Below are 72089 nucleotides of genomic sequence, written 5' to 3' on the forward strand. Positions count from 1 at the left end.
AAATGACCATGACACAATAATTACTAACTTCATAAATTCAAAGAGAGGAGTAAAAACGCGAATAGGTAAAGAGACCAAGAAGTGGGGGAGAAAACTAAGCTTTATTGGGGAAAAATATGCGGTACTTCGGCCGATAGGCCTTCAAGGCGAAAAACTTGGTCTCTTTACTTGTTCGCGTTTTTACTCCTCACTCTCTAGACCATTGGTGGTTCTCGTGTTTTTGCTCTAGCTGTTTCATAAATTCAAAGACTAGGAAGAAGCCCATAAGTTGTTCCTAAAATTACCAAATGAGTGTTTTTTGTCTTTATGTATTAACTCATACTCATTCATACCATACCAAATGATTGTAATCCTAATTTTGTAATTTCAGCATTGTTTTCTTTTTATCTTAATAAATGAAACTCAGAGTCATACCAATCTCTCAAACCAGTTTGATTATATAACTGTTTTTTCATTTTATAGTTGGCACACAATAAACTTCACCCTCAAGTCTGGCAACACTGCACCCATGCCAGGGTACACCTAATCATATGCTGACTAGTGGAAGCTAAAAACAATGCATTCTTACAATGTTTTGTTTTTTGTCACTTGTAATATACACCGTAGCGTAGCCAGGATTTTGTTTCGGGGGGGGGGGGGGATGGGCACACCATTGAAAAAAAAGTAAAAAAATAAAAATATTTGTATGTACGACCATACATGTGCCCCCTGTGCCCCCCCTGGCTACGCCACTGACTATACAATTGGATATTTGAGTGGTTGCAACTCTGGCAGGGAGGGCCCACAGTGGCCTGCACACTACAAGTCTGCCTTGGGGCCCAAATTTAGTTGAAACGGCCTGTACTAGGAGGTGCGGATTTGTCAAAAATTTGTCCTAGACCTTTGCTTATGGGGACCTTATGATAGGCTTATGACTATGATAATAATAATTACCGTAACAAATTTGCGAAGGTAAGCAGAAAACTTTACTATAAGTATAAAAGCTCGACGTACTAAATTTTTAAAACGATTAATTTAAAAGACTAATATATTAGCACCGCATGGTAATCTCGTGGTTCAACTTCGAAATGGCCCGCTTTCCAACGAAGCTTTTTTCCCTATTTTTCTTATTAAGGCATTAGTGAAAATTAAAAACCGACTGCCGCTTTGTAAACGATATAATCATACACCTTTTCCTTATTATCAAAGATAATAAGGAACCAAACTTTCCTCATCATCAATATTATTCTCTATAATAATATTTATTATTCACAATTTTTATGAATTCAATTGAAAAACTGGAATTGATTTAATGGTAATATTGAAATGCATATACGTAATTACTTTAAGCAAAACTACGTGGCTGTTTTGCTTAAAGTAATTACGTATATGATTAAGGATTTAGCATTGCCAAAAACTGTACAGATTTAAAGGAAGTTATTAATTCCAAGGTAAGATTTAAAAACTAAGCCTTACATTTAAAATCAATAAAAAATATTATTATACTTCATAATTATGTGAAAAACGTCAAATTATTAAAATTAATAGAACTTTTCTGCATTTCAATATTACCATTAAATCAATTCCACTTTTTCACTTGAATTCATAAAAATTGTGAATAATAAATATTATTATAGAGAATAATATTGATGAACAGGAAAGTTTGGTTCCTTATTATCTTTGATAATATTGTTTACAAAACGGCAGTCGGTTTTTCATTTTCACTAATAAGAAAAATAGGGAAAAAAGCTTCGTTGGAAAGCGGGCCATTTAGAAGTCGAACCACGAGATTACCATGCGGTGCTAATATATTAGTCTTTTAAATTAATCGTTTTAAAAATTTAGTACGTCGAGCTTTTATACTTATAGTAAAGTTTTCTGCTTACCTTCGCAAATTTTTACGGTAATTATTATTATCATAGTCATAAGCCTATCATAAGGTCCCCATAAGCAAAGGTCTAGGACAAATTTTTGACAAATCCGCACCTCCTAGTACAGGGCCGTTTCAACTAAATTTGGGCCCCAAGGCAGACTTGTGGTGTGCAGGCCACTGTGGGCCCTCCCTGCCAGAGTTGCAACCACTCAAATATCCAATTGTATAGTATAGTACAAGTGACAAAAAATAAAACATTGTAAGAATGCCTTGTTTTTAACTTCCACTAGTCAGCATATGATTATGTGTACCCTGGCATGGGTGCAATGTTGCCAGACTTGAGGGCTAAGCTTATTGTGTGCCAACTATAATATGAAAAAAACAGTTATATAATCAAACTGGTTTGAGAGATTGGTATGACTCTGAGTTTCATTTATTAAGATAAAAAGAAAACTGCTGAAATTACAAAATTAGGATTACAATCATTTGGTATGGTATTAATGAGTATGAGTTATTACATAAAGACAAAAACCACTCATTTGGTAATTTTAGGAACAACTTATGGGCTTCTTCCTAGTCTTTGAATTTATGAAGTTAGTAATTATTGTGGCATGGTCATTTTCAATACTCAATCTGTATCATTGGCCCGTTTCTCGGCATATCGCGTACGCTGAGCAGCAAGCCGTACTGCCTTATCGTATGGTGTTTCGTTAGCCCGTTTCTCGGCATATCGCGTACGCTGAGCAGCAAGCCGTACTGCCTTATCGTCTGGTGTTTCGTTGGCCCGTTTCTCGGCATATCGCGTACGCTGAGCAGCAAGCCGTACTGCCTTATCGTCTGGTGTTTCGTTGGCCCGTTTCTCGGCATATCGCGTACGCTGAGCAGCAAGCCGTACTGCCTTATCGTCTGGTGTTTCGTTGGCCCGTTTCTCGGCATATCGCGTACGCTGAGCAGCAAGCCGTACTGCCTTATCGTCTGGTGTTTCGTTGGCCCGTTTCTCGGCATATCGCGTACGCTGAGCAGCAAGCCGTACTGCGTTATCGTCTGGTGTTTCGTTGGCCCGTTTCTCGGCATATCGCGTACGCTGAGCAGCAAGCCGTACTGCCTTATCGTCTGGTGTTTCGTTGGCATATCGCGCGCGCGCGAACCAGCAACTCGTTCTTCTCTGTGCTGGGCAGTTTCAGTACTCGATTCACCTCGCGATTCACGCATATGTACGCTTGACGAAATCATGTGAAACCGGGGAAAAAATACGGACGAAAACAAATATTAAAACTTGCCTCGCAAAACCCGCAAACGACGCGGTTTATAACTCGCATCGAGTGAACGACCGAAAAAATAGCTGAAAGAAAACACGTGAAAAAATAGCCGACCGAAAACACGTGAAAAAATAGCCGACAGAAAACATGTGACTGGCTAGCTACGCAATCATGTGACCCCAAAAAGAATACCGAAAAAGAATACGGGCGAAAAGCAAAACCTCGAGCAAAACCCAGCAAAACCCGCTAACTTTCAATACGCGAAAGAATACCGAAAAATAATAGGGTACGCGAAAAGCAAAACTCGCTAACTTTCCACAAGCGGTTTTCCCCGCTAACTTTGCTAACTTTGGAGCCTTTATAATTTGTTGGCCGGGGAATAATTAGCGGCGGCGGGAGGGCGAAAACGTAGGGGACAACCGGAACGGGTTCAAGAGAGAGCGAGAGAGCGAGAGACCGAGAGCGAGGGGGGGACTTAGGAGACGATCGCCCGTTCGCAGACCGAGAGGGAGGAGGAGAAAACGATCGGTGTACGGACAGACGGCGGACAGGAGGCCACAAACACACAAACATTGAGGATTACATATAAGATTACTGCAGGTATCCAACTTGTTCAGAAATCCAAATCTGTGGTCAACTAATTTGTAGGCATCATGACGGAAATTTAGAAGTTGATCAATGACTGGTAAAAAACTTTGAACACGGAATTTTTGGGATGGTGTGAGCTCAGCTTCTGGTGCTTGTGGACAGTCAAGTGTGGCTAACCGGACATTGATTCTACGGTTGCGCTGTGGTTGAGCTTCATATTCACAGTCCATCAATTCCCTGACTTTTGTTTCATATTCTTCAAAACTGTCACGCTTCATTTCTATGAAATTCTTCAATGATATTAATGATGCAGCAGCTGTATTGACATCGAGTTTAGGATTGTGTAAGGTTTCACTTGTTCTATTAACTTGCATCAAGACATCGTCCCAAAATATTGCATTTTTGACATTCTTTTGTGAAGGCCTTGAGCAGCAACGCGGGATTTTCCTGAATCTTCCTTATCTTGGGAGATCTTCAGAAGGGCAGCTTGAATTTCTTTATAGTTTTGCAGTAGTGCTCTTGTAGCATCTGCCCGGCATGCCCATCGTGTTGAAGTTGTCCTTTTTGGAACAAGAATGGGTTTGTCTTTTTTATGCAATAATTGAGGATTTGGTATCTTGAGGTTGAAGCAGTGAAATATACATACACTTCCTCAAGAAAAAGAAGAAACTCGCAGCACTTAGGCAGCACTCATCTGCATCTTTCAAAACTAGATTGAGTGAGTGGGCAGCGCATGGAATCCAGACTGCTAAATTATTTTCACCCAAAAGATTGGCCACGGCAGTCCTGAAAATCTAGGCCCTTATCTTGTAAGAATTTATTCAGACCATCAAACATATGGTAAAATGCACACTCAATCCTTGATCTAGTGTTTTGAAAACCATTTTTTCTGAAACGTTTGTGGTGCGGGGCCCCTTGTGGTGCGGGCCCCAAGGCAGTTGCCTCGCTCACCTGTGAGACTGTGCCTTAAAACGGCATTGTCCTAGTGGCTACGTCCTCAACTATGCATTTATGGAATAAATTTCGAGAAATGCATTATGAATGCGCACAAGCCGTGCGCGAAAGTTTTTAATCTTCGCCACGAGCCCTTAGCACCGTAGACGAGGCTTATTCGCAATTTTATCGCTTTAAAACTAACAAGTCGGCCCAGGCCGTAATATTAGTTCCACATCGGTGTATTCGGATTGGCAAACCCATACACCCTTAGTAGACACAGGTAGGCAAACTAATACAAAAGCTGTTGATGCTACGTGATTTCTTATCGTTTGATATATAAATTGCCATCCTAAGTTAAAGAGTGGATGCCGCCCACCATCAGGAGACCGGGGTGGGCCAACTAATATAAAAGCTGTTGAAGTTGTAACGTGGAAAGCTGTTGAGGCCATGTGATTTCCTATTGTTTGATATATAATTTATCATCCTATGTTAAGGAGTAGGCACCGCCCACCCTCAGGATACGCGGGTGGGCAAACCAATACAAAAGCTGTTGAAGTTGTGCCGTGGAATTCTGAAGTTTTCGAAATTTGATTGACTATTTTAATTTTATTATTAATTCTACCATCCAGAAATCCACGGTCGTTTAAAACCTATATTTCTGGGCGCTGGTCACTCAGAGATTGTGTTTTGGGTATTCGAGACATTTTCTGGCCAGGGAGTTCCGATCCCCACGCTTGACCGTGGAATGTTTCCATCCATTTCTGGCGTTTAAAAAGGAGAAAAAGTCGTTGAGAAGATTCTTGATAATAGGAGGAAAGGAGATCGTTAATCTTGCTCGCGGATCGAAGAACTGTAATTAATAGCAGTCCCAAGTTCCCACCTCTACTTGTACCGCTAAACTCTTGGTGAAGAAGTCCCATATTTAATACGGTCAGTACCAGAAACGTGGCAAATGTTCTGAGGAGTGGACGGAACATAATCGGAAATCTACAGTCAACCCGCCAGTGTATTCGAGGACGTCAAGTTGATACTCGACCACTGAGGCCGGCACCTCGAAATCGCCGTCGTTTAGTCAACCGCAGGCCTGGTGTGTAACTGCTGTGTTCCTGAGAGTTAGCGGACCAAAGCTCCAACGTGTTACACCAGTAGCGTATGATCCACCTCTTCGACATCTCGAACACTTGAGTATCGTTATGCTAAAAACTATAAGCTAAATCTCCTCTTTGCTTCATTGTTAGTTTAACATCCCAATTCGAATCAGCCCATTTCACTTAACGGGTGTGCGTTGTAACTTTTATATCCGCGTAGTACAGCCTGCCTAACAGGTTTGTTTATTGTTCTAGATTTAAGTATTATTTTATTAGTTAGTTAATTATCTAGGTGCATCGTAGTTTTAGTTTTAGGTAGTGTTGAATTATATTTTCTAAGCTTATTAAATGTTTTAGTTGGTAACCTTTAAATCCATTTTAGTGTTTATTCCAAATCATACCCTATAGACAAAGTTTTATTTTTAATTTATATTTTAACGTTGGCCCCAATAGTAAAAGCCAGACGTGTACCCGGATATGTTTTAGGTTGTAGCGTGGGGTTGATTCTTCACGTCCAGATAGGCCACAACCCCAATAAGTTTCATTATTTGGGGTGATCACAGTATAATCATCGAGGTCTACCCAAAATTTCGCTACAGGGCCATGTAATTTCCTATCGTTTGATATATAATTTACCATCCTATGTTTAAGAGTGGCCACCGCCCACCCTCAGGATACCCGGGTGGGCAAACCAATACAAAAGCTGTTGAGGCCATGTGATTTCCTATCGTTTGATAGACGGAAAGTATCAAAGGTGAAATAGGTAAGCAAAACACGACGAACATAATTCTTTTAAATTATTGAAATTAGTGGAAACAGAAACTACAAGAGGAATAGAAAGAGTCGATGAAAGTGTTACGGTCTCGGTACGGGCAAAAGGTTCTCCGTTCATTTCCGCTTGAATCTAATTGACCGTCATTTCCAAAGCTTTTTTTGATTGGACCAGAGATAACCGGAAATGAAGGGAGAACCTGTTGCCCGTGTCATCTTAGTAAAGTACGTACAATGGCAGGGCCTTCTATTCCTGTGGTAGTTTCTATGGTGGAAATATGATTTAAAGAAATTCTTAAACTGGGATTCAAATGTGTTTATTTTAGGAAATTTATATCAAACATTTGGGTAGTTTAGGCACCAAAAGTCATGTAAATTCGCCAATTCATAATAAAAATACCCATGAATGTAATTTTGCGGGAAATAGGAAATCAGTTGAAGGCGTCGTCAGTGCGATGATTTCATCGCAATTTTTAGGGCGTATTACAATTTTCGTGGGGTACGATATCGTACCATTCGGTGACTCTCCCTTTAAGGGGGCTGGTCGGAGGGGGCGGAAATTAACGGCACTGCGTGCGCGTCAAAGAGTTCTATCGAATGCGAGGGGTCGGACACTTGCCATTATTTTGTACGGGATTTAGGGATTTCGTAGAAATTTTGGCGATTTTATCAGTACTTTTTGAACTGATTTTGTGATTTCAATGTTAATTTACCATAGAGAGAGTTAAAAGATTTTGCGATTTTCGACAAAGTGTACGGGATTTTGGCAAATGTCCGACCCCTCGATCGAATGAGACCAACTTTTTTTTCAATCACTCTCGCTTTAAGGGGGTTGGTCGGAGGGGGCGGAAAAAAGAGAGACCAACTGCGTCAAAGAGTTCTATCGAATGAAACCAACTGGTTTTTTTCGGTCACTCTCCCTTTTAGGGGGTTGGTCGGAGGGGGGACGGAAATTAACGGCACTGCGAACACGTCAAAGAGTTCTATCGAATGAGACCACCTTGTTTTTTTCGGTCACTCTCCCTTAAATGGGGTTGGTCGGAGGGGGCGGAAATTGACGGCACTGCGTGCGCGTCAAAGAGTTCTATAAAATGAGACCAACTTGTTTTTTCGGTCACTCTCCCTTAAAGGGGGTTGGTTGGAGGGGGCGGAAAATCTCTGGACCAACTATACAAACTATAAAAGTGTTCAACGCTAAAAATTCAAGCGAGGTTTCCGAAAAAGACGGCGTGAATCACTTGATAAAGGCGTCGGTTTTGGAGACTATGCGGCCAGAAATCTCAGTTCGAATTCCGGTGTCTTCTATACAAGAAACTATTTTTCGCAGCTCCATCTACCGTGTCGTCGCTTTTCCACGACAAACAAACAAAGAACAAAACTTAACGTCATTCCGTCCATAGCAATAGTGTCACTTCGAATATATATTCGATATGAAACTAAAATTTACACTTATCTGTTCAAAATTATTCATCCCTGTTGTTAAATCGTCCATGGTTATACCGACGTTCGACCCTATTTCAGTGTTCATCTTGATTTTAGATCTCTTTAACGCAACACGAGGCATTATACAAAAGTATTATTATTTAAACTAGGTCTTCGCAAAAACCGAAAACGGCATTTTCAACGCTGACTTGAGCTGCAAATCCAGTGGTTAATTATGCTTAGATTAATTAAACCCAAGTAGAGAAAGAAAAGCGAGATAAATAATTTACCAAAGATTACTGTTTATTTGGTAAAGATAAAACAAAATAAAAATATCTGTACACAGCCATTGCATATATCTTAAGCCTTTCAAGTTCTGTATTTTTGGCAGATAGTCCACTCTTATTGTTAATTTTTAAAAGGCGCGCAATATTAAAACCTGGGTTCCGACGGACAGCAATCTTTTCTCTTGAGTCGCTATCCGAAGCTCCCCTTTTCCCCCAACTTCTTTGACTTCAGACGGACAGCAATCTTTTATCTCGGGTCGCTTTCCGAAGCTCCCCTTTTCCCTCAACTCCTTTGGCTTCCGACGGACAGCAATCTTTTCTCTCGAGTCGCTTTCCGAAGCTCCCCCTTTCCCCCAACTCCTTTGGCTTCCGACGGACAGCAATCTTTTCTCTAGAGTCGTTTTCCGGAGCTCCCCTTTTCCCCCAACTCCTTTGGCTTCCGACGGACAGCAATCTTTTCTCTAGAGTCGCTTTCCGAAGCTCCCCTTTTCCCCCAACTCCTTTGGCTTCCGACGGACAGCAATCTTTTCTCTCGAGTCGTTTTCCGGAGCTCCCCTTTTCCCCCAACTCCTTTGGCTTCCGACGGACAGCAATCTTCTCTCTAGAGTCGCTTTCCAAAGCTCCCCTTTTCCCCCAACTCCTTTGGCTTCCGACGGACAGCAATCTTCTCTCTAGAGTCGCTTTCCGAAGCTCCCCTTTTCCCCCAACTCCTTTGGCTTCCAATGGACAGCAATCTTTCTCTAGAGTCGCTTTCCGAAGCTCCCCTTTTCCCCCAACTCCTTTGGCTTCCGACGGACAGCAATCTTTTCTCTAGAGTCGCTTTCCGAAGCTCCCCTTTTCCCCCAACTCCTTTGGCTTCCGACGGACAGCAATCTTTTCTCTCGAGTCGTTTTCCGGAGCTCCCCTTTTCCCCCAACTCCTTTGGCTTCCGACGGACAGCAATCTTCTCTCTAGAGTCGCTTTCCGAAGCTCCCCTTTTCCCCCAACTCCTTTGGCTTCCGACGGACAGCAATCTTTTCTCTAGAGTCGCTTTCCGAAGCTCCCCTTTTCCCCCAACTCCTTTGGCTTCCAATGGACAGCAATCTTTTCTCTAGAGTCGTTTTCCGGAGCTCCCCTTTTCCCCCAACTCCTTTGGCTTCCGACGGACAGCAATCTTTTCTCTAGAGTCGCTTTCCGAAGCTCCCCTTTTCCCCCATCTCCTTTGGCTTCCGACGGACAGCAATCTTTTCTCTCGAGTCGTTTTCCGGAGCTCCCCTTTTCCCCCAACTCATTTGGCTTCCGACGGACAGCAATCTTCTCTCTAGAGTCGCTTTCCGAAGCTCCCCTTTTCCCCCAACTCCTTTGGCTTCCGACGGACAGCAATCTTTTCTCTAGAGTCGCTTTCCGAAGCTCCCCTTTTCCCCCAACTCCTTTGGCTTCCGACGGACAGCAATCTTCTCTCTAGAGTCGCTTTCCGAAGCTCCCCTTTTCCCCCAACTCCTTTGGCTTCCGACGGACAGCAATCTTTTCTCTAGAGTCGCTTTCCGAAGCTCCCCTTTTCCCCCAACTCCTTTGGCTTCCGACGGACAGCAATCTTTTCTCTCGAGTCGTTTTCCGGAGCTCCCCTTTTCCCCCAACTCCTTTGGCTTCCGACGGACAGCAATCTTCTCTCTAGAGTCGCTTTCCGAAGCTCCCCTTTTCCCCCAACTCCTTTGGCTTCCGACGGACAGCAATCTTTTCTCTAGAGTCGCTTTCCGAAGCTCCCCTTTTCCCCCAACTCCTTTGGCTTCCAATGGACAGCAATCTTTTCTCTAGAGTCGTTTTCCGGAGCTCCCCTTTTCCCCCAACTCCTTTGGCTTCCGACGGACAGCAATCTTTTCTCTAGAGTCGCTTTCCGAAGCTCCCCTTTTCCCCCATCTCCTTTGGCTTCCGACGGACAGCAATCTTTTCTCTAGAGTCACTTTCCGAAGCTCCCCTTTTCCCCCAACTCCCTTGGCTTCCGACGGACAGCAATCTTTTATCTAGAGTCGCTTTCCGAAGCTCCCCTTTTCCCCCAACTCCTTTGGCCTCCGACGGACAGCAATCTTTTCTCTAGAGTTGCTTTTTGAAGCTCCCCTTTTTCCCCAGCTCCTTTGGCTTCCGACGGACAGCAATCTTTTCTAAAATAATTTAGAACTAACAAAGTTCTAAATTATTTTAGCATTACCAAATAGCGGTACTCAATTTCATTTTAGAAAAATAAACTACGGGACCCGAATCATAAGCAAAAACCCTGTTCTTATACAGGGTGTTTTTTATTTCTCGAAAAAGTATTTTTTTTCAAAAACTATGTTTTCTAGAAAGTTGAAATTTGGACTGTACATTATACGTGCCTGGGGACACTTTCTACCAAAATTGAATCTAATTCGAAAAATATTTTCACGTTTTTTGAAATTTAAAAATTTTAACCGCTAGGTGCTATAAGAAATTTGTCAATGAGAAAATTGTAGAGCGTCACCGAAAACGTACAAATAGCGTTGGCGTGAAAAAAATAGACGTCTTTTTCACTGAAAAAATACGACTTGAAAAAGTGACAAGTTGGGCAAGCTAAAATAACTTTTTTTTTAATTCCATTGGGAGAGTAGTGTAACTTTATGAAAGTCAGAAATTTGTTAATCTGGTGTTTAATGCAATAAACACCGCTGAAAAATCGAGGAAACAATGGCGAAGAAGGTATTACACGATTTAATTTCGTAGGATGAAAAATGCGAATTTTTTGAAAAACAAAGAGACATTTTATTTATCTACTTACAAACAAAATTTATAAGTACGTTGGGCGCGAACAATCATATTGTCGAAGGTGGCTTGAATCATTTCCCGGGTTACTTCCCGGCAAGCGCTTACAATTCGTTGACGCAGCTCTTCAAGGGTCTCAACCGAAGTGACGTACACCTTGTCCCAGACGAAGCCCCAAAGAAAGAAATCCAACGGAGTCAGATCGGGCGACCCTTTCTGGCCATAGCTGAACGGGCTCGTCTCACACTAAGAGCCCGAGCTTGATTTGAGACTGAGCCCAGGCTTTATTATGATAATGATACGAGCCCGAGAAGAGACCAAAACGTTGTGGTCCTTTTATTTGAGCCCGAGACGATACTTTTATAATATAGCGTATTTTTGTGAGCTTGAGATGAGACCCTTAAAATATAGTAAATTTCTTTGAGCCTGAGCTGAGTCCTATATAGTATAGTGCATTACTACGAGCCCGAGCTGAGACCATATTTTTGTAACGAGCCCGATATGAGACCTTATAATTTTGAAGAGACGGTTCTGTCCGTTTTTGCTCGATTATGTTTCCCTTGGCCGCTGGGGAGCGCTGTGGCGCAGAGCAAAACGGCCGTAACCGTAACGCTTTCTTTCTCACCGATACGACCAACTTTGATTACGTGCTGTTTGCGCTATGGCTAAAGCGTGAACAGCACGTGATCGCAGTTGGCCGTGTCGCCCTTGAATAGAGCTCTCACCTACTGGGTTAACACGGAATTTACGTAATTGGCTATTTCGGATAACGTGAGTTAACCCACTCGTTTTCTGATTTATCCAAAGTAAACTAGCTTCTAGAATTTTCGAAGATTGTTGTAATGAAGAAAATACTAGGCCTGGTCGTCCGGCTGTTTCGTTTAACTTTTGTATCGTGCTGTGCCGCGTCACCGGCGTGTGTAAGGTAGCCTAGCCCTTGCTCCTACTCCTAGAGGGAAAGGCAATGACCCGGCGGACGGTTTTTATGACGTCACTATGTTAACTTAACAAACAACAACGTGAGAGGGGAGCGCGCGCAGAAGGGATTTTTTCTCTCGTAGGCGGGGCCAAAACCGTCAGAGTGATCTTACCATACGCGGTACGGAGGGATAAGCATTCCGAGTAGAGGTATGGATTCTTGATTGAGTTGATAGTTGATAGGGGATAGGAAAGAAAAACATCCGATTTAAAAAGGTGATGTAACAACTGAATATCAGTTACGTTATAATATTTGCTAATTTTCGTACTTATGGAATTATTTATTTATCTATATGAAAAAATATTAAGACTTAAAAAGTTATTAAAAGATTGGAATGAGTTATGCAAATTCTTATGAGACTGACACGAGCCCTTGTTAGTAACAGAAAAATATATGTGCCCAGCCCGAGACGATCTCTCGTGTTTCAAAAAAATATTAATGAGCCCGAGACGAGCTCTTGTATTTAGGAGAAAAACGTATGAGCCCGAGACGAGCTCTCGAATTTAGGAAAAAAAACCTATGAGCCCGAGACGAGCTCTCGTATTTAGGAAAAAAAACGTATGAGCCCGAGACGAGCTCTCGTATTTAGGAAAAAAAAACGTATGAGCCCGAGACGAGCTCTCGTATTTAGGAAAAAAAAACCTATGAACCCGAGTCTTGCTCGTTGCGCCAACGGCAGTTCGTCAAGTTGTTGTTCTAGCTCATTTCTCAAGAAATCTAAATAACTATGGCCATTTAGATTTTGCGGTAAGAATACTGGACCAATTAACCGGTTTCCAACAAGACCAATCCAAACATTCAAGCGCCCGAATTGAAATTGGTGATGGTGTTCATATCCCCAGTGTGGATTTGTGTCTTCTCAAACATGATTATTTTGGTGATTGTAAGGGCCGTCTCTTGCAAACGAGGATTCATCCGAGAATAGCATGTTGCGGAGAAATTGTGGGTCGTCGTGCACGGAATTTAGCAGCCAGTTGCAAAAATCCAGCCGTTGTTGAGCGTCTCCATCTCGTAAACCATGGTGAAACGGTTCGGCACATTGGCCAGCAAGGTCGCCAGATCTTACGTAATTTAAATCGCAATTAATAATTTAATTAATTAATTTAATTTCTTCGCCATTGTCTCCTCGATTTTTCAGCGGTGTTTATTGCATTAAACACCAGATTAACAAATTTCTGACTTTCATAAAGTTACACAACTCTCCCAATGGAATTAAAAAAAAAGTTATTTTAGCTTGCCCAACTTGTCACTTTTTCAAGTTGTATTTTGTCAGTGAAAAAGAAGTCTATTTTTTCGCGCCAACGCTATTTGTACGTTTTCGGTGACGCTCTACAATTTTCTCATTGAAAATTTTCTTATAGCACCTAGCGGTTAAAATTTAAAGTTTCAAAAAACGTTAAAATATTTTTCGATTTAGATGCAATTTTGGTAGAAAGTGTCCCCCTGCACGTATAATGTACAGTAAAAATATCAACTTTCTAGAAAACATAGTTTTTGAAAAAAACAACACCCTGTATATAAATACATCACCCACCAGCGCCCCTACCGAGAAAACTGCGAAAACTTTCCACCCAATTACAGAGCTAAAGCGTAAAAACATTAGATAATAAGCTTAATATTTAGGTAAAGTTCTTTCCAATATTGGACACCGTGGCGCTACAAACGGTACTGCTCTAAAGATATCCATACTCAGTTGCGGGTTAAGAAAGGCCAAACATCTAGTACATTTGGCGAAAAGGTACTAGCACTTATTTTTGGTAAATCGGCGGCGGGAATTCCTAATTTCGCCTATTTTCTGTTGAATTCCTAAGGGTTATATTAAATGTTATATTAATCCATTTTAAAACTGTCTATTGCGTAAATTTCAAAGTGATCAACAAATATTTAATGTAGATCATTATTTTTAAGCTGCATTATAACGTATTTTAAGTATTACGCTCCTATGTACGCCAACGTGGTAATCTCGGCATTACCCGCTCTATACTTACCCTGGACTCGCCAAACGGAATTTTTTAGAAATTCAACCGTAAATAGGCGATATTCGAAATTCCCGCCGCCGATTTACCGGAAATCCGATTATATGTATTAAATCGTGTTAATCGCGATTAAATTTTTAATCCGATCTAATCATGATTTAATCTCTTAATCTTGATTTAATCTCTTTATCTTGATTTAATCTTTTAGTTCTTGATTTCATTTTTTAATTTGAATTTAATCCTTATTCTTGATTTAATCAGATTAATCGCGATTTAATCAGATTAATTACGATTTAATCAGATTAATCGTGATTTAATCAACTTAACCTTGATTTAATAAGCCAAATCGCGATTAAACCATCTCAACCGTGATTTAATCCTGATTTAATCGTGATTTCATCCTTACTTAATCATGATTTAATCCTGATTTAATCGCGATTTAATCAGATTAATCGTGATTTAATCAACTTAACCGCGATTTAATAGCCTAATCGCTATTAAACCATCTCAACCGTGATTTAATCCTGACTTAATCATTATTTAATCCTGATTTAATCGTGATTTAATCCTTACTTAATCATGATTTAATCCTGATTTAATCGTGATTTAATCCTGATTTAATCCTGATTTAATCGTGATTTAATCCTAACTTAATCATGATTTAATCCTGATTTAATCGTGATTTAATCCTGACTTAATCATGATTTAATCCTGACTTAATCGTGATTTAATCCTGACTTAATCATGATTTAATCCTGATTGAATCCTGACTTAATCATGACTTAACCGTGATTTAATCGTGATTTAATCCGGACTTAATCGTGATTTAATGCTGACTTAATCTTGATTTAATCCTGACTTAATCATGATTTAATCTTGACTTAATCATGATTTAATCCTGACTTAATCATGATTTAATCTTGACTTAATCATGATTTAATCCTGACTTATTTTCGTTAGGTTACTTACGATGATATTTATTTAATTATTCATACTTATTGTCATTAGGTTCCTCATAATGATATTTATTTAATTTTTCATACTTATTGTCATTAGGTTCCTTATAATGATATTTATTTAATTTTTCATACTTATTGTCATTAGGTTCCTTATAATGATATTTATTTAATTTTTCATACTTATTGTCATTAGGTTCATTATGATGATATTTATTTAATTTTCAATTTATTGAAACTGAATATACTTTACACTGGGTAACTGGGGTGGTCTTTGGATATCTGGGGCACTTCTGTGGGCCTCGCGTGTAGATAAAATAGTGCCATCATTTTTATTAATTGTCAACTAAAAGTAGGCGACTGGCACTTGCATGTTTCCAATTTAATTTTACAAATTATTAGAAGAATTAAATTTGATTGAGCACTGACCCGTCGCATTTGTTACATCTAATTTAAAAACTAACCAATTTAAAACACTAACGGCGAAAATTTAAACTACACACAAATAGAGCATAGCGCCGATTTGATTTGGGTCGGCGGCGGCGTTTGGTGAAAAACACCCGGCGGCGGCGGCGGCGCAAAGGGGCAAAAGTGTCTCCCCCCTTGGAAACAAAATTCAAAAATATTTTTGAAGAGAAAAAAAATAAAGTTACATAGAAAATCTTTAAAAAAAAACATTCGGCGCCGGAACAAACATTTTCGGCGGCGCGCCGAAATGTAAATCACTTGGCGGCGGCGATTCGGCGCTAGAGAAAATATCAGCAACGCCGGCGTTGGATCGGCGGCGCTAGGCTCTACACACAAATGCCATACTTCATGGGTTCCCAACCTTACAAAATTTAGTGGGTTTTCTACCGACCCAAATAAAATTTGAAATAATTGAACTTCTGATAACTTCAAAACCAACCTAGAATCTAATTTTTGGTCTTCCAACCACTACAAAGTCGTCCTAGAATATAATAGTTGGTATTCCGACTACTTCAAAACCGTCCTAGAATCTAATCGTTGGTCTTTTGACCACAACAAAACCGTAATAGAATCTAACAGTTGGTTTTTTGACCACTCCAAAGCCTTCTTAGACTTTAAAAAGTGGTCTTCCGACCACAAAAAAACCGTCGGAAAATATAATAGTTAGTCTACCGACCACGACAATAGTTGTTCATCCGTCCACTCAAAAGACGTCGTAAATTGTACTAATTGTTCTTCCGACCACAACCAACCCTACGCTATTGGTATTTGCGACCGCAACGAGTAACAAGGAGACATCCCGAAGTGTAACCCACCGACTTTGTTCAAACTCGGGGGATTGGTAGACCTTCGTGTAACTTGAAAAATCCTAAAGGGAATTTATTCAATGGGCAACCGTTTTGCCATGGCAACGAAAAAGGTTTTTGACAACAAAAAATTGAAATTTTCCCATTGAAAATAACATGGGATTCTGACCGATTCCTAGGCGGGGCTGTTAAAAATTTGAACAAATTTCAAAATTTCGAAAATGCCAAAAATAGAAAAAATAGATAAAAATTTAAAAAAAAACATCAAAGTTGATCAACTATTGATCAATTTGAGGTCGAAATCCCATGTTATTTTCAATGGGAAAATTTTATATTTAGTATTGTCAAAAACATTTTTCGTTGCCATGGCAAAACGGTTGCCCATTGAATAAATTCCCTTTAGGATTTTTTAAGTTACATGAAGGTCTACCAATCCCCCCAGTTTGAACAAAATTGGTGGGTTACACTTCGGGATGTCTCCTTGTAAGTTCTTGACGTTTTTCGAAGTTTTCAAATTTAAAGCTGTACTTTCGGATTTTCCGCGAGTGTTGCTAAGGGAAACTTACAATAAATTACGAAATACACGAATAATTTTCTTGTTTTCGAATAAATCGCGTGCCGACTCAAAAAATGAACTTTTCGGACCCTGAAACTACTTGTAGAATGTAGACAGTGTTTAGAGTAATTTATCATTACTAATTTCCCCTATACGTACCAACGTTACTAATAGCTATCGAAAACCACCAAAGAAAACTTTGTATTGCTTAAATGAAGCTAACTTCGCTAATATGATAATAACAAGAATGTATTGAAGTTACTAAGAATATTGGACTACAGGATTCTGATTCCCATCCTCTCAGCCTTTGTATGTTAAATTCGTCCGCTTTCCCATTCACGTTTGCTATATGGTATGACCTTGAATGCGCCTTAAATGCAGACGAACTTTCTCCACAAAAGCGGTGAGGATGGTACCAGGGGTTAATGCTATGCTGAAATATTCTTAGTAACTTCAATACATTCCTGATAATAATAATAAACAGCTAGGCTCAGTACCAAATTTACTGAAGCTGGGGCCCTAGGCAATAAAAAGGAGAGTACCCGAGGCGTTTATTGCCAATTTTGTTCAAAGTCGTTCGTAATGTAGACCTATATGAGATATGAAATTTCCCAAAAGGAGACGTTGCACTACCCATTCGATTTGCTATGGCAACCGAAAATGTTTTTGACTTGTTAAAAAAAAGATAAGATTTTATCCTTATTTTACCCAAAAATTGTTCCAATTTACCGAAACTTGATGAAATTTACCTAAATGTGGTCCAAATACCCATTTTGTGATTTTAAAAACCATTGATATATCTAAAACTAAAACTGTTTTCAAGAACTAAGTCTAAGAGATGGCTGCTTAGACGTCTGCTACAAATAAAACAGGGCAGACTGATAATAGGATATTTATTATTCTGTTTTTTTTTATTCATGCACACAAAAACAATTGGCAGTTGGTGCGGGCATTCTGTTGGTGGGGGCCCATAGGTCTGTGCCTAGTAGGCCTAGCCCTTAATCCTGTACTGGCTAAGCTAATACCCAAGGCACCACCTTAGGCCCAAGTCATCCAGCGACTTATAATACAAGTAGCCGGGAAGGAGTGAACTATATGCCCCAAAGAGTTAGAAATCAGTCACTCCAGGGGGCTGATAATCCTCTCTCCGCTACCTTTGGCTGTACAGCGTAGTTAGAGAAACCTCCGCTACTCTCATTGTCGCTACTATCAAATGGAAAATATTGAAAGAAAATAAGTAGTCCCGAACTCGACGATAACACAAATTTTGAGCTTGCGAGAGTGCGTTTAAAGGTTTTTAATATCAGATTTCTATAGATTGTACGTGATTTTGGCCAATGTCGAACCCTTCGAATATTTAAATATTATTTAAATCTGACAACTATTTTACAGAAATGGTAAAGAATATATTCGTTTTAAAAGCGTAAAAATCGAGTGACGCGAAATACTACATTATCCTCGTTCCTTTTATTAGATAATTTCACTCACTTGTTTGTGTCACTTAATATTCTGCGAACTTTTAACCGGGCTGATGAAAGTTTATTCAGTTCCAAAATGGAAATTATTCAACAAAACGAATAATGATACCAGAAGCTTATGAGATATCTCTGACGAGATAAGTACCCGTCTATGCCATTTAAAACGACACATGTACCGTCGCAGGCTCGACGTAAATCCCGATCGACTAAATTTTCGCTAAACGCCGCCGCCGACCGAAATTCAATCGGCGCTATGCTTGTGCCGGAAGATTAAAATCCCAAAATTGCGAATTCATAGAACTTAACATATCAATGTTTCAAAAGATCAATCCAGATGTATACGTACGTTTTTAAGTCAAGATATTTCAAAAATCTAATTTAATAAAAATTGTATCAGGATCAGAAACAAATCAAATTTAATCAAGATTATATCTAGATCTGAAACAAATCTAATTTAATCAAGGTGATATTAACGGGGTAGGTACATTTGTTCGAATTTCAATCGTCCGAAGGGTGGAACAAATGTTCGAATTTCATTCGTCCGAAATAACAAATGTTTCAATTGTTCTAATTGGGCAACTTGTTTGTTTCATTCGTCCGAATCGGTAGCATCACTTGTCCGAATTCTGTCGCTAAATTAGTATTTCTTATTTCTGTTTTTTGTGGGAATTGCGTTGAATGTTGTGGATATTTAAGGTTAGGTTAGGTTAGGTTAGGTTAGGTTAGGCTCACGTTAATGTTACTATTTTCTTATATTAACAATATTTAAAAAAAAAACAACCAATTCCTAATGTTCGAAAAAACGGACAAACGAATATTCGAACAAATGAAATTCGCCAGTAAAGTTAACATAAATTGAACGACTAAATCACCAACAAAAGTTGTGATACATTTTTCGGGCAAATGAAATACGTTTTCGGACATACGATCCTGTTTTCCGGCATTCGGACAAATGACCATTCGGACATTTGTACCACCGTTCGGACGAATGAAATTCGAACAAATGTATCCAAATCGATATTAACACCTGAAACCAATCTTATTTAATCAAGGTGATATTAACACCGGAAAAAAACCTAATTGAATCAAGCTCTGAAAAAAATCTCATTGAATATCAACAACAAAAGCAATCAGCTAGGCTAGTACCCAAGACACCACCTTAGGCCCAAGTCATCGAGCGACTTTTAAAGCCATTAATTCAGGTGGCCGGGTTACAACGCGTAGGAGGGTGGTGGCAAGCCCTTCATGCCACGCGAGCCAACAGCTCCCTACACTCACTATTACCGTTAACCTCTACAAGTTTTTATGGAAGGGGAAACCCTTCTAACCAGTGGGGAGAGAACTTACAAACTCAACTCGGAAGAATGATATCCAGATCTGAAACAAATCTAAGCGAATAACGTGAGTAAGATAGGAAGACGAAGACTTATCTGGCGAGAGAGATATTATATTCTTCTGATTATACGCATATTACCCGTCGCATTAACTACATGTTCCACGAGTAAAATGAAAAGCTTAGCGAGACGGGCGATTTGCATGGGAATTAAGCCTTTAACCAATCACGTGTGAGCCGCTAGTAATAAGGAAATTAGGAGTACCGGTTCTCGTCCACAGAGAACGCTGAACGCTGGGGGTTTTTTTTTTTTTTCATTTTTTCAATTCTACAACTCACAACAATCGTAACATCCGCTCTTCAACGTAAAGCATACTGTGTAAAGCCCACTACTTCGCAGTGTCAATTTTGACCCTGAGCCAAACGGGGGCCAAGGACCAAATTGTTTCTACCTAAAATGAGGGAAACTGAGTTACAAAACAGTTCGAAATTTGACCCCATTTAGAGTATTTGAACGAAACTACCACCCTTTTTCAAGGTAGAGATAAAGGAAAATTTTAATAATTTTTCTCTTTCCCTTTTCATTTTATATTTTTTAAAATGTCGACGTAGGATACTTTTCGATTTTTGCCTACCGAATTTCTTAATTTATTGAAAAATATGCAAAATAAAACTAAACCCGAATACAAATATGAACGTTTCGTATTTCTTAATGTCTTGAAAAATTCCCCGAAGTAATATATACTATTTATTTTTATTTGAATAATTCAATAATCCATAATTCAAATAAATATACTCCTAAAATGAAATTAGGGATAATAATTTAACTGCCTAAGAAATTAAATATCGTTTGCAATTATAATTTTTCTAAACTTACCAATATCGGTTGGTTTTTTATTTTTAATCTAAATTTATGAAATTATGAAAAATATGCAAAAGATAATTTAGCATTTACACGGCTTTGGCGGCGAAAACAAGATAAAAATTAAAGTTTCTTATTGACTCCTAATTTTCTAAACTTAATATAATTGGTTTTCATTTTCATAATTTAAAATAAAAATATATTACAAAGAAAAATATTTCAATTGACGAAAAAAAATTAAAAAAATTATTTATAACTTGCTATTGCCAAAAGCTATAGATTAAATTGAGATTAACGATTTCCAAAAATTCGAAAAATGATTTTAAAACGAGCTTTCGAGTAAAAATTATTAATTTTGCATTTCAAATTATTTTTGACACCGAATGCGAGTGACGCATGTATCAAGTTACTGCGAGTTGTCATAAAAATGCACCTAAGGTCTCTAAACATTGCGCCATAAGCTAGAAATAACGACAAAAATTGTAATTATTCCAAGAAAAATAACTTCAGGAATGTCACAATTTATTGTCTTTCAGAATTTAATTTACGCACGATTTATGTGACTAAAGTTATTAAAATAATAATTGAAATTATACGCAAATGTTCACCATATGAATTTGATTAATAGTATCAAATAAATATTTTGAAAAGAAAAACTAACGCAAATTTTAGGTTTATGGTAAAAATTCAAACGATACCGTTAACCTTTAAAGGGAGAATGAACGAAATCGAAAAATCGTAACGTAGCTAGCGCCAATCATCACTAGCTTATGTTAAACCTGGTGGCAAATACCCGAAACTTGTTGATTCACTCTTTAAAGTAGCTAATTAAAAACTAACACAGCATACCCTTGAAGAGCTTCAAAACAAATATTTAAGATTTGTATTTAGTTCATCGTAATAAATAAAAAATGAAATAAAAAAAATAATTAAAGTTCGGTAATTTTTCCAAACGTTGAATATGTATCGCTGTTAATTGAAAGAAAAAAATTAGAAACAAAACGACCTTAGTTTATAGGGGTCAAGTTACGTAAAAAAATAAAATAAATATGAATTTAGAAGGAGGATAAATACGAAGAACTTTCACGGCCGAGTACCCATAAGGGTCACTACCATTCGGGGTCAAAGGTCGAAAAAAATCTCGAAATAATACTAATTTAACACCGAAATATTTCCTCGTAAAACGAGGTCAACAATTTAATTATATTACAAGAATAATATTAATAAGACAAGGTCGTTCAGATATTTAAATAACCCAATTATTTGATTAAAACTACAATCAGTATTTCAAACGAATCGTACATTTTAAAAATATCGGGAGCTAATATACGACTCCAATCAAAGAAATAGTAAAAATGACGTCATCGAAATTAGGTGACGTAACGCCGTGACGTGTTGGCGGGAGGCAAATACTGTGCCGCTTACAGGCAGCGGGGGCTGGGGGGGGGGGGGGTTAGCGCTGAATGGGAACAATATATATAACTTCGGCACCGGAGGAAAAATTTAACATTGCCGGAGATATTTCGGTTGAGATAGGATACAGTTCGTACCTCTTCTTAAGTTATTCGAAATTATTTATATTCTTCAACAGTTATTTATAAAATTAAATAATTTGTTTTCGAAAATTTGAAACTATAAAGTTAAAATAAAATGAAAATAAATTTTGGATATCGACCGTTAGTGGTCATTTTCTTGGTGCTAATAGGGGGCCACACGATAGCCACTGGACGTCGAGTAGCCACGGTTTACGATATTTTGCAGTTAATTTATAGACTATGCGGTAAGTGTTATTTTCATATTTTAATTTAGGTATTATTTTAACATTAAAATAAGACATAATTTAGGTAAGATTTTGACATTAAAATAAGACCTAATTTGGGTAATATTTTAACATTAAAATAAGACGTAATTTGGGTAATATTTTAACATTAAAATAAGACATAATTTAGGTAAGATTTTGACATTAAAATAAGACGAAATTTGGGTAATATTTTAACATTAAAATGAAACGTAATTTGGGTAATATTTTAACATTAAAATAAGACGTAATTTTGGTAGAATTTTAACATTAAAATAAAACGTAATTTAGGTAGAATTTTAACATTAAAATAAGTAAGACGTAATTTTAGCTAATATTATAACTTATACTTTAAAATTAAATAATTAAATAAATACCAATTAAAATTAGGAATATTACTAGAAGTATCCTCCATGAACGAATTTTTCTATTTATAGTTTGTAAAAATCCCGAATTCCAAAAGTTAATAAAATTAAGAATATATTTGAAAATTTGCATGTTTTAAACAAACTTAAAAATCAGGAACTTTAAACAATGGCCCTCGCGAAGAACCAGTTATATCGGTAAATATTTTATTTTTAGAGTGATTTTTCACGCTTTTTAAGGATTATTAGAGAAGCAGTTATTTAATTCGCCGCCGATAAAACCAGATTTCTTCAATTCAAAAAATGATCCTGTTAATTTTGTAAAGAACTTTATGGTCGAATGATTATTTTTAAAGATAGAAAAAACACCGGACGCGCATTTCCAATAACTTGCTTCTGCCCATAACAACTTGAACGGTGCAGTAAAAATATTTTCGGAAGAAAGAAATGAAATGAAATACACCGTGGAAATCCGGTAATTGAATACGCTAGTAACAAATATTCCTCGGATTTTTTTTAAATATAATATTTATTTTGCTTATTAAATAAATAAAATATATCCTTTAAAATATCCAAAATTAATTTTAAATCAAACAACATATTTTTATCCTGCTTTTCGCGTAACTTACTAATTTTAAATATATAAACTAAATAAATAATAACTTAATTTTAAAATCTAATTCCTAAGAAGGTATTTTTAATAAAAAAATAATTGTTATCCATTTAATAAATTTAAAATAAAATATTATTTTTAAATTTAAATTTCGTTGGACAGTAAAATAATTTCCTATAAGACTTAAGTAATATCAGAAGTATATAAGAAGCTTCTTACGAGAGAAGTATCCATTTACTTCTCTTTTAAGAGATATATTAATTATGTACTTCTGAAAATACGAACTTGTTGCAAGGGCACCTGTACCGGACAAAATAAAGCCGTTGACATCCAAAACTCACCGAAAGAGGCCCTGTCGTAATTACTTTTAGTTACCACCTCTAAAGTTTTTGAAAAATCCACAAACGTCAAAAAATCAGATGCAAGAAATTAATTTTAATTTGTCTTTTCGGTCAAAAAAACATTACTTTATCTTAAATCTAACATTCAAATCTTAGTTTGAAAACATGATCGTAAGTTTTCAAATCAATCTCGTGTAAAAATCCAACACAATATCTAAAACAATGATAATTAATTCAAATTTGTAGACCGTTCTTTTGAATTTGAAATTTAAAAATGAAATTCTTACCGAAAGGTTTTTAAATTAATTAAAATAATTATAAAAAATATTTAACCTTTTAAAATTAATTGAACGTGTCCAAAGAAAGTAATGTAAAAAGAATTTATGGAATGTTGGAAAGATTTGTACAAAATCCTTTCTCTCGATTTCCATCGTTAAATATTTGACCGTGAAAGCAAAAATGATATTCTAGAGGTATTTAAAACATCGTTGAAATATGGGATATTTAAAACATCGTTGAAATGTGGGATATTTAAAACATCGTTGAAATGTGGGATATTTAAAACATCGTTGAAATGTGGGATATTTAAAACATCGTTGAAATGTGGGATATTTAAAACATCGTTGAAATGTGGGATATTTAAAACATCGTTGAAATATGGAATATTTAAAACATCGTTGAAATATGGGATATTTAAAACATCGTTGAAATATGGGATATTTAAAACAACGTTGAAATATGGGATATTTAAAACATCGTTGAAATATGGGATATTTAAAACATCGTTGAAATATGGGATATTTAAAACATCGTTGAAATATGGGATATTTAAAACAACGTTGAAATATGGGATATTTAAAACATCGTTGAAATATGGGATATTTAAAACATCGTTGAAATATGGGATATTTAAAACATCGTTGAAATATGGGATATTTAAAACATCGTTGAAATATGGGATATTTAAAACATCGTTGAAATATGGGATATTTAAAACATCGTTGAAATATGGGATATTTAAAACATCGTTGAAATATGGGATATTTCAAGCATCGTTGAAATGTGGGATATTTAAAATATCATTGAAATACAGATTATTTCAAAAATGGTAAAAGCTATGAAATAGGGCTATTTGATAAATTGGAAAAGTAAAAAACCATTTAAGAAATCGGTTAAAAAACTATTTAAGAAATCGGTTAAAAAACTATTTAAGAAATTGGTTAAAAGGGGCTATTTAAGAAATCGGTTAAAAGGGGCTATTTAAGAAATCGGTTAAAAGGGGCTATTTAAGAAATCGGTTAAAAGGGGCTATTTAAGAAATCGGTTAAAAGGGGCTATTTAAGAAATGCGTTTAAATGTGCTTATTAAGAAATTGCTTAAAGGGGCTATTTGAAAAACAGTTAAATAATTGCTTTTTATATGCAAAATAAGGGGATATTTAAATATGGAGCCATTTTAAACAAGATATTACAAACATTTGAGTAAACCCAATCGCTTCTGATAGTTTAAATTTTTTCTAAATTTTCAATCAGTTTAGCGTACTCAGCATTAAGAACCTAATTTTATTACTCAAACAAAATCAATCGAAAGTACGTGAAACTAATACTCACAAACCCTAACCGATTTGTTTGAAATAAGAGGTCTGTTTTGAAAAAATAATAGCGAAGTTTTTTAAGGGTCAATGTTTTGGAGATATTTCGCGAAGCTAATGCCGGAGGCGGCCGGAGCTTGAGGAAAGTGATTGGGAATTCCGCTGTCATTTCTTGGTCATTCCTAAAATAGATACACAATAAATAACATCACGTTACCGTTACTTTGAACACATTTACATTCGGAAATTCAAAATGAAAATAAGAAATTGGGACCGATAGTTGGCTACAGGCTCTAAATGCCTAAGAGTTCAAAATATAGTTAAAATTTTAAATTATTACATCATGGTCGAATTTTCTCCCGGCTACAGAGGAGGGGGAGGAAATATCTCACCAGCTTACGCCAGTTTCAGAGAACCAATGAGATACCAGGTTCGTTTGATTGATGCTTAAGGGGGAAGAATACAGTAAAAGCCTCTTTTTTGTTCAAGCTGAACGTTTCTGTTTTAACAATTACATAATTTAATTATATTTTTCTTATTAGGCTGAACCTTCCTCTAGTGCTTAAAATAATTTTGATAATTCAAATATTAATAGTTAACGAGACATAACGTCCTAACTAAAGGGTAGTTTGGGCGCTTGCCCAACTTGTTTAGCTCCGGGGGTCCGAATTAAAACGTAATAACTTAATTACTTTTAAATAAAAAATTGTGAAAATTATTTTAGTCACTAAACAAGAGGTTGTTCTACACTGAAATATTAATTTTATAAGTTAAAATACAAAATTAAAAGAGTTCAGCTTGAAATAGCGCGAAAGTAGACAATGGCCACTGTAGTCTTCTCCCTTACTCAACATAATAATTCTCTCGAAATAAAAATTAATTCTTGATACGTCCTTTTTAATGCTAATAAGAACCAATTAAAAAATTGGTCTTTTCTTTATCAATCTAAATTATCTAAGACCGTAATTTAAATTTTAGTCATTCCTATACATTAATTAATTTAATTATTAAAATAATAACTGTGACGTTATACTCCCTTTTTTGAAATAAGGAAGTGATGCTGAAAATATTTCCAACAATCCTTTTTGGGGACATTACTTCGTATTAAATCAGACACCCACTCGCTTATTAAATTCAATTAACGTATTCTAGGGTTACAATTAAATTTAATTACATCGGCGTTGCCAAATTAAGGTCAATTCTAATAGGTCAAATGGAAGGGGACCCGGTTTGTAAAAGGCCGATGACCATCTTCGTTCGATTGATCTCATTGACCCGCAAAATGAACGCCAATTTCACTGACCCATTGACCATTCACGTACTAGTCCTACGTCACGCGTTACTGGTCATCGAACCATATCCAAGTGGTTTCGAAGGAAAACCCGGTTAATTTTAATTACCGGTATTCAACGTTTCAGAAAACTTTCTCGGGGAATTTTTTTTCTAATCTCTTTATCTATGACAAACTTTTCCTTTAGTTTGGGTTTAGTTTTCGTTTGAACTTCTGACCGGATAGATCGAATACATCGGGGATATTAGGCGGGCCTAGTTTCAAGCTCACCTTCTTTTTCAACAGCGTAAGTAACATAATACCCATAAGTATGACACTTTTTATTATTTCAATTAATTATTTAATGGTACGTCATTTTAGGATTTTTCGGGATTGGGCAGATTTTGAGTGTCCGCGGGTGTGGGAAAACACATTTTTTTATAGGCCAAAAAAAACGAGTCAAATTTAATATATATTGGATTTTTAATCGAAATAGTTAAGGCATAATTGCTAGTTATTTTCAGGACAATAGACAGAACAAAACAAAACATTTCTCAAGGGGTCGGACACTTGACATTATTTTGTACAGGATTTCGTAGAGATTTTTTCAATTTTATCAATACTTTTTGAAGTGATTTTGGGATTTCAATGTTAACCATAGAGAGAGTTAAAAGATTTTGCGATTTTAGACAAAGTGTACGGGATTTTGGTAAATGTCCGACCCCTCGACGTTTCTAATGTATTAATGCAAATTTATTCGTGACCTTCTTAAGCTCGTAAAAATTCAGGAGGAGAGGGCTATACTATAGTCTTTGGAAGTGCCCCAAAAAATGGTACAAGCCACTTTTTTGACGAAGTAGAAATCAAACGGACTTTAAAAATATAATAATTAATTGTTGAATTGGAACGTAAAATTTACTATTATTGTTCAGTGTCAAACTTATAACTATTACATTACTTATGCTAAGGTTTAGTACATTCCTTTTTCGTAAATGAAGGTAATTTCCAAACGTTTGCCTAGTTTGTAAAAGCACAGGGCGTCGCCATTCTGTCAGAATATTTTTCAGTTTACTTTCTACCTTTATATTGTCGTTACGTCATGTTTTAATCCCGATATTTACTCGCTTGTAGTTCAAATTTAAAGGGTTAAAGGTCTTCAATTCTATGTCCAATTTCAAGGTTTTATTTTTACAGAAATTATCGCATTATCGCTTCGTCATCAGAATATAATATTTTAATTTTTAAATAACACCATTCGTCTAACTACTAATTTTGCGCTAGTCGTTAACCAAACAACACTAAATAGCTATTTTACATATATTGAAATTTTTAATCATTAGATATAAAATAATTTTCATTAATCACTTTTGTGCAAAAAAATTAAAAAAAATTCTAATTTGCAATCATTAAAACTTGGAAAGTCAGTTAAACTTAAATGGTTTTATATCGTAAATAATTTTAATATATTATTCGAGAATAACGTTTGTCAAGTTTCCGGCTTTAGATACGTTAAATCATTAACTATTCACTTAAAATTAATAATAATAATAATAATAATAACAATTTTCGACGTTTTGGGGCTTTCACTCAGACTTTTGCCAACTCTCCTAGCTGTTTAGAATTAAGTTAAAATACGAACCATTAGTGGAAATTTTTCAACATTTTTTTTGAAACATTTAGTTAAATCATTAGTTTAAAAGTATCAACTCCCTCATTTGAAAGTCGTTAGAATAATCGTATATACCATTTTCAACCTTGAGATAAAATCTATCTATTACCTCGAACTTGGAATTTTTTTATAATTATTTATGCCGTTAATCAACGTACTCTGTATAAGACAATAATGCAAAAACCACGTATAACTATAATTTAAATAATAATAAATTTATACCGTGTGATCTTCTCCAGTTTCATTGGGTTTTTTTTAGTATAATTACGGCAAAAACCACGTATAACTAAAATTACGAGTTCTTTTACATTTTACCTTGAATTCTGATACCGATTATCTAACCCGCAGTTCATTTATCACAAATATTCGTCATAACAAGTTCTACTATATGTCCTTATCTTTTAAATATTTAAATGAATATTTGAAGAAGAAAAAAAGCTCACCATAACAGTTAAATAGATTTTGCTTTCAGACGACTTCGCCCGACGTGGAATAAAATGGCTTTTTGACATCTGTCTACTCGCTCTCGTGACTTATATTAAAAGACATAATAAGGATGTCCCCAATATCGTGGACGAAATGTTACGAAACCCAAGTGATAGCGTCGGATAATGGTTACCTATATATTTATATATATGAGTAAGTGTTATCAAACTTGGTAGTTTTCACCGGGAACAATTTAAAGATGATTAGAATATCCTTACACGAAGATGCTGGTCACGTTTACTTGGAAAGGATTTTGCTCCGAGCACAAGGTCGCAGTTCGCAATAATGCCTTCGATGGCTTAACACTTGTTGGACCCTGGTGTTACCATAAGTGGATAATATCGTTACATAATTGTGACACTTCCTATTCTTCGCGTGTAATAGTTTTACTGAGAGCTATTAAGTATTCACAAGACAGACTGCATTACGGGCTTCGTCACCGTTTTGCGTCCGCTTGCTAACGCGTCATACGTAGCCTTTGACAGCGCCTCGCTAGGAGCAGACTTTCTAATGGTGATGACGTCACTTCGTTACTAGCTCTCAGTAAAATATTCCCCAAAGTGACAAACTTATGAAACAATATTATAGATTTATGGTGTTACCCACGGGAAACTGATTATGTTATCAAATCACAATCAAATCAAGTTTATTAAGAAATAGTTATTAGAGTTTATTATTAATTTTATTTTTTAATTATTATTTATTTCGGCTCGGAATTCTCAGATACCTGAGGATAATCAGTTCAAGTTAATCTTTGGTATCCACCTCATACAGCAATCTTATTTCAAACTGTATCTGATCCATTATCCCAAGTAACCGATACGAACTGGTCTGTTATAATTAATCTGACCAGATTCCGTTAGCTGAACAGTTATCTGACTTCTACGTTTAGTATATTTATAATCTTTTATTTTACAAGTAAAATCGGTAACTCGGAAATCTGCTCGCAATCTGAGTTTACATTGAATTCACATTAATTTAGGGTTTAAACTATCTGATTTGTATTTTGACCAATATCAATTGATCTGATAATATCTGAACTATCTTAACTATTTCTCCAATTTAGATAATGCAATTTTATAATAATAATAATAATAATAATAATCAGCTAGGCAAATACCCAACCCACCACCTTAGGCCCATGCAAGTCATCAAGCGACTTTTAAAGCCATAAATTCCCCGCTTTGGGTAATTTGAAGGATGATTTCGTATTTTGTTAAATAATCGGCTAGGGATAGGCTTTAGATTTATACAAAAAATTCCATAATTTTTGGAATCAGCTTCCTTGAATTACGCGAAGAAATTAATCATGAAAATTAATTTTAATTGGGGGTCGAAATAGGGTTTTTTCGATCGACTCTGCTTAACCACAAATGACCCTTAATACTAGCGACAAATTTACTGTTCTGAGTACGCAATGACTTTGCGACAGACTATTGTTACCCAGTTTCGTCCAGTGTCATACTTATAGGTTATTATGTTACTTACATGTGTAATCTTTCAAAAACGAGAACAAGATTTCACGTATGTTTTAAGTATATCTTGCGTATTAATTATAAATTGGAATAAATTTTCAATCTCCTTGTACATTATTTTAGAAGAATTTGGTCGAAAATGAGCGTTTTTTCAACCACTCGGTTAAGAACAATATTTTAATCACCTTGTTAATAAGAAACAATTTTTCAATCACCCTGTTAATAAGGAGCAATTTTTCAATCACCTTATTAATAAGGAACAATATTCCAATCACCCTGTTAATAAGGAACAATTTTTCAATCACCCTGTTAATAAGGAACAATATTACAATCACCCTGTTAATAAGGAACAATTTTTCAATCACCCTGTTAATAAGGAACAATATTCCAATCATCCTGTTAATAAGGAACATTATTTCAATCACCCTGTTAATAAGGAGCAATTTTTCAATCACCCTGTTAATAAGGAACAATATTTTAATAACCCTGTTCTTGATAAGCGCAAAATAACAACCTAAGAGGAATTGAATTGTGTAAGAAAGGGCGAAACGCAGTTCTTATAATATAACCACCAATCTAAAAAACAAATTCGGTAAAACCTTTAAAGTATTTTTCTCTTCCATCTCATCCGTTTCTACACCCCCAAAAAAATTTAAAACATTTAACAGAGAAAATGAAAGTGAAGTAGAACCAAAAGACAAACTTGCGCAAGCGTCTAGCAAAATATGGGACAAATAACCGACGACAAATATTTAAATAACGAAAGCGTGAACAGTATAATCATTCGAAAAGGAAGTACACCCTGTCAAAATTCGCCGGATCTCGTTACTAGGGGGCGCGAAAATTTCTATACACTACTGGGTTAAATTTGAACCGAACCCCCCATCGCGTGAGATTTACAATTTCCTCTCCAATGATTTGTTAATTTACTTATGTTAATATTAACATATATTGCGTAAGAGGAATTTCATTGGAATTCCGAGTTTAGCGGTTCTTTTGGGCGCGTTGGGTCGAATTCACGTCTTGTAATTTAATTCGCGGTTACTAAAAGGGAATTTGCATCCGGCGCCTTGTTGGCTGGGGCGGACTTAGGCATGGTCTTTAAGGGCTGCAGCCCAGGGCCCCGTTCAATCAAAGGGCCCCCTTCGTGATCAGATATTAAATAAAAACCTTTTAAATTAAAAATTAAAAAGGGGTATAAAAATAATTTTTACCGTGTCGAATGAATCGCCACAACTTGCCCAAAGTTGGGTAGGCCCCAAACAGTGTTAGTCCAGGGCCCCCAAAGTTAACGGCCCGCCCCTGCTTGTTGGCCTCATGATTCCCTGGAAGAAGACCACACCCCCTCTGCCTTCCCCACGCCCTTCCAAATGCCAACTAATCAGGTTATTCCGACGGCATTTTCAGATATCTAAAGACAATTAGATAGATAAGATTAATCTTTTATATTTCTTTCACCCAACAATCTGATTCTCAAACTGAATCCGATACATAAGTCATAACCCCTAAAAAACCGATCTGAACTCATTCGCTATAGACTAGACAAGGTGAATTTTGTAAAATTATAATTTTCAATGAAGAAAATCAGAATTTAAGTTTGTAAAAATAGCGATTTCACTAAATGTTTATTTACCGAAAAATTCCCCTTTTGGGGTAATTGTATAATTTGCAGGATAACTTTTTGTGAAATAATAGGTCAGGGACTTAAAATTATAGGCTTTAGATTTATACAAAAAAATCCCCAATTTTTGAAATCGACTTCCTTGAAGTACGTGAAGAAATTAAGCATTAAAATTAGTTTTATTAGAGGGTCAAAATAATAACGTTGCTTTTATCTGAGAATCGGTATATTTTGAACTGTGATGCGCTAAAATAACGTCGATTTGAGCCTGCGAAGGTACTTGTTTCAGTTTTATAGCCTCGACACTTTTGGAAAAGTTTTGACAATTACTGTATGTTGAAATCTTTTGAAATTTTCCAAAAAGGATTTAATATATTGTAATATACAATGTATAGGATAGATCAATTTTTAACCGGCAAAGACGACTTTAAAGGGGTAAAATTAATCCGAGGTAACGTGGTGATGGCGTTATTTGTTAGTAGATGGCGCTCTTATAGCAACATGACGTCATAATTTTGATTTTCAACGATTGGTTGAAAGTTTTCAGTTTTTAGTGGAGAAAGTTTTGTCGAGATTTAAAATACAAAATTATCTTCCCTGATTGGATAGTTTAAAATTGTATTATATCGCCATCTATGGCGGAGAGTGTTAACTACTGTTAAAATTAATTGTTAATTTAAATTACAAAAATTATATATTTTTAATAAGAATTTAAAGTACTATAATTTAGTAATTAATTAATAACTTTTTAAAACAAGTTATTTTTCATAAACTTTATACTGTCGCCATCTACCTCAAACATTATTAAATAGGAAGGCACCTCGGGTGGATTTCGCCCCTTTTTGCATATTTCCCTATAGGCAATATGTGAATGCGTCTATAGCATATAAAATATTAAATATTAAATAGCATATTATACAATATAAAACCGACAACTTAATGTTTTTCGGGTCAAACATTCAAACACGTTTTTAAAACATCAAACTTAATTATGACTGTCTTGTGTCCGAAATGAACCATTTCGAAGCCAGGTGCAATGTAACCACGCGAGCTCTACATCTATTGCAATTTTTATAAATGGTATAGCGTAAGCGAATTTATTCATCATAGAACGGCTAGTGTAGTTTTTGGGACTCTGGTGGCATTGATTTATATTAGTTAGATCAGTGTTAGAGAACCGATCAGATACCAGGTGGATTTCTGGGAACCTTGCAAAACTCCAATTGTTTTCTGGTATTTCAACCATTCAGCCAATCTATAGTTGAATTTATATTCGGGTTATTTTAAATACTAAATCACTAAATTTAAGGGGAATTTATAAGCTGATTATTATTAAGCTTACAAAAGTTTTAAAATTAATATTTTTTAAATTTTAAAAGGAGTGGAGTTTTTAAAGAAAGTGAAAATTATATTAATGATTTTAAAATAATTTTAAGTCAATAGTTAATAATTTAACGTATCTAAAGCCGGAAACTTGCCAAATATTATTCACGAATAATACGAGGGGTAAGTCACTCTCGGATGACCTGTACACCGAGTTTGCGTACTTAGTACTGTTAAAGGTACGGATTTTAAAGAGTTCACGAACTCTTTGTTAGCACCGTCAGAGGTACGGCAATGTACACCGAGTTCGCGGAGTGACCAACTCCTCGGAATAATATATTAAAATTATTTACGATATAAAACCATTTAAGTTTAACTGACTTTCCAATTTTTAATGATTGCAAATTAGAATTTTTTAATTTTTAGGCACAATAGTAATTAAAGGAAATAATTTTATATTTAATGATTAAAAATTTCCATACATGGAAAATGTTTAAAAGTGCGCAACAAATGGTTTTATTTAAAAATTGAAGTATAAAGGACGGAGCAATGATGCACTTTTAAACATCGTTGTCTTTATACCTTGTCTAACTAGGAAAATGTTAATTGTACCATAAGTAACATAGATCCAAAACGTGTGTCATAATAGTTATAGACAGTTTATCACTATCGAATACTATTGAATTTCGAGGTCTTTATTAAATCAATTTGATTAAAACTAGTAATTTAAAAAATATTGATTTCAATCAGTGATTACACTTCAATGTATTTATGAAAATGTCAATTCGGAGAAAACTCAATTAAATTTAATTTTTAATTAATAATTTAAAATTGTTTACATTACCGCTGCGCTCAAATTAACAAACAGTTATAAAACCCTTAAAAAATCAAATAATAAAAAAATTCAATTAAAACCCATAAAAATCCTATTTAAATCAAATAGATCGATTTTTGAAATTAAAAACTTCAAATAATTCTATTTTTCTTTTAAATTCAAATAAACTGATTTTTTTTTAATAAAACGTTTTTTTTAAGAAAAAAAAATCGAACCACCATTTTCAAGGCTTTTAGGTATACACTTGGAATGTCTGCGGAAGATTTTTACGGCCGTGATGAAGCTCGTAGAAACGGGCGTGTCTTAAAGCGGGAAAACTCACGAGAAAACCTCTCGCGCCTCGCTACCCTCATTCGACGAAAACTCGCCATTAAGCCTAGTCATGGTTATGATATTATTAGCTTACCCGATTATCTCTTTTATAACCATACAAATACCTGAAATTAGGTATCACTACGCTTCTTTCGCGAAGAACATTATAATTACTTCAAAATATCAAGTACGATAACAAATTAAGGTTTTTAAATCCATTGTTTCATAAGCCTTTTTTGCGCGGGAAACTCGCCTATTTGTTACCATGACGACGCATTCTTTTCGCGTCAAACCTCGAGCCAATGAATTTGAAATGTCGTGTTACGTCTTACACTTGACGTAGTTAAGCCCCGCCTCTTTCTCGACGCGCTTTCGTATCACCGTCCCAATGGAACCTTAGACATTCCAAGTGTATACCTCTATAGTTTCCTGCTAATACCTATTTCTCGGTGTTAAGAATATGTTTTATTAGCAAAAAAATGCTAGTGGTTATACTTACGAGAAGACTACCCTAGGTGATAATCACCGATTTTGTTGAAACTAGGTAACATGAAATTATACGAAGGGAAAAGTTGCAATTTGCATTATTTTTGCCATGGCAACCGAAAATGTTTTTGACAACACAGTATGTATATTTTCCCATTGAAAATAACTTGGGAATCTGAGCACTTCTAAGGGTCCCCCTGTAAAAAATAATTATAATTAAAATTGTTAATTTTGATCAAATTCAAACAACGTAATTGAATTTTATTAATTTCGATAAAATTCATTTATTATTGTCGATTCGGCGATTAGTTGGCAAATACAACTTTTTTATCTTCATATTTCGCTTTTCTCCATTTTTACCGATTCTGATCAATTTTTACATATTTTAATCAAATTGACCAAAATTCCTCAAAATATCATAAAATTAATTTAATTTGTCAATTTTGATCTATTTTTTTTTGGTTTGGAAATTTTTATGTGTAAGAGGCGTTGAACGTTTTATATACTTAGGATTGTTACATTACTTATGATTTTCCTGACGTTAATTTTGTTTTCAGTGGCCGAGGGCGAACAGCGATCGACCGGGTTACAGTGCGTGGATTATCACATGGCGGCCGAGGTGAGTTCCTTTTCCTTCCCCGAAGAAGAATATTACTCGAAGCAATTTCAGATCTATTCCAAGGTTTTCCTCATATTCCTCATGTCATTTAACATCCCAACACTAAAAACATTTTATAGATTATTCTATTACGCTAATAGGATATTTAAAAAATATAAGGTAGTAGAACTGCACGTATTTCCGATGAAATACGATATTTGTTATGAAATATTTTAAGATAAGAAATTTATATTATCTGAAATTTTTAAACGCGAAAATGATTTAAATTGATGTAGGCCTATGTCTTTTTCTTACTTCAGTGCAGCGTTGCCAGACGTACGATAATTATCGCACAGTGCGATAATTTCATCAAAATTTTTAGGGCGTACTATAATTTTCATGGCGTACGATATCGTACCATTATTTCGATAATTCTGCCTCAACGTACTATAATGTACGATAATCTTTAGATTTTTTTAAAAACCTACGAACGATTTATATTTTATTATAAATTTATATAACTTTTCTACTTAAAATGAATGATATACATTTTCTGTACGCGTAGTCCAGAGTGTGAGTTTATTACTCCTAGCTATTACCGCATTTTTTTAAACATTTTTAAACATATTAATAATAATAATAATAGACATTTTGTTTATTTCCCTGAATTAAAATTCCTGTAGTGCTTTAAAAAATCATCTAAATTCAACGCATTTATGTATGAATTAAAATTTATCGCCAAAAAGAAATATACGATAATTTTCCAGGAAAATCGATAATTTTTTGGCCTAGATACGATAATTTCAGATTTTTGATCTGGCAACGCTGCTTCAGTGTAAAAGAAATTCACAGTCGGTTTAAATTGAGATGTTTTTTAATTATACTTAATTATATTAAAATAATTGATCTAAAGTAATATAAAAGTATTTAACTAAATTACAATTATTTAACCAATTTAAAGTTACCGAACTAAACCAAATAAAAGTTACCGAACTAAATGATATCAAAGTTACCGAACTAAATGATATCAAAAATACCGAGCTAAATTAAATTAAAGTTACCGAGTTAAATTAAATTAAAGTTACCGAGCTAATTTAAATTAAAGTTACCGAACTAAATGATATTAAAGTTACCGAGTCAAATTTAAACAAAGTTAGTGAGTGAGTTTAAATTAGAGTTACCGAGCTAGATTAAATTAAAATTACCGTACTAAATTAAATTAAGTCTATTTAATTAAAATAAATATAAAATATTTAACTAAATTGAATTAGGTCTTTAACTAATTTGAATTAGGTCTTTAACTAATTTGAATTAAGATTTTAACTAAATTGAATTAAGTATTTAACTAAGTAACTTAATGAAATTAAAAGTCTTTAACTTAATGAAATTAAGTCTTTTACTTAATGAAATTAAGTCTTTTACTTAATGAAATTAAGTTTTTAACTTGATGAAATTAAGTCTTTAACTCGATGAAATTAAGTCTTTAACTTGATGAAATTAAGTCTTTAACTTGATGAAATTAAGTCTTTAACTTGATGAAATTAAGTCTTTAACTTGATGAAATTAAAAGTCTTTAACTTGATGAAATTAAAAGTCTTTAACTTGATGAAATTAAAAGTCTTTAACTTGATGAAATTAAAAGTCTTTAACTTGATGAAATTAAAAGTCTTTAACTTGATGAAATTAAAAGTCTTTAACTTGATGAAATTAAAAGTCTTTAACTTGATGAAATTAAAAGTCTTTAACTTGATGAAATTAAAAGTCTTTAACTTGATGAAATTAAAAGTCTTTAACTTGATGAAATTAAAAGTCTTTAACTTGATGAAATTAAAAGTCTTTAACTTGATGAAATTAAAAGTCTTTAACTTGATGAAATTAAAAGTCTTTAACTTGATGAAATTAAAAGTCTTTAACTTGATGAAATTAAAAGTCTTTAACTTTATGAAATTAAAAGTTTTTAACTTGATGAATTTAAAGCTATTTATCTAAACAAAATTAAAATTATCTAAATAAAATTAATTATATTTAATATGGTGTTTTTAACGACTTAGGTATCTGATGTACTTGAACAATGTATGGCTAAGCACAAAATTCGGGGGGAGGAAACCACGACGACTGCCGCCCCAAGCAACGACACTATCATCATCCCCAACACAGCCAGCGGCGTTGCCAGGCTTTGTGATAAATTGACCTTGGTTGAAGAATGGTCAGAGAAGCATACCAAGCCACCCAGCCAGCTGACAACGGTCAGTATATTACATTAATACTTTCTAAAACCAGTCAAAATGTGAAATCAAAAATTGATAATATCTAACTATGAATTGTATAAATAATACACAGGTAATTGGAATCGAAGCTCTGGGCCGTATGACTTGCGTTATGGGTAGTGTCCATCGACCCTTGACCACTTGGACAGCCGCCTTTTCAGTAAGTTTTAATTCATATTACTTAAAAATTAAAAATATAATATTAAAATATTTTTCTAATTAATTTAAAAAATAGAAATGCTTTCCAAACCAAGAACTAGAATGGGCAAAAAGCAAAACTAAGTAAGTTATATCTAAATTGAAATAATTAATTAGTATTAATTAAATTATACAATTTAAATATTTTATAATAAAATGTAATTTTCTTTTTTTAGAGGAAAGTTGACACCAGCCGCTATCGGCTCAAATTTATAATCATAAAACATCACGAAAATATCGCATTTTGTAAAATCACCACCACATAATATCATTGCAAATTTTTAAAAATTTCACCATATATTTTTGTCGCCCAATTAAATCTTTTTAAGAATCTAAATACTACGTTTAGAAAAAATGCTATTTTAAAATTAAATTTTTAAGGAAACCAAGAAGCTATATATATATATAATAAATTTAATAATATTATTATAATTATATAATTATAATATATTATTATTATTAATTATATATATATATATTAGTTTTAATTAAACCCTTTAATTGCACTCACTGCAATTAAAAAATGAATAAATATTATTTATATTAGATCAAAAATCCGATTTACTTTTTATGTAAATATGTTTTTGTAAATATTTTATACTATTATTATTATTATTTTTTATTATTAACCTTGTGTATATACGGAAAAAAAACGTCGGAATGTTTTGTAGTCTCATTTGAAAAAAATAAACAGTTCTTAGGAGAACTAGATATACATTGAAAGAAGCCTTGAAATTTTCCACCACCATGTAACACCGAAAGTAAATGAACCGAAGTTATCAGACTGCTATACTCCCCATGTTGGAGGCGTTTTCCTTATGAAGTTACATTTTTACCAAAAATGTATAATTTGGCGCGCACCTAGCCCGAAAAAAATGTTTTTGTTTTTATGAAACCATTGTTATACATAGAAATAGCTATACCCACAATTCCAAGTGAAATTTATCCCGTCAAAAGACGGGGATGGAAATTAGCTTTTATTCGACTCGATTTTCTCATCGATTTCATAAGGAAGACGCCCTCCGAATCTGAGCGCTGTTTCGATGACCTCGGTTAATTTACTTCTGGTAACACCAATAATTTATTTATTTATACTCACAGTGAATGACTATGTTGAGAGGGCGCCATGGTCTAGATCCCCCTCCGTCACGAGAGGGGGAAGGTATTACGTCACCCGCGTCCGTTTTAATCTCATCTTAAGACGTCAGTTACAGGGAACCAATGAGATACCGGCTCAATTTGATTGACGATTAAGGGGAGGACCGTACTGTTTGAGCGTGAGGAGGATTGGGAGCAACAGTAGAAATAAATAATTTCTTGGTAATAAATTAGTCCTAATTACCGAGTAATCCTCAACTTTAATTTTCCATAAGAATAAATAATTAAGGAATTCGAAATATTCGGAAAGGCTCAAGGTTATTCAACTCACGATTATGTTATATTTTGCAACTGTATGCACGTTTATTATCTCCAACGAAATCGTGAAATAGCTATTAGTGAAACTGCTAGTTTAAATATTTGTTTCTTCGCATATATTCTTAGTAGAAACCGTTTTCTTTCAACGAAGACTCAAAAGAGAAAAGGTCTAAATGCAATCTCATTACATTGGTTGTCTAGATATCTAGTTAAATGTCTAAATTATCTAAATATGTGTAATGAAAGAACTTCGGAGTCAAAATTTCTTAAAAGACTCTACACATACGAAAAAAGCGAATATTTAAATGAGGTTTAAATTCATTATGCATTACTCCCATTTTATACTAGAATTTCATTAAATATTCTACATTAGTAATACCAGAAGTTCAAAATATTACGAGGGAAGTGTCCACTTAGACCGAGGGGTCGGACACTTGTCGTTATTTTGTACGGTATTTCGGTACTTTTTGAAGTGATTTTGGGATTTCAATGTTAATTTGTGTACGGGATTTTGGTAAATGTCCGACCCCTCGACTTAGACCATTTTAAAATTAAACATGTACCTTCACAGACTCTACTCAGATTCTGTACACTTGAGAGGACAATAGGCGAAACTATAAAGTCCAGTGGGGCTTAAATGATGGTAGTCACGTGACTTTGTGGAGAACTGCAGTGCCATCTATCCTAAGAAATACGAACTATTATTCATTTTATTTTGCTAATTTTTTTAAATTTTGATCGATTCATCTAAATTATAATTATTATTTAAAACATTTTGTAATAGAAAGGTGTAAGTTAATTAGTTGTTTGCAGTAATTACTGCATTTGGAAGTCCTGAATAATTTTTTTTTTACCGTCACACGGCCAACTATGAACAGGAATGACCGAATCGAAGTTGGCTGTGAAATGGTAGTCACGTGATTTTGTTTTCCCATTTTAACAAGTTGGTTAAGATCAAATTTACTTTTTAGTTTCGCCTATTAATTTAGGAATCTTGAAATCAGCTTCAAATCTGGGTGAAAATCAGTTTCAATATCTCAAAATCAGCCTAAAAAAACAACAAATCAACACGAAAATTGTATTCTGAAATTTCAAAATTAGTTTCTGATTTCTGAAATCACTTTGAGATTCAAAATCCAGAACGCAAATTTTGCAAATGACGCACCCCACGGAAAAAATAGCCGGAACTTGTGAAGGTTTATGTTTCATGGATACTTATCTCGTCAGAGACGTATTATATACTTCTGATAAAGCGTAAGTTTAAAATGAATATCTGCTAGATTAAGAGGCTTGGAATACAAGAGATCGACTTTTTCGAATTTTCAAACGCCTTCGATATCCTAGCTTATAACCCGCGGCTAGGTGTCGCTAGAAATAAGGCTGAAACAGTAAAGTCATCAGTACTGAATGTATTTGAAATTGCTATAGGCTATTGTAATATTTTTTTTAAATTAATCTCATAAATATCATAATTAACCATAAGTATGTCATAAGATTATTATTAATAATATTTTTTAATTCGGTGAAGATTTTTTGAACTTTATATAAAGTGACGTGTATTGTATCCAATTGGACTTCTTAAATTTGCTAATAGCCAATTATTAATAATTATTAATTATGATTACAAAGAGAGTACCCGAAGTGTTTAATGCCGATTTTGTTCGAAGTCGGGCGTAATGTAGACCTATATGAGATATAAGATTTTTTCCTTATTTTACCCAAAAATTATTACAATTTTACCCCACAAATTTCCAATTTACCCAAACTTGATGAAATTTACCTAAATGTGGTCCAAATTACCCATTTTCAAATTGTCAAAAAATTTTCGTAGGTGTGAAATCGAGAAAATCCCATGCTTTTTTTAATCGAGAATTTTTGTTTTAAGTGTCAAAACATTTTCGGTTGCCATGGCAAATCGAATGGGTAGTGCAACGTCTCCTTTTTGGGAAATTTCATATCTCATATAAGTCTACATTACGTCTGACGTTGAACAAAATCGGAAATAAACACCTCGGGTACTCTCCAGTGGCGTAGACAAGGGGGGGGGTTTCCGGGTCCAGACCACCCGCTGGGCCTACCTTTGACTGTACTAAATTTCCACCCTCTTCTCGACCCCCCCCCCCTTTGACGAATTTCTGGTTACGTCAATGGTACTCTCCTCGTACAGGTACAGGAATTGTAATAAGTAGAAGGATTATCGTGGCCATTTTGAGTTTGAAAAAGTTAGTAAAATTACGCATAAAAATACCAAAATTAAAATATTTTTTATGCAGGAACAGAGCTTTAGTACCATTGGGTCGATTCCCATTCGACCGACATTTTGTTTGCTCACAAGTGAAAGCATGAAACCTAACCTAACCTAACCTAACCTAACTTTTTCGAATAAATGGGATTCGACCCAATGGGATTGCAAAATTAGAATTCGATCTATTGGGAAAGTATATTTTTTGATTCGATCCATTAGGAATTCGACCCAATAGGATTATATCCAACGGGAATATACCGGTACAGATTATTACATAAAACGGCTTAATAAAGCACATAATTTTTATTTTTTAAACTTATAAAACGTACAAATACAGAAACGATACATAATTATATGCAACTTGGTGGGATTACATCATCTCTTTGTGGTCATCTCGAATGAAGGCCTTTTTGAGCGCGATCAAGTTGTCCGGGGGGCTGTTGCCCAATCCGCTCATCCGCCTCTTCTTGTGTTTCATGGACATGGTCGAGGTTGGTGAGGACGGTCTGGTCTCGATTCTCTGTTCCCGGAAATAGTAATCCATGTGTGGTTTGACGGCATCCCAAACTAGACCTTTCTTCAAGATCTCCGTGCAAGCGTCGATGTCGGGCGACATGAACCTGTCCTTCAACAATGGCCTGGTAGACAAGACGCGTTTTGTAAAAATCAGAACCATTAGAGATTAAACCAGTATTTTTTTATTGAGAGGTTAGAAAACTCTAGGTTTTATTGCGCAACTCGTTCGTCAATTTTAGTCAGGGAATTTTACTGTGCGGTTTTGCACCATCTTTATTAGGCTACCTAAAATTACGTATAAGATATTACCATATGTAACATAATTACTCATAAGTGTGCCTCTGTTTAACATCTCTGTATTAAAAATTTAAATGAGACCTTGTTTCACAGCCACCAAAGAAAATTCGGACTAACGTTGCGTAAAACTGGTTTTAACTTCCTTCCCTCCCCGCCAGAACTAGTTTTGATGACGATAAAACCGTCATCGCCTGCGAGGTGTCGTCAATTACGTCATATCCTTGCAACAAGGTCTCATTTCGAAAAGGTTCTTTCTGGCACACTTATATTACATAGAAATCATTTTATGATACCTATATGATTATTTTGTCATCTTAATTAATTTTAACAAAATTCTAATATTTACACAGAAATTATGTCGAAATGTACAGCCTTTATAATTTAGTCTGCCTGGCTTTGCCATAATTTACCAGAAAAAATAAATACTAGTCCCACTAAGGGTCGTTAGATGGCGTGCCGAGGCACAGTGATATTTCTACCTTTAAATCAGTACTCCTTACATGTACCACTTGTCAGGAACGAACTACGCTATATGGCAAAGATAGAACCATGCATTGATTTCTCAAAAAAAAAGATATTGGCTGCGTTCAGTAACCCTACAAAAGCACAGCGCTGAGTCCGGTTTTGACGTCCCGTTGCCCGTCCGTTGAGCCACTTAGTCATCGGCTGTAAGAGCCGGTTTTTTCGTTGCTCAACGGTCACGTGACGTCGCAGCACGGAGTAAAGCTGGTTTCACACTCGACGGAAAATTAGCAGCGTAAAGTTGAACGTTAGCGGTATATCGAATGGGAATCAATTTTCAGCTCGGCGTTTATTATCGTCTTTCCGGCATATTTTCCGTCGAGTGTGAAACCAGCTTAAGGCTAGCTGCAGACGCCGCAACAGACGATATTTTACAAAATTTACAAGCGTAAAAGCGTTCAACAAGATCCTACGTCACGTTCGCAACCGTCTCAACGAAAATAATTTTTTAGATACTTCGATGAGAGTTGCTGAACGCAGCCCAGGATTTATTTAACATGGCGATTGTTTGAGGTGGACTGGCAAAGTGGGCCGGTGGGAAAATTTTGCTTTACAACTCGAGTTGGCAAAAAGTGGGGTACTATGCCCAACTGAATTAAACGACACCACAAACGACACTTAACGTACTTTACGGAACATCGAACAAGGTCGTAGACCGCTTCCAAGGGTGCTGTGGTCTTGAGCGGTCGAAGGAACTCAATGGCTTGGGTGGCGGCGAATAACTCGATGGCAATGACTCTCTCTACATTCTCGACGACAGTAAGGGCCTTCCTGGCAGCAAACCCTCCCATCGAGACGTGGTCCTCAGTACCGGCGCTAGTGGACAAAGAGTCCACGGATGCGGGATGGCACAATGTTTTGTTTTCGGATACTAAGGGCGTAATTTAAAAGCTTTGTAACTTTTAATTTGGATTAAAATGTGAGGTGGTAATTTACCCAAGGCAGCGGCTGTACAATGAGCTATCATAAAACCAGAGTTCAAACCACCATCTTGTACCAGAAACGCCGGTAATTCACTAAGAGCTAAGGATAGAAAGGTAGTTGTTACTTTCGCGCACCTCTTAAAGATGGCTTTGACGCAGAAGCGACATACCACCCAACAGTGTGTCAGAAAGGTAAATCGTTCAGTGGGAGCTTGTTGCACTGAGGGGAATGAGCTGGGGTCGGGGGTAAGAGTGACGCACGAGCTACGTCATCAAAATTGGAAATTTTCTCCTCTCCAGCGCCGCCGAGTGAGGCGTTTTAGAAAGTATGTCTATGGGCGAGTAAACCGAAGAGAGAAAATCGGTCCAGTAACCGTAGACTAAATATATCGTTGCTAGTATTATTCCAACTAGTAGGTTATGTTGTCTATAGTGAGACTAGCTTTCGCTAGATGTTTTAGCAGGCGCGAAGGTAGAATTGACACACTTTTGGGGCTTATGTGACTTTTGCTTTGACGCAAAGATACTAACATGGATTGACCAATCTCTCAATCCGCCTTTCACTCATGCTGGCCAGTTCGTGGACGGCTATAGCCAAGTAGTCCAAGGCCTAAACGATAATATTTACCATTATTGCAAAGCCTAACTAAATGTATACTACCATAAGTATATCACGTATCTGTTACGAGACAAGTTTCTACCTAGGACGTTAAAATCTACCTTCTCTGGCTACAGGTAATTTTCAATGGGAGCTATTTTCCCGCCAAAACCGCGGAAGCATACACCGAAACAAGGCTCAATATTTACCACATGTATTACTCCGCCTGATTATGTAAAATTTACAGCTTTCCCATTGACGGTTCTGTAACGAAGACATTACCAACTTAAGTCACGTGACCTCGGTCTCTATTATATGCTTTAGTACGCTACCTATAGTTTGTTACTATGGTAACCATGGAACTAATAATTTCGGAGTTCCGGCAGGAAGGGAGTAAATGCTACTAGGTGGTTTCTTTTCGTCTGTGCTCGGACTAAAAGTGTACTCCTTTTACCCTAGAGCTGGTTCCGGAGATGATAATTACTCCGGCCCATAAACTATTCGCTTGTTCCGGAGTATTAGGGCTACTCTTTTTACTCCTTCGGAAAAGGAGGTGTCAAGAGGGTAAATCGGATTTTGTCGTCTGCTAGCCAGAATGTATCTGCTAAAAAGGCCACAGGCAGCCATTTTGGAAGAACGTTTTTACTCCGACTCGAACTACTCGCCACTACAGAATCGGAGTAATATGACGTCATAGCCTTAATCTTCTTACCCTACTCCGAAATCCCGGAACAAGCGAAAAGAAACCACCTAGTATCTTTGTTCACACGCTCCACGAGGAAGGTACCGAGATTTCACGGGTGAACCGGCGAAATAATTACTCGTAATACCTAAATAAATTGCACTTCTACTATAAAATATGATAATTTTCATATAATATTAATAATATTAACAATAATTATTGTTAATCCATGCTGTGCCTAACAGGTTGTGGATATGTTTTCTCCATTCTAAATTGTTGACCAACAATGTTTTGCAAAAATATATGATAGTGGGAATACTCTTTTGGTAAAACATATAACATATAACTGTAATAACTATTCTTACCGAGTAATAAGGTAATAACATAAGTAACATAATAACAATAAGTATGACAATTAACGAGATTTACAACCAAACTGATTTTCATAGCTATTGCGTAATCAAGATGTTTTCTCAGCACAGAGCCCTCTAGTGTCTAAAATACGCGAGACTTCCGCTAAGCCGAAATATCTGGTTTCCGATAGATAGGCTAAATATTGGGCTAAAATGATAAAAATTCAAAAAGGTTTTCTCGGCGCCACGAGCTCATGTTTTTTTTATCACGCGTGATTCGTACGCGGGCTTCAAAACAAAGCCAAAGCCCCTCGCAACTCCAGAACGTGCTCACCGATATTAGGCTTAAATTTTTATCAAAAAGTAGTCATCCAAAACGGTAAGTCGCGAGTCCAAGTCACAGCTTGAAGAGAGTATCAGTGCCGAAAAAAGGTTCTGTTAGAAAATTAGCATTAAAGCAATAGGAAGTGTCATACTTATTGTTATTATGTTACTTATGGTAATAATAATAACAAACTAGGCTAATACTCAAGGCCCCACCATCCTGCGACTTTAATGCCATTAGGGGTTAATTGACGTAGGAGTGTGGTGACTAGACCTTTATGCCACGCGAACCAGCAGCTCCCAGGAAACGGAAGAGCTCGTGGATAAACCCTTTAACCAGTGGGGAGATAACTTTCAAACTCTACGTGGAAGGAGTAGTTTCGAGTTTTAAGCTGGGATCGAACCCGCCTCCTTTTGCTGCTAACCACTCTGGCACTTCATGTACCCAGGTGCATATTTCAAACTCATAATAGAAGTAATATTGATGGATTAATACTTATCTCCTAAGAAATGAATTATACGCTTCTACGACTTACTTTAGCCGGATACTCCCCGTGGAAATTTCCACCCGAAATAATTTCACTTCTTTCTCTAAATACCAGCTAAAATGCTGAGTCAAGGTGGTTAAAACATTTTGAAAGCTAGATGGATTCGAGGCCAAAAAGAGTGGTAGATGGCGCTGCTACTCTACGCTTTTCAGAGGTAGTTTCTGGTTTCTGCTATTGCCAAATTAGATAAAAATGCCTAATTCATTCTGGGGATTGAAATTGCTCATTGTGACCACGGAGAAACCCTAGACAACGTAAAATCAGTACCGGATTTACTGAAGGTGGGGCCCTATGTAGATTTTGGTGGGGGAAAGGAAAGCATACAAACGCAAAACTCGCGTGTCCCGAAGCTAAGCTTATGTCACGAGAATAATGAATTTTCAAATAATAAAGCAACAAGCCTGATATGTTTTCTTTTAAACGGAATCATTGAAAAATCAATTGATTTCATCAGTGGTGGGGGCTTTCTGTTGGTGGCAGCTCATAGGCCTGTGCCTAGTCCTTAATCCGACACTGCGTAAAATATAATAAATACAAATATGAACCATAACCATAATATAATCAGCTAGGCTAATACCCAAGGCACCACCTTAGGCCCAAGTCATCTAGCGACTTATAATGCCTTAAACCGGTGGCCACGTAATTATATACCAGAAAATGTCCTTACGCTACTGACTGCCAAACGTTAATAGCGCCTGCTATTGCACTACCTATCTAGTTTTCGACACCAACCAAAAGAGGGCGTAGCGATAGTCTTCGTTCGCGGATAGAGACAGGACATTGTCAAGACATTAGTAAGGATACGGGGTTGTCGGTAGCGCTGTTCATTTCGGTGGTAATGATGCCCCGGACAAAATCGATACTATCGTGGACTATTCCGTGGACTTGAGGACAGCAACGCAAGGTGTAGGCGTCCTGAACTCGGTTGCAGAAACGGTGGCTTTCGGCTAGTTCCGACGGGTGAGTGGCCGAGTGTAGGAGTGACCGCAGCCGTCTGGCCACCAACATTTGACCAGGATGCGGACGAATTCGCTGAATATCTTCACAAGATATTAATGTTGTTTATTTTTGTTCTTGAACTCCAAATTGACCAAAGTTACGATAGCACTAAATTGACAAAAGCTACAACCACACCAAATCGGCAAAAGATACGACAACATGAAATTGGGAACAGCTCCAACACGAAATTCGCCAGAGTTACGATAACACGAAATTGACCAAAGCTACGACAATACCAAATTGGCAAAAGTTACGATAACACGAAATTGGAAGCAGCTACAATAACACGAAATTCGCCAGAGTTACGATAACACGAAATTCGCCAGAGTTACGATAACACGAAATTCACAAGAGTTACGACAACACGAAATTTGAAAAAGCTACGACAAAAGTTACGACAACACGAAATTGGAAACAGCTACGATAACACGAAATTCGCAAGAGTTACGATAACACGAAATTGGCCAAAGTTACGACAACACGAAATTTGAAACAGCTACGACAACACGAAATTGACAAGGGTTACGAAAACACGTAATTGGAAACAGCTACGATAACACGAAATTGACAAGGGTTACGAAAACACGTAATTGGAAACAGCTACGATAACACGAAATTCACAAGAGTTACGACAACACGAAATTGGAAGCAGCTACGATAACACGAAATTCGCAAGAGTTACGATAACACGAAATTCACAAGAGTTACGACAACACGAAATTTGAAAAAGCTACGACAAAAGTTACGACAACACGAAATTGGAAACAGCTACGATAACACGAAATTCGCAAGAGTTAGGATAACACGAAATTGGCCAAAGTTACGACAACACGAAATTTGAAACAGCTACGACAACACGAAATTGACAAGGGTTACGAAAACACGTAATTGGAAACAGCTACGATAACACGAAATTCACAAGAGTTACGACAACACGAAATTGGAAGCAGCTACGATAACACGAAATTCGCAAGAGTTACGATAACACGAAATTCACAAGAGTTACGACAACACGAAATTTGAAAAAGCTACGACAAAAGTTACGACAACACGAAATTCACAAGAGTTACGACAACACGAAATTTGAAAAAGCTACGACAAAAGTTACGACAACACGAAATTGGAAACAGCTACGATAACACGAAATTCGCAAGAGTTACGATAACACGAAATTGGCCAAAGTTACGACAACACGAATTTTGAAACAGCTACGACAACACGAAATTGACAAGGGTTACGAAAACACGTAATTGGAAACAGCTACGATAACACGAAATTCACAAGAGTTACGACAACACGAAATTGGAAGCAGCTACGATAACACGAAATTCGCAAGAGTTACGATAACACGAAATTCGCAAGAGTTACGATAACACGAAATTTGAAAAAGCTACGACAAAAGTTACGACAACACGAAATTCACAAGAGTTACGACAACACGAAATTGGAAACAGCTACGATAACACGAAATTCGCCAAAGTTACGACAACACGAAATTGGCCAAAGTTACGACAACACGAAATTTGAAACAGCTACGACAACACGAAATTGACAAGGGTTACGAAAACACGAAATTGGAAACAGCTACGATAACACGAAATTCGCCAGAGTTACGATAACACGAAATTGGCCAAAGTTACGACAACACGAAATTTGAAACAGCTACGACAACACGAAATTGACAAGAGTTACGACAACACGAAATTGGAAGCAGCTACGATAACACGAAATTCGCAAGAGTTACGATAACACAAAATTCACAAGAGTTACGATAACACGTAATTGGAAACAGCTACGATAACACGAAATCAGCAAAAGTTACGATAACACGAAATTCGCATAACTTACGACAACACAAAATTGGCAAAAGTTACGAGATAAAATAGGCAAAAGCTACGATAACACGAAATAGACAAATGTTACGTTACCACTATCGAACGCCCTGGTGGTGCCTTTTAAAACTTCCACGGACAGGGCTGCCACCACGTCGGCCTGTCGTGCTATGATAGTCGCGCGTTCCACCGCTATTTATCAAAAATGAAAATGAAAATTACGATTTCAATTAGGGACGAAACTAGTCACTATTTTAACGTACCTTCGGCGCCTATGGACGTTATCAACTGCGTACCGTTTAATAGAGCTATACCCTGGGGGTCAGATAAAGGTCAAATTATAATCTACATTGATTTGAAATATAACGAGATTGCGAAGTCACCTCTTTCGCTTTCAAATTGACCGGTTTGAGCTTGTGAGACTCCAGAACCTACAATTTCAATGTCATATTGAGTTAAAGGTTAAAAGAACGAATATATTTGGTAGTTACTGACGTATTTGGCCTCTCCCCACCCGCTTTCGGGGCTCCACATTTTGCCCTCTCCCATCAGGCCCAGTGCCAAGTGGGACAAAGGCGCCAAATCGCCGCTGGCACCGACAGTTCCCTTCTCGGGTACCCAAGGTAAACAAGACGCTGTAAACGGAAATTGAAGACATTGAAATACCATTCAATCACGTAATCTTAAATGACGTATAATCGTAAATAAGGTATATTCGTAAATAACGTATAATCGTAAATAACGTATAATCGTAAATAACGTATAATCGTAAATAACGTATAATCGTAAATAACGTATAATCGTAAATAACGTATAATCGTAAATAACGTATAATCATAAATAACACATAAACACAAGTATGACCAAAAGTGACTTAATTACCAATGGTCAGTTAGGCTATTACCCTTGGCGCCACCTTAGGCCCAAGTCATCTAGTGTATTTTAGTGGGTACTTCTGCCATATTTGGGTAGTTCTAAAATTCAGAACTACCCAAAATGTTTCATACGGGAAGTCATTTTGCGTAGTTAAAAAATTGACAGTTAAGGTATTGTTCTAAAAAAAGTACTCTGCCAAGCTCAAGTTTTACTCTCGCTACAGCGTTAACGAACGTAACTAACAAGGAGACATCCCGAAGTGTAACCCACCGATTTTGTTCAAACTCGGGGGATTGGTAGACCTTCGTGTAAATTGAAAAATCCTAAAGGGAATTTATTCAATGGCAACGAAAAAGGTTTTTTTCAACAAAAAATTGAAATTTTCCCCTGTAGAAAATTTGAAGAAATTTCAAAATTTCGAAAATGCCAAAAATAGAACAAATAGATAATTTAAAAAAAAACATCAAAATTAATCAACTTTTGATCAATTTGAGGTCAAAATCCCATGTTATTTTCAATGGGAAAATTTTATATTTTGTGTTGTCAAAAGCATTTTTCGTTGCCATGGCAAAACGGTTGCCCATGGAATAAATTCCCTTTAGGATTTTGTAAGTTACATGAAGGTCTACCAATCCCCCGAGTTTGAACAAAATCGGTGAGTTACACTTCGGGATGTCTCCTTGTAAGTACAACAATCCGAGCGATTTAGTAAGTCAGCCTGGCTGCTAAGCTGTAAAAGCTAATAATTAAATTAGCTCGTTAGATCGTTGTACTAGTGGCGACTTGGGGGGGTGGTGGTAGAAAGCAGAATCACATTTTTGTAGTTCTGAAAACCCTTAAAAAAGACCCTGATTGTTGGCACTGGAGGAGGGAGGGTATACATTGAGGGAGGGAATAAAGTGCAAAGTAAAAATAGTGCTGCCTGGTGAGAGATTAAAGAACTAACGAGACACTGGAAAATGTATGAACTGGCACATTTTTTAGTAATTATAAATAAGTAATAATTATAATCAGCTAGGCTAATACCCAAGGTATCACTTTAGGCCCAAGTCATCTAGTGACTTTTAAGGCCTTTTCCCAGCTGGATAATGCGAGGGGGTAGCCACTTTAGAAATATGGTGTACAAATAGCGAGAAATCCAAATAATTTTTTCCGGAAATCTATAAATCCACAAGAAATATAGGAAATATTAGAAATCCACGAGAAATATTAGAAATCTCGAGAAATCCAAAGAAGTATCGGAAATAATTGAGAAATACTGGAAATATTTGAGAAATATCGGAAATATTTGAGAAATATCGGAAATATTTGAAAAATATCGAAAATATTTGAGAAATATCGGAAATATTTAAGAAATATCGGAAATATTTAAGAAATATCGGAAATATTTGAGAAATATCTAAAATATTTAAGAAATATCGGAAATATTTGAGAAATATCGGAAATATTTGAGAAATATCGGAAATATTTGAGAAATATCGGAAATATTTGAGAAATATCGGAAATATTTGAGAAATATCGGAAATATTTGAGAAATATCGGAAATATTTGAGAAATATCGGAAATATTTGAGAAATATCGGAAATATTTGAGAAATATCGGAAATATTTGAGAAATATCGGAAATATTTGAGAAATATCGGAAATATTTGAGAAATATCGGAAATATTTGAGAAATATCTAAAATATTTAAGAAATATCGGAAATATTTGGAAATCAGAAATATGGTGTACAATTTTTTTCCAAGTGGCTACCCCCTCGGGATAATGTCACAGAACGTTTCAACAGAGTAGTAACGGATAACGAAGAATCGTAAGTACTCATCGAAATAATTTTTTATATGGTTATTGACGCAACAAGCTATCAGTAAATAATTAGTTCTGGAGAATCGGAAGTGGCGTACTTATTACTATTATGTGACTTATGGTAAAAGGAATCTGGGGCACATTACCATTGAAAGCGTCCACGAGTTGCTCAAGCGTTTCCAATGAGATCCCGCTGTATCCTTTGGAAAGTACGTTTATACGAAGCGCCAAAAGCATCCTGGTTTTTTCGGGGCTCAAAGGCTGACCCACACCTAAACAAAAGTTCAATTTATAGCTTATGACGTCATAACTTTCGATCACCATAGAAACCGTCTAAACATCAAAAGCTCAATATTTATCCAATCTGCTAAAACCAAAGATAATATAAATCTCGTATTCTATCGGTTCGAGTATTTCGTAAGTTTTATCATTACTTTCAATTTGTTAAGGTTTAGCTTTTTTGTTCCCTTTTTACCTCTCCGAGGGGACTTTGTACCCTAGGAGGGGTTATACAGCCACCGTGTCTGTCTGTCTGTGGGTCTGTCTGTCAGGCCTGCGAACGCGTTCGAATTTTCGGGGCAAAGGGTAATCACTGCGTACGCAGTTTCTTAGAATCAGGGAAAACGTTTCTCCAAAAGCGACCTCTTTTTGTCATTGGGTGTAGTATAATTTTTTAAACGGTCGGGATTCGAACCCGAGCCCTCTTGCACGACAGGTTAGCGTTCTACCGCAGAACCACGGATACAGTTACGCTTCATTGAAAATTAAAAACTCTTCCGAGGAGAGGTATATTTTGGCTTGCCAACTTGTTATTATGGACGTTTCTGCCTTTTCGCGTATTTTAACTGCATTAACTTTAACCATAAGTAAATGAACCGAAGTTATCGAAATAGCGCTCAGAATAGGAGGGCGTTTTCCTTATGAAAATGATGAGAAAATCGAGTCGAATAAAAGCTAATTTCCATCCCCGTCTTTTGACGGGATAAATTGCACTTGGGAATTGTGGGTATAGCTATTTCTATGTATAAAAAATGGTTTCATAAAAACAAAAACGTTTTTTATTTCGGTCTAGGAGCGCGCAAAATTTCCAATTCGAGGTCAAAATCATACAAAATGTAACTTCATAAGGAAAACGCCTCCAACATGGGGAGTATAGCAGTCTGATAACTGCGGTTCATTTACTTCTGCTTTAACTTACCGTACATTTCATTCTCCACAAATATCCCACTGTGTGGCTTTCCGTTGCTACGCAACGCGTTTTGAAATTATTAATGTTTAGGCTTAGCTTCAGTTTTCGGTTTAGTCGCAAGGCAAATTCCTTCTCCAATTAGGGCAAACCGGAAATTCTTGATATATTTTAATTTCATTTGAATTGGTTTTTTTAAGATATATTTGGTCCGAGTTTCGCGATTTAATCTTATCCTCGAAGACCTAGTGGTTCAAGTATTTCGTAGGTTTTATCATTACTTTAAATTTTTTAAGGTTTAGCTTTTTTGCCCCCTTTTATTATGGACGTTTCTACCTTTTCGCGTATTTTAACTCGAAATAACTTCCTCGGGCGTAGTCAATAGCGTTTAGTCACTTCCTTTAGGACCTTTCAAAAAAATAGCTCCGTAGTTACCATGGTAACGGCCAACTTTGATGAACAGCTGCTCGCTCAACAGAGCGTCTTCAAAGTTGGTCGTGATAGGACAATTGGTGGATCTTAAAATTCATTTTGCGCGTGAAAATACGCCGCCATTCTAGGGTATAAAAGCGGTTAAAAAAGCCTGCTATACCTCACAGTGTAAAGGTACTGGCACGTGCAAAAATTTATTTTGAAATCGGTCAATAACACGCGGCGCCCGATGGCGGCAGAGTTTTCGGAGGCCACGTGCGGAAAGTGGGTAAATGCTTCGTTAACAGTCAGTCAGAAAGCTCTAAGTATTGGAATCTAGGGTACGCAGCTCTATATTATCTTTGGTAAAATAGGCAGTTAAAAGTGATATTTTAGAAATGGCATTTAGCATGAGTCTATAGTTTATAGAGTATACACGTTTTCGTATAGCGATCGATACGAATGACGTCACACAAATATTACATGAACGACGTCACAAATATAACACGAATGACGTCACACAAATATAAAACGAACGACGTCACCAATATTACACGATTGAAGTCACCAATATTACACGAACGACGTCACCAATATTACACGAACGACGTCACCAATATTGCACGAACGACGTCACAAATATTACACGAACGACGTCACCAATATTACACGAACGACGTCACATAAATAGTACACGAACGACGTCACAGAAATATTACACGAACGACGTCACACAAATATTACACGAACGACGTCACACAAATATTAAATGAATGACGTCACAAATATTAAATGAACGACGTCACACAAATATTACACGAACGACGTCACACAAATATTAAACGAATGACGTCACAAATATTAAATGAACGACGTCACACAAATATTACACGAACGACGTCACAGAAATATTACACGAACGACGTCACAAAAATATTACACGAACGACGTCACACAAATATTACACGAATGACGTCACAAATATTACACGAATGACGTCACAAATTTTACACGAACGACGTCACAAATATTAAAAGAATGACGTCACAAATATTAAACGAACGACGTCACACTTATATTACACGAACGACGTCACAAATATTAAACGAACGACGTCACACAAATGTTACACGAATGACGTCACAAACATTTCACGAATTACGTCACACAAATATTTAAAAGCATAGCTTACCAGCCGCGTGCGATCGTACTAAGTTTTGTTGAAGTTCGCTATATTAGTATTAACGGTTAAAAAATCGTTTTAGAAAATCATTTAAACAAAAAGAATCAAGTTAATTTTAACTAACAGAAGTTTATCGTTTGATATAACGACTCTGGCGAATTTTCCAAATCCGGTGTTGACGCCGTAAGCGACTGAAAATTTATATAAACTATAAATTATTTATTTATTTATTTATTTTTGAAATAACTCTGACCTTTATTTTCTTTCATAACTTCTTCCAAAAGTTCCCGGGCTCCCAAAACTCTCTTTTTTGCATCTTCAGTTAACTACACAGTTTAAAATTAATCGTTTTAGAAATAATTAATTTTATATTCACATCAGTTCCCCTAATTAACGAACTTCTATTTTGAACTTCCATTGGCCCAATTCTAAGAGATCATTTGTACCCAAAGAAAAACCATCCAAAGCGATGTACTAAGATAAAGTAGTGATAAGAGTTCAATGTCAGAAAACATAATTTTAGGTCACCTCGTAAAAATTTCAATATTATGTTAAAAATACCTCCGATGGTGATTTGAAATTACCGGGACTGTTAAACGGTTGAAAATTTGAAATAAATTAATTAATTAAAAATTACAGATTTAAAATTTAAAAATTATTTTTACACTTGTTCTGGAACGTAGCGAATTTCTGCTGGACCAGTCACCGGACATTCGTGATCGGACTGCAACACTGGAACATTTCCAACATTGTTGTACCATAAACGAATAAATTATTATCCAAGACAGTTATCCAGTACCTTTCCAGGCACTAAAATTTTCGTGTACTCAAGTTAACACACTAACACCCCACCTGATGTTGGAGAAGAACACGAACCGGAATTGGGTCCATCTACTAATTTCTTAAAACTCTTTGACGTAATTTTACCCCAAGTGACGTAATTCCGCATTTGCAAAATTTTTGCAAAAGGGTTACGTTCAGCAGCGGCGTTGGTAAAAAAATTCCTTTGGGGGCCTGGGCCATTTTGTTTATCCAAAAATTCATATAGTTAAAACGTGAGCTAGATAATGTTCAGCTCTTAATCTTTATTATTATATTCTTTTTTTCAAAAAGTGTTTACAGGGTACCCGACGAGGCGATTTTCTATTTTAACGAATCTATCGAAATCAATTTTACGCTTATTTCATATTATTGTTACTTGCGTCTTCAATATCAAAATAACTTTTGTAAAAAGAGGGAATTCGGACGAAATTAAAGGCTGAGAGGTTATAATTTTCCCCTAATTTTAGTTCTGTGGAGCTCTGCCCCCGTATGTTTTCCCCCCAGGGCCCCACGGGTTCGCCGCAACTGGTTACGTTGAGAAGACGCGTTTTGGAGACGATAGCTGTCCTGGATAATCTTTGGTTTGCCTACGGTTACGGGCAACTTTGATCACGCGCTGTTCGCGCTACAGCCGCCAACCCAATCGCCTTATTTTCATGTACAAGGATTTTCCCGCTAGGTGAAATTTGGCGCTCCAACCTGACAAATTTATTATATTGGCTACAATGCAAAACAAAAAATGTTATTAACTCGTCTTATACGCTTAATTTAAAATACCACATATATATCGAAAAATTTTGCAATTAAATGGTAATAATACATGTTACTTTATTAATATTTATAAGTTTTGTAATTGCGTAAAAATGACAATAGAGTAATGGCACTATGACGTCCTAGTACGTCACCCATGCTCTTTCCTATAGATAAAAAATTTGCGACCAAAATGGCGGCCATGGCCAAAGCTACGGAGTGCTACTACTCTACAATACCATTTTAATATGAATAAGTTTGAATTCCCCACCATTGGTCTGTATTAAAACACTATTTTAAACAAAATATTCCGCTAGGGGCGCTCAACTCTTACGTTGAGTTTGCAAGTTATCTCCCCACTGGTTTAAGGGGTTTCCCCGAACTCTTCGGTTTCCCCTTCCGTAAAAACTTGTAGAGGTTAACGGTAATAGTTAGTGTAGGGAGCTGTTGGCTCGCGTGGCATGACGGGCTTGCTACCACCCTCCTACGCATTGTAACCCGACCACCTTAATTAATGGCTTTAAAAGTTGCTTGATGACTTAGGCTTAAGGTGGTCTAGCTGATTATTATTATTATTATTATAGATATCTTTGGCACGTAGGTTAACATAGAAACTTCAACGAATGGGTTGGCCGTTATAGCGCGAACAGCGAGTGATCAAAATTGGCCGTGCTACGGTTGTACATATTTGGTTTTTAAATGATTGATGACTTACCAACTGAGACAAAGTCGTCGTCATCGAGAATGTTGCTAACTTGGTCATCCGGGTCCAAAATAGCCCCTCCTTTGGTCTTGCGGACCTCGTAGACGCATTCCGCCTTACCAGGAACGTGACTACTTTGTGGTTTCAATTTAAAGTACCGCTTCAGAGCTTCGTCGCCCAGCCATCGTACCGTTTTGGCTCCATCTGTGCAAGGTACCGCGAACCATTCCCCGCGAACTCTGGCAGATATTTTCATCTTTAATAATGCAATCTCTTTGCCAGGTGTTCTAAGATTACCCGGAGACTTTCAGTTGTTTAAAGTAACGTTGTATACTAAGGTTATTGATTAATAATGAAAATTAAAAACGGGCTTATATACTAAGGTAATTTATTAATAATGAAAAATATGAATTCCCAAATAAACCTTGAACCGGTCACTACCGAATCACAAACGAATATGGTGCTTTTATCAGAGGATTCGAAGTAATTATTGGTAATTTCGAAATTCCGTGAAAAACACGAGATGATAAACGGCGACTGTTTGAACCAATTAGAAGTTCTTAAAGAATCTTTATCGAGAGATTGAAGAAATTGCATGATTTTCCGAAGACGGGCCACCCTTTGAAAAATCTCAAATCGAAACCGATACTTTGTCGTCCCCATCAATTTGAACTTTCTCTGGGCCATTTCGACGATTTGATTTTTGATAATTGGACGATATTTTGGTCTGTTGTCTAGGCAAAGACGATTTTTTTGCACCGCTTGACGTAGATCTAGGAAATTTGATACGCGCTTTTAGCATTTGACAAATTTTTGGACCGAAAGACGGGCTTAATAAATGAGCGGGAAAATTAATAGTTTGACGTTATCGTAAAAAAATCATATTTTATCATAGGAATATTTCTCTTTTTCGAATTCATTAGTTTGTTAGTTTAAACATTAACTTTATGACGATAAATATCTTATATTTAGTAAGCTTAATTATACAGGGTTCATACAAAATTTTCCCTGACTTTGTTAGGTTTTAGCTGACCAATTTTCCAAATTTTACCTAACCACTTTTGTACTGTAAATGAAAGATTTGAGGTAAAATCTTGCAAAATATTTAATATTTTTTTGGGAACCATTTTCCAATCCCCGGACTTTTGGGAACCATTTTCAAATTCCCTGACCTTTTTGGAAACCTTTTCAAATTCCGTGACCTTTTTGTTTCAAATTCACTGACCTTTTTGGAACCATTTTCAAATTCCCTGACCTTTTTGGAACCATTTTCAAATTCCGTGACCTTTTTGGAACCATTTTCAAATTCCCTGACCTTTTTGGAACCATTTCCAAATTCCGTGACCTTTTTGGAACCATTTTCAAATTCCGTGACCTTTTTGGAACCATTTCCAAATTCCCTGACCTTTAAGGAACCATTTTCAAATTACCTGACTTTTTTTTAACCATTTTCAAATTCCCTGACCTTCTTGGAACCAATTTCAAATTATCTGACCTTTTTGGAACCATTTTCAAATTCCCTGACTTTTTTTTTGCAAATTCCCTGAACTTTGTGGAACCATTTCCAAATTCCCTCACTTTTCCAACCCAGTTTTTCAATTTCCCTGACTTTTTTGGAACCATTTCCAAATTCCCTGACCTTTTTAGAACCATTTTCAAATTCGTGACCTTTTTGGAACCATTTCCAAACTCCGTGACCTTTTTGGACCATTTTCAAATTCCGTGACCTTTTTGGAACCATTTCCAAATTCCCTGACCTTTAAGGAACCATTTTCAAATTCCGTGACCTTTTTGGAACCATTTCCAAATTCCCTGACCTTTAAGGAACCATTTTAAAATTACCTGACTTTTTTTTAACCATTTTCAAATTCCCTGACCTTCTTGGAACCAATTTCAAATTATCTGACCTTTTTGGAACCATTTTCAAATTCCCTGACTTTTTTTTGCAAATTCCCTGAACTTTGTGGAACCATTTCCAAATTCCCTGACTTTTCCAACCCAGTTTTTCAATTTCCCTGACTTTTTTGGAACCATTTCCAAATTCCCTGACTTTTCCAACCCAGTTTTTCAAATTCCCTGACTTTTTTTTGCAAATTCCCTGAACTTTGTGGAACCATTTCCAAATTCCCTGACTTTTCCAACCCAGTTTTTCAAATTCCCTGACTTTTTTTTGCAAATTCCCTGAACTTTGTGGAACCATTTCCAAATTCCCTCACTTTTCCAACCCAGTTTTTCAATTTCCCTGACTTTTTTGGAACCATTTCCAAATTCCCTGACCTTTTTAGAACCATTTTCAAATTCGTGACCTTTTTGGAACCATTTCCAAATTCCGTGACCTTTTTGGACCATTTTCAAATTCCGTGACCTTTTTGGAACCATTTCCAAATTCCCTGACCTTTAAGGAACCATTTTCAAATTCCGTGACCTTTTTGGAACCATTTCCAAATTCCCTGACCTTTAAGGAACCATTTTAAAATTACCTGACTTTTTTTTAACCATTTTCAAATTCCCTGACCTTCTTGGAACCAATTTCAAATTATCTGACCTTTTTGGAACCATTTTCAAATTCCCTGACTTTTTTTTGCAAATTCCCTGAACTTTGTGGAACCCTTTCCAAATTCCCTGACTTTTCCAACCCAGTTTTTCAATTTCCCTGACTTTTTTGGAACCATTTCCAAATTCCCTGACTTTTCCAACCCTGTTATATTAATTTGATTTGGTGGAAGTAGTGTTTGTTAAATAACGAGAAATAAACTGCTATAAACAAACAGTTTAATATTATCGAGATTGGAAGGTCAACAACAAAGTGAAGTGATCTCTAAATTCCAATGTTTTTTTAAATCCACAAACATAAAAAAAGGGTGTTTTTGTTTATTATTTTTCAGCAACAAACATGAAACGTCATGGGATGCTCTGAGGAAGTGGGTTTGTTTGAGTATTTAATTTAATTTGGAGATTAAGGGCAAAATGAGATGCGGGTTTATTTATAGCTACGGGAAAAAACAGTTAATACTTTTCAAAAGTGTGCAGTAATGGGTCAACACATTCAGGCTGTTACTGTGCTGGTACAAGGGCTCATTTTACCAACTTCGACGCAGTTATCGAAGACTATGTTACCACCTTTCAATACTTTCTTGATCAAATGGTCGTGGCAGCCTAGTTGGTATATGATATGTTCCCATCTGAAAAATGACCGATTTCAAAAGGAATTAGCGATAACGTATCTATGTTATTGAGAACGTGCGAAGTTAACGAGGGGTCGGACTTGGTTTGGTGGATTTTTAACAGTAGTATGACCTTTTAAAGGGGAACGGTCAAGCTTTTCCAAATATCGCCTTATTTGCGTATCAAAAGATCAACAAGACGTTCAATGTACTTACACGTACAGTCCCGATCAAAAGTTTCTGGCCGTTTTCTCTTGGCAGCCATTTTATTTCTATTTTAGGTAGAGAGCCGAATACCCCACCCCCCCGAGAATAATATAGGTGAAAATTGATGCCCTACCCCAATTAGGGCGCGAGCAAAGTCGGAAATAGCCAAACCCCTCCAAAATGACATCATGAAAAAATATATAATTTGTCGTGTCTAAGCTGGTTCGAAGCGTCCGAATATTCGGAAACCAAATCTGGTTTCATTTTTCCAATCGGATTTGTGGTTGTCAAGTTATTGAAGAAATATTGATGACGGAAAACATGAAAATTAACCCTTATTTAATTTTTAAATGAAACAAAGCCCTTAAAAATTAAATAAGGGTTAATTTTCATGTTTTCCGTCATCACTATTTCTTCAATAACTTGACAACCACAAATCCGATTTGATAAATGAAACCAGATTTGGTTTCCGAATATTCGGACGCTTCGAACAAGCTTAGACACGACAAATTATATTTTTTTCATGACGTCATTTTGGAGGGGTTTGGCTATTTCTGACTTTGCTCGTGCCCTAATTGGGGTAGGGCATTAATGTTCACTTATATTATTTTCGTGGGGGTTTTATTTCATAGAAGCCCTCATTCGGCTATCTACCTAAAATTAAAATAAAATGGCTGCCAAGAGAAAACGGCCAGAAACATTTGATCGGGACTGTACCTTATTTTGTCTTGAAATAGTTTTAGGCCTAAAAAGTTGAAATGCAAAATAACGCCAAGTATTTGGGTTTGAATTTTCGCCGCCATCTTAAGGTGTATCGCCAGCGCCAGCAGCACCTTAGCGAGCGATTTGCGAACTATCCTAACTTTTAAAATCGCGCAATTTAGGCTTAGGTCTCGTATAACTGAAACACGACGCGCGTGCAAATAAAATTTTTCGAGTCTTCCGCAGCGCGCGCTTTTACGTTGTTTTTCTGTCTCACCGATTTCTCACCAGGTGTCGCGGCGGACGCGCGCTTTTCAATTTCCCGAAATTTCTTTATTTTATTAAAAATAAACCCCTTAATATTTTTTTATGCGGTTTTCGCCTTAAATTTTAGTTTTTAACGGGCTATATGGCTATCTAACTGGTTAAAGCTTGACCGTTCTCCTTTAAATTAATGGTGGATCAACGAACTCGACATTCTGCTACCAGGTTTAACATAAGCTAGGGGTGATTGTCGCCAGTTACATAGAAAACGAGACGTAACGCCAGTCCCTCGTAAGCTGTCTTGTAAGTTCTGGAGGGCATAGATTAAACACTAAAGAATGTTCCACGGGCTAGCTTCCCAAGGCAAAGTCCTCGTTAGCTAGGTGTTATTTTTTGTTTTTCTTCTATCCAGGGGCACCGGATATGAGTTTGTAGCGCCATCTGTTATTTTTTGGAACTTTTATACCGTGATTTTTAGAATTCGTCCGCTATTTTTTCGATACCATTATTTATTTAAAAGCCCGTGGGTTTGTTTGCCCCTGTATAGAGGGGAGAAAAAAATAAATTTCCGGTTTTTCGGACTCGCGCCGCAAGGTGGCGACGTGACAGGGCATTTGCGTGTTTTTTCGCCCGTGGAACATCCTTTAGTGTTTAATCCACGTGGAGGGTTTCCAACCAAAGAGAACTGACCTGGGAGCGTCAATAAGCACCAAATCGGCGACCTTTCCGACCTCCAACGACCCCTGAGTGGCGGACTTTCCCAGGGCAAAGGCGGAGTTGATAGTGGCGGCTATAAGAGCTTCCGGCATGGTCATCTGCATCGTCACGCAGGCCAAATGCATTACCAGTGGCTGGAAATCGAAAAATTAATTAGAAATTACTCTATACCACGGTTTCATTTAAATATATCTTCGCTAAGGGATTTTCCTTGGACTTAAAAAATCAGAGTTGACAGTGTCGTCTAGGGCAGCGGTTCCCAATTTCTTTTTGCTATGGAACCCTAAATTATGCAGCTAATACTGGCGGAACCCCAACTCATTTTTTTACTTATCTTAGAAGACTGTTGCCACGACCAAAGATGACCGCGCTGCGAATTCTCGGAACCCCTGTGACACCTTTTGGGAACCGCTGGTCTAGGGGCAAAAAGCCTGAAAAGGAACTACGGTTCGAAAGCTTGCAAAATTTTTAAATGTTAAAGTTTTAATAAAGGATGATAAAATTGGCGAATAAGTAGATTAGTCCATTATGAAAAGGGATAATAAAGCTAAACCCTAAACAAATTTGAAGAAATTTAAAAATTTACTAATAGCTCGTACCGATAGGTCTTCGAGCGAACAAATGACGCGAAACTCGGACCAAATAGATCTTCGAGTGAAAAATTAAATTAAATAAAATAGCCAGAAATTGACGGATTTTGAAATGACGTTTTAGCGCACGACACTACAGGTACATGTCTTGGGCACACAGCCTTCTTTGCGTGCTTTTTTGACCATAAAATGTAGAGGTATTTTCACGCGCAAAATGAATTTTAAAAGTCGTCAATTCCAAAAAAGTTTTAATAAGCCTTTCTATAATGCCGAACTTGTTTTAATGTATCGCTTTCGTCACGAAATACGTAGGAGTTCAGTTCTTTTATGAAGGTTAGATCTTTATTAAAATGGTGACTCGTTGAATTTTAATTCGTGTCTTGTTCAAGTTGTTAAAATGTTCCACGCGCTCTTTAATATTTTAGCGTAAAAGGCTCCAGCATTTTTTTTTTATTTGAGGGAGCAGGCGCGAAATCGCTCGAGCCCATTTACGCTAAAATATCCAGACGCGCGTGGAACTTTTTAACAATTTGAATAAGACATAAATAGAGTTTATGCTAGCTAGGAGCAACAAACACAACACCCCACACAAGGAGAACGCAACCGTCAAAAGTCGTGGATTTTCTTGTGTACATTTCTCATTGGCTAGACGCTTTAGCGCCTGCTGCCGTCGGAAGGGGAAAATTCGGAAATTGTCTTCCCCCCGCCCGTAAAACGTTCAGCGTAAAGGCTCGTGACGCTCGTCCAATGAAATTCGTACACAACCCTTCGTTAGCGTGTTTAAAGGCTAGCTGCGTTCTCCTTGTGTTTGTTGCTCCTAGATGCTAGCTAGGAGCTGCCAACACAAGGAGAACGCAGCTAGCCTTTAAACACGTTAACGCAGTGTTGTGTACAAATTTCATTGGATGAACCTCTACCCTGAACGTTTTACGGAAAGGGGGAAGACAATTTCCGAATTTTCCCCTTCCGACGGCAGCAGGTGCTACAACTTCTAACTCTAACCAATGAAAACTGTACGCAAGAAAATGCACGACTTTTGACGTGTTGCGTTCTCCTTGTATGGGTTGCTGTGTTTGTTGCTCCTAGATGCTAGCGTCTATTGTCTATTTTCAAATAACTTTGATTCGACCAAATTTAAGCAATCAGAAGCCGAGAAATTGAAGGTTAATGAATTTAGTGTTTGATAATAAAATAATCTGATTAGTTTTAATGTGACTAAATCTAATAAATACTGAATAGTTTACAACGGTTCAATTTTGCCACTCTCGGCTACGATACATTCTTGAGCTCGTTTAACGACGGAGTTTATAGTGTTGTTCAACATTTCAATTGAAATGTCACGGAAGGCATTAATTATTCTTTCTTGTTGTCATGACAACCAATCTTACAGAAATCAGGTTCAATTCATTATCCTTCAATTTCTCGGCATCTGATTGGTCGAATCAAAGTTATTTGAACAACAACTTTCTTATGACCTTGAAGACATGGTTCAAAGTTATTCAATTTTAAACTAGTAAATGTCCCCCTGCACGAGGAATGTTCCATAGAAATTTTAAATTAAAATAAAAAAAGTTTTTCAGTTATTTATAATTTTTAGTGGACACCCTGTATAGTTACAATGTTACGTTTTGCACCACCCTCGAGTGGGGTCCCTTAGCGCTGCTGTTCTAGTTTTTCTATGAAATTCTCAAACAGATGGTCTTATTTTTGGCAATGTGCGGTTATTTTAGATTTGTCTTTTGCTTGAAAACTGTGCTTTATCTAGGCATACGTCTTTCCCAGGTAAAATGTTAATGCGCGTTTGCTGTAGTCGGAGCACGCAAATGTACTTTGGAATAATTAAATATATGGATATATCACGGAAGCAAAAACACATAAACGATAGTCCTTATCCCTCTAGCGGTGAAAATCAGCGAACAAAAATGACCAAACGCAAAGCAGGGAAAATGAACGACTCTGTGTTTAGGTCCGTTTTCCGTGCATGCGCCTTAAAGGGCAACAGAATCATAAGAAATATTCAGCCCGAATTTCAGGTAGCCCAGCCCCTTCCGTACTTCGTGATAGCAGATTCGACCAATCATAATTTGGCATTTCTCCCTGTCCTAATACACGCTTCAATAAAACATCTTCAAGGAAATTGCCTAGAAGTAATATTTCCGAGAGCCGGGACCTGCAAGTTACTGTTTATATGGTGCTTGTTGAAATAATTTAAATTTTTCACCTGTACGGTATGCAACAATTAAGTGTTCCCTTTCAAGCAAGTAGCTTTTGTTGGCATATTAAGGCTTAGCAACAACTCGACTTTCTCTTTACAGGTGAAAAGTTTCCATTATTTTAACAAGCACTATATAAACAGAGACTTGTAGGTCTTTGCTCTCGAAAACGTTACTTCTTGGCAATTTCCTTGAAGATGTTTTATTGAAGCTCCTATTCCGGAGTCTAGTTTTGAGAAACTAGTGAAATTTGAAGCCACATTCGTTTGTTCACCGATAGAGCAAGAATGAATCCAGGTACCTAAGAATATGGAACTGCAGAGGTCCTTAACCACATTCCGAGAGGCTAGTCACTCCGCGTAATCGGTATACAAGCCCTATAACTTTGACTGTACTAATTAGATTACCCGTAATCTTTAGAGTCTGTACCTTTGTCAGTGTTGAATACGCGTAATTGGTGTACAGGTCATCTGACAGTGGTTAGCTTAGCCCCTCGCCCCCATTCTCACATACTATTTAGCGAAAGTTCGTCTGCTTTCGATTTTTCGTGCACTCTTTCGCTAAACAGGGTTGCCACAGTTTTTTCACAGTCAAATTCCCTGACCATCTCCAGAGATTTACCCTGACTTATTTTGTGTCAAAATTTTGTATTTTTTTACCAATATTTTAGTAAAAGTTTCCTATTTGCCACCGAAATTAAATTCCCTGACATTTCCCTGATTTTTAAACTAATTTTTAAAATCCCCTAACTTTTATACCCATATTCATAATCCCTGACTTTTCCCTGATTTTTATACCCACGTTCAAATTCCCTGACTTTTAGAGGAATTCCATCTATGTTTACGTTATGTGATTAAAAGCAGACAAATTTACGTTACGAAGTATGTGAGGATAGTACCAGAGGCTTTATTCTTAGGTACCTGAATGCATTGAGTTGGGAATATTAATCTAGAGATCCAATCAAATCTGCTCCCCGCGAAACAAGTTTTTGAAAATTACGAATGTGCCGTCTCCTCTAAAATGACGAGAAAACGTTATCATATGACCCGTGGCGCCATCCATTATTTTTGAAAAAAAAATCTTTTTGCCGGAAAACACGTCTTATTTGAACGAACCATTGAGAGATAGACGGCGCCACGGGTAGAATGATAAAGTTTTCTCGTTATTTGGGAGCAGACGGCAGTATTCTTATTTTTAAAAACTTGTTTCGCGAAATACTGAAATCCGACGTTTTGATTGGACCTCTAGATTAATATTCCCAACTCAATGCCTGAATGCATTCTTGGTTAGAGTGATAAGGACAGTGAGCCAGAATTTATAGACCGGTGTACATAGTAACAGAGAAACTACGATACCACCGGAGGTCTATCAGGGATAAGGACAGTCGTTCACGCTAAAACGAATTTGGTTTTTTAAAGAGAGCTGTATATCTTTGTGATTAATTAATTAATTCCACAATAAATTAGTCTACGCCCGAGGAAATGTACAGCGGTTGATCATCCCTTAGCGACTCTACTGATGCCTGATGACTATACCTGGGGCACGTCAAAATTCTAAGAATTCTTCCCTTGAAAGTGATAATTCTAACTTTTCAAAATTTTCACGGTCCTTCTCACAGGAGGTGACGTAATCTCTTCTCACGAGAATAGTGAGAATGCCTCCGAGCATTCTCACTCGGTCAAATTACAAATAAAAATGGCAGCTGATATTCTAATAAGTTTACTTGATGCTGAAGAAAATAAACATTATGATATTTTTGTGGACGAAAATTAATTTAAGAGAATTTAGAATGGTTAGTTAATTTCCTATGAAACCTTTCCTTTTAAATTATAAATAAAATCTTTTCTTTCCTTCATATTTTGTCGTGAAATCGTGTAAAAATAATATTTATTGTCAAAGGCTTAGTTTACTACGTTCGTGGGATTATCGTAAGCCGCCATCTTTAGAAGAATCTTTTTACATTTGACGCATTTTAGCTGGGAGAAAAATTCTCACGAAGAACTCTTCTCAAGAGAAGAATTCCTTCTCAGAATTTTGACGCGGCCCAGGGGTGACCAAGTTAGCGACCTTAAAGATGAACTTTTTGAAGGTCGAGATCAGCATTCTCAAGGTCGAGATGGCCATTTTTGAACTATTTATTTTTTATAATATAATATGTAATATATAATATATAATATGAAATATATAATATATAATATGAAATATATAATATATAATATGAAATATATAATATATAATATGAAATATATAATATATAATATGAAATATATAATATATAATATGAAATATATAATATATAATATGAAATATATAATATATAATATGAAATATATAATATATAATATGAAATATATAATATATAATATGAAATATATAATATATAATATGAAATATATAATATATAATATGAAATATAGTATATAATATGAAATATATAATATATAATATGAAATATATAATATATAATATGAAATATATAATATATAATATGAAATATATAATATATAATATGAAATATATAATATATAATATGAAATATATAATATATAATATGAAATATATAATATATAATATGAAATATATAATATATAATATATAATATGAAATATATAATATATAATATTATGTAATATATAATATATCATATACAGGATGGCTTAGCTATTTGTGGCCAATAACTTCTATGGGATAGTATTATTCCACTGTAAATAGTTTTTTCCCTACTATCTGGTTAAGGTATTAAAATGAAATGTTAAATGAAGGGGTCGTCCATACATCAATTGTTTTGTAACTTCGAAACGGTGGCCTAAATCGAAAAAATGAACATATTCGTCGTAAAATAATCTGTTATTTCAAGGCACAATCATAGCTATTGCCCGAAAAATTCATCTACTCGACTTTACAAAAATAATGTTCCCTTAAAGGGAATAGAACCTCCAACGCGTTCTTTATGGAAGACCTAATCAATTTCCTTTATTCCCTTCACAATCAGCGATTATCAGCGCCGCAGGTGTGAAAAGCCATGGGAGGCAGCGGACAATATTGGAACCCTCGGAGGGCGACAGAAATACCAGAGGTTATATTCCCTTTAAGAAAGAGAACAATTTTTGGTTTGCGGGTGAAATAAGCAAATAAAATTAAAATAATCTCTTTGAATTGACCTTTCTATTGGTAAATTTTCGAAGAAGCATACAAAGGTCAAAGCTAAACTCCTTATTTCTCCCGCAAACCAGTAATTTTTATCTTTCTTCATTTAACATTTCATTTTAATAGTTTAACCAGATAGATAGTAGGGAAAAAAATATTTTCAGTAGAATAATACTCTCCCATAGAAGGTATTGGCCACAAATACCTAAGCCACCCTGTATAATATTACGTAACATATAATATTACGTAATATATAATATATCATATATAATATTACGTAATATATAATATTATGTAATATATAATATATCATATATAATATTACGTAATATATAATATTATGTAATATATAATATATCATATATAATATTACGTAATATATAATATTATGTAATATATAATATATCATATATAATATTACGTAATATATAATATTATGTAATATATAATATATCATATATAATATTACGTAATATATAATATTATGTAATATATAATATATCATATATAATATTACGTAATATATAATATTATGTAATATATAATATATCATATATATTGTTACGTAATATATAATATATATTGTTACGTAATATATAATATATATTGTTACGTAATATATAATATATATCATATAATATACAATATATAGTATATAGTATATAATCTAATCTAATCTAATCTAATATATAATATAATATAATATAATGTGTAATATAATATAATGTGTAATATAATATAATGTGTAATATAATATAATGTGTAATATAATATAATGTGTAATATAATATAATATAATATAATGTGTAATATAATATAATATAATATAATATAATGTGTAATATAATATAATATAATATTTTAGAGATAAACATTTTGAAATTTCCATTATGAAGGTAGAGATGGCCATTATCAAGGTCGTGATGGCCATTTTCAAGGTCAAGATGGCCATGTACTAAAGATCGAGCATTTGGGCACCCCTGATAGCTATACCAACCATTGAGAAACAGTAAGCGTTGGGGTTGTAGTCGGTACCCAGCGCCACAATGACTCCTTCGTCGATCATTTTACGGACAGGGGGTGGACGCAGGCGCAGGGTGAAAGCGGTGGTTGGTAAGATGACCGCCGCTGTCTGGGCCTTGGCAAGAGCGGCAATCCCTTCGTCGGTGATTTCTTCCAAATGAGAAATAGCTTCCGCGTTCAATTGAGCACCCATCTTAAACGCAATGTAAAAAAGATGTTTTAGAAAACGGCAAGGAAACGCTCAAGGATAGACTGTACCTCAGCCGCGCCCAGGGCGTTCAACTCGTCACCGTGGAAGTTCAGTCTCAGCCCGACATCTCTGCCGGCTTGCAAAATTCGTTTGGATTCGTCCAATTCGAAAACTCCCTTTTCGCAAAAGACGTCCAAACTGTCCACTCGCAGCTGACCGGAACGAAGTCGCTTGCCTATTTCCGGAATATGGACTTTCACGATTTCGTCGGTCACTTGCAGGCTCGTTTTACCCCTGCGCGACAACGAAACAACGGTATATCAAGCTCAAGTACTTAGACACCAATTGTACGGTATAATTTATACCATCTAATAATATATTTCTTAAAGGGAATATAACCTTGGGTATAATAATAATAATCAGCTAGTCTTGTGTGGGGTGCTGTGTTTGTTGCTCCTAGCTGCCAAGTATCGTAGCCCAACCTCTTAAAAAGTTAAATAACCATGCCCCTAATTTTATAAAATTAAAATTTCGAAAATTGCTGTCGGTATTAGAGAGTTTGAATGGCTTCAAAATGGGGATCTGAAAATGGTAAACTTATGAGCAGTCACTGGTATTCACCCATTGTTATACGAAAATCAGTCATCAGGTGTACAAAATATTTACGAGTGACTACCCCCTCGATTTCTACAAATCATTATGTAAACCTGGGGCAAACAGTAAAATAGAGATTTAAAATTAAAAGGAGAATGTATAGTTTTAAAAATGAGGGTCGTAATTGTGGGGGGAAGTAAATTAATTTCAAATCCTTTTACACAGTCAAATCTGCACAGGTGTAGGCGTAAAATATTTTCATAAGACTCTTGGCTCTGAAAGTAAATTAAATACCCTTGGCAACACCTTAGGCCTAAGTCATCAAGCGACGTGGCAAGCCCTTCCTGCCACGCGAGCCAACAGCTCCCTACACTTACTATTACCGCTAACCTCTACAAGTTTTTATGGAAAGGGGAAACCGAAGAACAGTGGGGAGAAAACTTGCAAACTCAACGCAGAAGGATTAGTTCTGAGTTTTGCACCCAGTGCCACAAGCTGGGATCGAACGCGGCTCATCTTGTGTTTGGTGTGGAACACCAACACTTCCAATATTGGACTCTACATATGGCTTTAGATATTTCTGGCGCTAGTTAGTGAATTGGAGACGGGGTCTTACATAAAGAATGCGTTGAGATTATATTCCCTTTAAGAGATAAGTATAAGTATGAAACGTGAACCTTCGCAGGCTTGACTCTGATTCCGTTGGGCGAGAATTTCCAACCAAATCGCATCAAGGCTCAAAATTTAGTCTAATTCTTCGTTTGAAGGTATAAAATGTGAAAAATACACTGCGTGGGGATGTTTAACTATTGATAAAGCATATATTCCCGATGAAATAGTATTATAAAATCAATGTTTTGTTCCCAAACGTTTTTTGAAAAATCAATGGGATCCCGGGAAGGTACATGTTTCGAGCGAATAACATTAGCAGGATAGCACATAATATATTTGTAGATTGCTCGTGAGCGTGGCCTATTTTCGTTGTCATGTTAAAAGGGTTTATGTCTACCATGACATAAAAGCTACGTTCACACATACCCCTAAATTCGCTATGTTTAGATAACTAGTTTTTAAAACCAACGTGAGAAATCGCTTCGTGTTTGTTCGGGAAGCAACTCGTCCAAGTCAGTTCGCTTAGAATCGCTTTCAAAACGACAAGGCAGGGAAGTAAAATTGCTCGTATTTTCAAAAATAATGGGGATAAATTCTAAACAATGTCAAATAATATTACTATATGTATATTAAACATGCTTAACTAATTGCTTTGGGATACATTTTAGTATTTTCAAAATTCTAGTCATAATTTGAAATGGCGTTAAGCCTTGGCTATAAGCGAACCGGGGTGAAGCGATTTCGCAAGTGTGAACCAAGAATTATCGTAGGCGGTCAAAACTGACATTCAAACCGACATAAACTGGGTTTTAGGCTCTAGTGTGAACGTGGCTTAAGACGCCTCGGGGGTCACGTGCGGCGTTTTGTCTCGTTATCTGTGACGTAAAATAATGTCATGGCAACCTTTTTTTTTAAGGCGTAGTTTACCTACAACCATGTGTAACATAATCATAAAAGCACTTTCGTTAATGAAACCTAGGAGTAACAAACACAAGGAGAACGCAGCTAGCCTTTAAACACGCTAACGCAGTATTGTGTACAAATTTCATTGGACGAGCCTTTACGCTGAACGTTTTACGGGCGGGGGGGGGGGAGACAATTTCATAATTTTCCCTTTCCGACGGCAGCAGGCGCTAAAGCGTCTAACAAATTAAAAATGTACACAAGAAAATCCACGACTTTGGACGGTTGGCGTTCTCCTTGTGTGGGGTGTTGTGTTTGTTACTCCTAGATGAAATCTTGTTCACGGGACCTAAATTGCAATTCCGTGACGAAAAACGCGTCATCAGCTAGTAAAGCGGAAGTTAGTTAAGAGGATTTTGAAAACGGGCGATTTTAACATTAACCAAAGATAATACTGAACTGCGTATCCTAGATTCGAATTCTGAGAGCTTTGCGATTGACGATTTTGTAACGAAGCGTTTACCCACTTCCCGCACGTGACCTCCGAAAAATCGGCCTTCATCGGTCGCTGCCATCTAGAAGCAACAAACACAGCACCCCACACAAGGGGAACGCAACTCGTCAAAAGTCGTGCATTTTCTTTCGTACATGTTTCATTGGTTAGACGCCTTAGCGCCTGCTGCCGTTGAAGGGGAAAATTCGAAAATTGTATTCCCCCTTTCCGTAAAGCGCTCAGCGTAAAGGTTCCTCCAATGAAATTTGTACACAACACTGCGTTAGCGTGTTTAAAGGCTAGCTGCGTTTTCCTGGTGTTTGTTGCTCCTAGTTGTCATAGTCTTATCATGGCTTACTTTGATGACTCGTTGTTGGGCGAAAGAGCATGGCATCAAAGTTGGCTGTGGTTTTATTTATATTTGTTTACCATAGTAACTATGGAGCTAATTTTTTCGGAGTTCCAGCAGGAAGTGGGCAAACGCTATTGACTACGCGCGAGGCTGTTATAACGAATCTAGGGTACGAGGTTAATATTATCTTATAGAGTGTTTGTATTTTTGGGTCCCCTTATTGTATGTTCCGTGTGAAACCAGGCAGTGCCGCATTTACTGAAGGTGGGGCCCTAGGCACTAAGTGGGTGGGGGCCTATGGTAGGAAAG

At 36.1% G+C, this 72089-nt stretch overlaps 3 protein-coding genes across 4 annotated transcripts in view; 1 reads left to right on the plus strand and 2 right to left on the minus strand.

The window, feature by feature from the left end:
- The first annotated feature begins 21891 nt into the window (after positions 1-21891).
- LOC149966306 (uncharacterized) lies at positions 21892-38008 on the plus strand. Of its 2 annotated transcripts, none has more exons than XM_090171428.1 (6): positions 21892-22151; positions 35114-35175; positions 37206-37400; positions 37495-37581; positions 37657-37703; positions 37796-38008. In XM_090171428.1, exons 1-6 carry the CDS (start codon positions 22022-22024, stop codon positions 37833-37835), a joined length of 561 nt encoding a protein of 186 aa, XP_090027554.1. In that variant the 5' UTR covers positions 21892-22021; the 3' UTR covers positions 37836-38008. The 2 variants fall into 2 exon arrangements, with proteins under 2 accessions (XP_090027554.1, XP_090027563.1); XM_090171437.1 differs by lacking the exon at positions 21892-22151 and adding an exon at positions 34643-34695.
- Positions 38009-41568: 3560 nt separating this feature from the next.
- LOC149966307 (histidine ammonia-lyase-like) lies at positions 41569-57047 on the minus strand. Its single transcript, XM_090181682.1, has 18 exons — positions 56622-57047; positions 55000-55066; positions 54896-54923; positions 54734-54808; positions 54588-54660; positions 54459-54525; positions 54344-54381; positions 51701-51826; positions 49370-49509; positions 49258-49305; positions 49138-49189; positions 48971-49066; positions 46848-47083; positions 46032-46097; positions 44070-44148; positions 43552-43638; positions 43243-43486; positions 41569-41918 (listed from the first exon to the last, which is right to left on the minus strand). The coding sequence occupies exons 1-18, from the start codon at positions 56863-56865 to the stop codon at positions 41651-41653; spliced, it is 2034 nt and encodes a 677-aa protein (XP_090037808.1). The 5' UTR covers positions 56866-57047; the 3' UTR covers positions 41569-41650.
- A 2356-nt stretch (positions 57048-59403) lies between these two features.
- LOC149966308 (putative imidazolonepropionase) overlaps positions 59404-72089 on the minus strand; it is a 19010-nt gene continuing 6324 nt past the window's right edge. Inside the window, exons 5-8 of the mRNA XM_090152769.1 lie at positions 68895-69120; positions 68611-68829; positions 61637-61797; positions 59404-59791 (exon numbers count right to left, since the gene is read on the minus strand). Coding sequence (XP_090008895.1) covers positions 59656-59791; positions 61637-61797; positions 68611-68829; positions 68895-69120 — 742 coding nt within the window. The 3' untranslated portion in view covers positions 59404-59655. The remainder of the gene's footprint in view (positions 59792-61636; positions 61798-68610; positions 68830-68894; positions 69121-72089) is intronic.

Source organism: Leiobunum rupestre, chromosome 1 (assembly GCF_980474605.1).
Source record: "Leiobunum rupestre chromosome 1, qqLeiRupe1.1.hap1, whole genome shotgun sequence".
Taxonomy (NCBI): Eukaryota; Metazoa; Arthropoda; class Arachnida; order Opiliones; family Sclerosomatidae; genus Leiobunum; species Leiobunum rupestre.

What these genes read in the sequence shown, in the direction of transcription:
- LOC149966307 (XM_090181682.1), bottom strand. Translation starts at nt 56,865, where the DNA reads ATGAAAATATCTGCCAGAGTTCGCGGGGAATGGTTCGCGGTACCTTGC. An exon ending in AACGTCCATAGGCGCCGAAG is followed by an intron (nt 49,067 to 49,137) that starts GTACGTTAAAAT and finishes TTTGATAAATAG; the next exon opens with CGGTGGAACGCGCGACTATC. An exon ending in CTTGTTCGATGTTCCGTAAA is followed by an intron (nt 41,919 to 43,242) that starts GTACGTTAAGTG and finishes CTTGTCTACCAG; the next exon opens with GCCATTGTTGAAGGACAGGT.
- LOC149966306 (XM_090171428.1), top strand. Translation starts at nt 22,022, where the DNA reads ATGAAAATAAATTTTGGATATCGACCGTTAGTGGTCATTTTCTTGGTG. An exon ending in GTTAATTTATAGACTATGCG is followed by an intron (nt 22,152 to 35,113) that starts GTAAGTGTTATT and finishes TTTTGTTTTCAG; the next exon opens with TGGCCGAGGGCGAACAGCGA. An exon ending in CACCCAGCCAGCTGACAACG is followed by an intron (nt 37,401 to 37,494) that starts GTCAGTATATTA and finishes AATAATACACAG; the next exon opens with GTAATTGGAATCGAAGCTCT.